Source organism: Hipposideros armiger, unplaced genomic scaffold (genome assembly GCF_001890085.2).
Source record: "Hipposideros armiger isolate ML-2016 unplaced genomic scaffold, ASM189008v1 scaffold_262, whole genome shotgun sequence".
In the NCBI taxonomy this organism is placed as follows: Eukaryota; Metazoa; Chordata; class Mammalia; order Chiroptera; family Hipposideridae; genus Hipposideros; species Hipposideros armiger.
In genome coordinates, this window is record NW_017731612.1 from 110,711 (window position 1) to 180,389 (window position 69,679).

Here is a 69,679-nt window from a genome sequence, read left to right on the forward strand (position 1 = left end):
TTATGTGAATGCTTTTTAATAAATGTATACCATTTTCCCGTTTTGATTTCAGGGCAAGACAAATTGCTGTGTGAGGCAGTGTAAAGAATAAACCAGGATTGCATACATAGCCAATGTGAAAAAAGGACAGCATAGTACTTACTTTTGAAATTTACTAGCACTGAAAAGAATGTTTTCCTTAAATGATTAAAATGCTCAGTGTAGTGAGGAAAAGCCACCGTGCTCATAAAGAGCGACCCCACCTGTCCACTCGCGTTGCGGGGCCTCCCAGGTGGACATGCGTTTGCTACCACTCAGGCCTAATTTAGGAGCACCTCTGACACCTCCGCAGTTCTTTCCTCCCCCAGTGGTCCTTCTTCCCAAGAAAGGTCACAGTTAGGATACTTCTTCCTAAGAAAAAAACACTACAGTTGTTATCTCAGTGGTTTGAAATTTGAGAATCAAGCCTATTTCTTTAAGCAGACCGGAATACACATTGCTCTCATAGAATCAACAACTTACTAAGTTAAAACATCTTGTGTTTCAGTGTGGTTATTTGTTTCTTGCCCAAATCGCCAGGACGCTGAGGCGTCTCATGTAAAACCACAGTAGACTGGATGTCCGAAAGCTTGTGTCTGACCCTGTAGATAATCCCAGTGAGCTGCCACTCGAACTTGGACAAATCACTGAACTTCTGTCTTATTTTTAATCTTCAAATGAGAACCATATCACCTACTATCTTCCTCATTGCAATCTCATAAAAGTAAGACAATTAAGCCAATTTCTCTATCCCTTTGTCAGGCTCTAATATGTCTTTTCTTCTTTCTGTACGAGTGGGGAGGATTAGAATGAACTCAACACCTCGTCTGATTTAAGTAAACATCCTGTGGGCGAGCACGTTGCTCTGGGATTTTTCGATTTTTGACTTCATTTTACTTCCCCATTGAGGTTGCTTTGGGGGGCTGGAAATGTTCATTCTGTTTCTGGGTAACCTTCAAAGGTATGTAGTGAACACCCAATGCTTAACTATCATTCAGGTGTTCGCAAACACATTACACGTTAATTTATAGTTTAGGCCTCTAAGTTACTAAAGCCAAGTCTTAAGGCAGCGGTTCTCAACCTGTGGGTCGCGACCCCTTTGGGGGTCGAATGACCCTTTCACGGGGTCACCTAAGACCATCGGAAAACAAAAAGATATTTACATTACGATTCATAACAGTAGCAAAATTACAGTTATAGAGTAGCAATGAAAATAATTTTATGGTTGGGGGTCACCACAACATGAGGAAATGTATTAAGGGGTCCCGGCATTAGGAAGGTTGAGAACCGCTGCGTTAAAGAAAGAGTAGAAAACAATTATTATTATTATTATTTACCAGTAATAGATTTTGTAAAATACTAATGTGCTTCATTTGCCTGTTTTGATTTACCCATTTAAAAAATCTTTTTCTGTATCACTGTTCGTTCTATACTGGCAAATATTCCTTTATTAGCTAAAAGCAAACAATGGAATTAACACCTAGTCTCAGATCTCTATCCTTATTAGAGAAAGGAGAAAATGAAAGTTATTCCACTTGCGGAATTACCAAAAAAAAGTAGCACGGCTCAAAAGTCACCAAGTCGTCCCCGAATCATGTGACTGACATGGAGATATCTGCTCCACAGCATTTTACTCAGCAGCAGGATGCACACAGAAAGTAGAGAGCCCTACATTTCTGAAACTGTACTCATTGTAGGGCCTGGAAGCTCTGTGTCCTGGGGACAGCAGCGGTCAGCCTGACACAGGAGCCACATAAGGACTCTGCATTTGTGTGGCTGCGGGCGGCTGGGTAGCCACGCCAAGAGATGTGTCAACAAGCAATGAAAGTGCCACCTTTTACTGACAGACACTGTCCCCCTGTAGACCACACAGGAGTAGCAAAGTCAGCCCCTCGCCCTGGACTGTACGTGGTTGTCATGGTGTCGAAGCAGTTTAGCCTGTAAGTGTGAAGGTATCTGGGTGGGGCCTCATCACAGCCAAGAGCCACTCGAGGAAACACACACCTGTGCTTGTTCCCAGGCCCATGGGAGGCTCCCTGCCAGGACCCAGCGGTCCTGGTGACATACATGCACATGCACGATGGACTTGTATTGTCAGCCCCAGAGCGTGGTCTGCCAACCCCCGTTCTGAGGCCACCGCAGGCGCCTCTCACACTCTGAGCAGAAAGTAAAGAAAGAGCTGTGTGTGTGTGTGTCTTAGAGGGGACGCTCCGAGGGGCTGGGGGCTTCTGTCTGAGCTGCAACCCGGGTCTCGGCTCCCTGGGCCACTGCAGGCCTCACTTTCCTGCTGCCTCAGACTGTGCTGGAGGCAAACAGCTGGTTACACCAAGTTGGCTGGGTTTTAAGGTTTTGTTTTGTTTTTTAAAATGCAAGTAAAACTCACATTTTTCCTCCTGAAAACCTCAATGATCATAACATTTCAGTTCCCTAACAGAATTTCTATTCATGAACTAAATGTGGGTCGGAAGAATGATTTATGGATAATTTATGGATAATTCCGTCATTACATGGCTTTACACTGGGAAAATTACAACATCAGATCCTGAACAAGCAAGTTTCTTTGTAAGTCCATGAACAATGAGACCAACAAGGAAACCAAATCCAAACAAGTAAACTAAGAAAACATTGGGTGACCCTTTAAAAAGTAAAATTTATGTTTTGAAAAAATGTTGATGACAACAGTCGCTACCAATGAAACACTTACGACATGGCAGGCGATGTGCTTTGTGTTTTGCACATGTCAATGATCCTTGTAAAACACCGCTTCTCTACCGCGGGGAAACTGGGCTGTGACTCCGCAACGGCTCAGCCAGCAAAGAGCAGATCGCAGTCCAGGGAGCCTGACGGCCGCCACCTTCTGATGTCTGAGACAGTGACGCCGACGCTTCATTTCAATGTCACTTTTCCTCTGTAATTTCAGGGCCCCCTCATTCCCTTTCTGCAACACAGACTGCTCTTTCGTGGGCTGCCTCTAACCTCACAATCTACCTGGCTCTTTGCGCGATAACTGCTTGGCTGCGAGAATATAAACACAGAATTTCAAGTGTTTTGTTGCAAAGTTAACTTTAATCCCACACGTGCCGGCCTCATGAGAAGTAGGTGACGCGTCACAGCCTGGCCATGTGATCTCACAGGATGCCTCCTGCCATTTCCACAACCCCCTCCTCCTTCATGGTCACCGCGCCTCGCGCCCACTCGGTCCCCAGCGCACGCGGTGGGTCCACCCTCCCCCCGGACTGCTCAGGGGAGCATTTGGGACCACGCAGGAGCCGGGGCCCCTCGCCCTTCCTTTGAAGGCGCCGGGTTTCTGCCCAGCAGGGCTGTGCTTGCTGCGCCCGTCCAGAACTCGGCTGTCCACTACGCACGAAGCCAGGCGTGTTTCAGGGACCAGTGGGGCTTGGTCTCCATCTGCAGCCTGTCTTGCCTTGTGCCTCCTCACACCCTGGTCCCTGGTCCCTTACCCAGGCTGGGCGCAGAGTCTGCTGCCGCAGGAGTCTCTCGGAAGGAAGACCCTTCAGAGCTTGTGCCGTGTGTCTCCTGCTCTGTGAGGCTTCCCGGTATCTCGCGGGCCGGCGCTTGGGGACACAGCCGGGCAGCGAGTGCCTTGGGCGCAGGGAGTCGGAGAAAACCCTCCTGGAAGTAGCACGGGGAGCCTTGAGCAGGACCAGATGGCAGGCTTGACTCACCTTGACCTGAGATATCGTCCTTCTAGCCCCGGGGCCAGGCTCCCAGTTCATCAGATGTCACCACGCTGATGGAGTGCGTAACCGAAGCCGTGATCAGCAGCCGCCCCGCAGTGACCGGCTCTTCTTTCTCTCCTTCCTTCCTGAGGGAGCAGGTCACCCACTGGTGACCCGGAACACTCCCCCTGCACCTCCCTGCACAGCCAAGTTCGATAAACACCCGGGAACTGGAGAGGGACAGGGAGGGACAAGGAGGGACAGGGCCGCTTGGGCCTTGACTCTCCCACTCAGGCTGCAGGCCTTGCTGTAAAAGGGCCCCAGCAAAGGGCTTAATTTTCACCTGCAGCATTTCCTAATCCCTAAAAACAAGCAAACTAGGGGTGGCTGGTTGGCTCAAGTGGTTGGAGCCCAGGTTATGAGCATAACAGCAGGGTTGCCGATTGGATTCCCGTAAGGGCCGAGGAGCTGCGCCCTCCACACCTGGATTGAAGACAACTACTTGACTTGGAGCTGATGGGTCCTGGAAAAAAAACACTGTTCTCCAATAAAATTTCTTTAAAAAACAAACAGGGCCGGCCGAGTGGTGTGATGGTTAAGAACTGGCTTGGGACGCCAGAGGGCCCCGGTTCGGATCCCACATATGAGGGCCAGTGACACTGCCCTCCACAGCTAAGATGCTGAACAACAGCTCAACCTGGAGCTGGGCTGCCGTGAGTCGCCGGCGACAGCGTAGGCTGCAGCCCCCGTGGCAGTGGGTTGCCATGGGCTACCGTGTGTAGCCAGCAGCCAGCGTGAGCGGCCAGCAGCCGCAGTGAGCGGCCGTCCAGAAGCTGGCAACTGATCTGCCTCGCCAGGGAAGAGCGCAATGATGGTGCCAACTTGGGCCAGTGAAGCAACATCCTCCACAACTAGACTGAAGAACAAAACGACAGCAACTTGTCTGTTCCCCTTCCCCCAATTCCCCAGCACTGTTCCCATCCCCCCAATTCCCCAATCAAAAAATCTTAAAAAAAAAAACCCAAACAAACAAACAGGGCCAGCCGAGTGGCGTGTTGATTAGGAGTTGGCTTGGGACGCCAGCTCTGAGCAGCAGGGCCTCTGGTTCGGATCCCACATGGGCCAGTGACACTGCGCCCTCTACAGCTAAGATGGTGAACAACAGCGCAACCTGGAGCTGGGCTGCCATGAGTCAACCACCATGGCGTATGCTGCAGTGGGGCTGCAGTGGGCTGCCTGTGAGCTACTGTGAGTGGCTGGCAGCCGGCATGATCTGCGGTGATCCGCGAGAGCAGCCGTCTGGTGGCCAGCGACCGATCTGCCTCATCTGGGAAGAGCACAATGATAATACCAACATGTGCCAGTGAAGTGACGTCCTCCACAACTAGACTGAAGAACAAAAGCACAGCAAATTGTCTGTTCCCCTTCCCCAGATTCCCCAATAAAATCTTTAAAAAACAAACAAACAAACAAAAAACCTAATACCACAGTGCACACCTTCATTTTCTTTGTAAATGGAATGAAAAGATAAATAGAATTTTGTGGCAATCTAGTGTTTGTTAAACAAATGGTTCAAACTGCCGGTTGCCTCACTTAGCTTGCCAGCCGGGGCTTACTTCTGGGCTCTCAGTCAGCAGGAGGTCAGCTCTCCACCTGTCCCCCAGGTCAATTTCTCCTTCCCACTTGCCTCCCAGTGATTCCCAACCCCCAGAAATGCCCCCCAGAATCCCTGTGCATGCTGCACCCCTCCCACTATGGCCCAGGGGCAGGGCCTGATATTTGTAACCTACACACGGGTCCTAGGCTTGGGTTTCCATTTTATTCTTTTCAATCGTTTCATTAAATGTCGAATAGATATCAAAAAATTGTAAGTTAGGTGTAATATACGCGGAACATGATGAATGCAGATCCATTCCAGTAAAAGAACGGTCGGGGCCTTTGACGCCTCCTCACACACACAACCCTCCCACCGTCCTTGCTCTCCCCTCAATAAATCCACTATTCTGAATTTTTAGGTTATCATTCCCTTACTTTTCTTTGTAATTTTACCATATATTTGCATCCTATAAAATTTTTTTATATGAATTTTGCTTGCAAATGTTATACACGTGCGTGTTTGCGGTTTGCTCTTTATATTTCTAAGACTCATCCTTCTTGTTACATGTAACTAGTTCAGTCGCTTATTTCGTCCCAGTGGATGAAGGAACACTGTCCAAAGCTCTAATCCACCCTTCTGCTGATGAACATGTGGACGTTTCCTCTTGTCTGTTTGCTATGCGGGACTGTGTCACTGTGAACATTCTAATCCATGTGCCCTGGACACAGCCCAAGAGGTCCCCCAACCAGAGGACATGCCCAGAGTGCGCCGGGCCCACAGTTCAGCTGCGACTTTGCTGGAGACACCGAATCATAGGCCCCAGCAGTGGTGGGCGGGAGGAACACACTGACTGTTCTTGGCAACTGTTATCCAGCTCGGTGTTTTTCAATCGAGAAATTGTGTGGTTTGAATCTGTGCTTCCTCATCACTAACGGAGGTTGGACGCTTCGTTTGTTCATTACGCTCTCGCTTCCTTGTGGGAAGAGCCTCTGGCTCATTACTACCACGTGGTTGGTCCTCTTCTCATTGATTTACAGGAATTCTTTATATATTCTGGATGGAATTTTTTTGAAAGTTACATATGTTACAAATACTTCCTGCCAGTTTGTGACTTGTCTTTTCACTTTCCTTGCAGTGCCATTTTACTAATCAGAAATTCACCTTTCTAATTAATTAAACATATCAAGCTTTTCCTTTATGATTTGCTTTTTCTTATAAGTGTTTAAGAAATTCTTTCCTAACCAAAAGTCACAAAGATATTCCCTTTTAGAAGTTGCACAGTTTTGTCTTTCACATTTTAGTCTTTAATCTAACTAGCATTGATTTTTAAAAATACAATTAGCTCAATGCCATATATTGAGTTCTGTAATAAATCATGTTTACATATGTATGTGGGTCTCTTGCTGGACTTTCTATTTTATTTAGATGGCCAATTTGACTATTTAGTGCCACTAACTTTTGTATCATTTAATATAATCTCATACTAATTGGCGACATTTGGCTTGACACCTCTCCCAGCCCTTGTTATTTTTCAAGGTTATTTTTGGTGAACTGAATCATGTTGATTATTGCTCAACTTTGTTTTTCCACGTAAATTTTTGAATCATTTGGTGAGGTTACACACACACACACACACACACACACACACACACACACACACACAGCTGTTGAGATTTTGACTGGAATTGCATTAAAGATAGAGATTAAGGGGAAAAATTGATATCTTAATAATACTGACTTTTCCAGGCCACTAACACTGGAAATCGCATGTATTTAGATTTTCATTAGGATCTTTCAATCAAGTTTTATAATTTCTCTCTAAAAGTCTTGCATATTTATTATTAGAATAATTTTTAGGTATTTTACATGTAAATGCACATATATTTTTATTATAATGTATTTTATGCCATTGTAAATAGTATATTTTTATTAAATTATTTTTTCTAGCCATTTCTTGCTAATTTAAAGGCTATTTTGTATAAGATTGGATTTATTGGCTCATTAACTATTTGGTAAAAATTTTGCTGGTAAACTATATGTTCTGATTTTTTGGTAGAAAGATTTTTCAACCGCTAATTGAATTTCTTTAAAATTATAGGACCATACAGGTTTCCTATTTCTTTTTTATTTAAATTATACTTTTATAGGAATTAACCATTATATCTAAGTTTTCAAATTTATTGGTATAAAACGTTTTCAATATTCTCTTATTAGCTTAAAAAAGTCTCTGTAGCATCTGTACTACCCTCTTCCAAGTTTTTATTCTTTTATTTTTCTCTATTTCTTAATCAAGTTTGTCAATTTCATTGGTCTTTTGAAATTATTTTGTTGATCCTCCTACTGAATATTTGTTTATTTCATTAATTTCTGCTCTTATCTTTATTTCCTGTCTTCTACTTCTTTTTAGTTTATTTTTTCTGTTCATTTACTTTTGATTACGAGCTTATCTCATTAATTTTCCATAATTCTTTTTTTGTATTATAAGTATTTATTCTATAAATTTCCTCTGTTCCACTTTGACTGAGTTCCACACATTTTGATATGTAGCATTTATCATTTCATTACAATATTTTCTGACTTCTATAATGATGACTTCTTTGACCTGCAAGTATTTTGGAAAGTATTTCTTAATTTTTTTGGATTTAAAATTTTTTTTTACTTTCTACCAATTTCAAAGTTATATCTTTTATTTCAAATTTTTGGGGATTATTTTAATATTTTTATCACAGTCTAAAGTTAATGTTTCCCTTCCTCCTTATCAGTCCAGTCTTACAATCCTTTCATGTCAATCACTTTCCTCTTGCCATATATGGCATTGGTGTTTTTGTGTGTATTTTTTCAATCCCACAAGACATTGTTATAGCTTTATACAATCAATGTTTGTTTATATTTAGTCAATAACATTATTTTTGTTGCTTTGTATTTCTCCTTGAATATTAGGCCCTTTCTCTGTGATCACTTTCCTTCTATCTAAAGTATATACTTTAGAGATTTGTTTTGTAAGGGACAGTTGATATTTATTTTTAGATATTTTTATTTTACAGTTTCTCCCCCAAAATATTGAATATATCCTTTCACTGTCTTCTAGTTTCCACCATGGTTTTTAGGTAGCCAGCTATAAATCCATTGTTTCTTTGATGGTAATCTGTCTTTTCTCTCTGGCTATTTTAAAGGTCTATTCTATGTCTTTGGTGCTCTTTATTTTTCCTATGATATTTCAAGGTATGGATTTTATTTACTTATTTTTATTCATTCATTCATTCATTCATTCATTCTGCTTGAGGTTATTTTGATTATTATATTTTTCCTGTTCTAACAGTTTTTAGTCATTTTCTCTCCAAACACTTCTTTTGCTTCCTTCTCTTCTTCCCATCTAGGACTCTGGTTAGACATACATTAGACCTTTTTCATCAATCATTCCTGTTTTTTAACTTCTCTTTGTATTTTCCATTTTTTTCTGTTTCATTTTAGGTGATGTGTTCTGATTTATCATCCAGTTCAAAAATTCTATACTTAGCCAGAGCTAGTATTTTATCAAATATATCAAATTCTTTGAATGTGCAATATTTAGTTATTATATTTTTATTTCTAGAAATTCTATTTGATTCTTTTTCAATCTACTTGCAACATTTTTGTTTCTTTGCTCTTTATTCATATACTCAACACACTCTTTCAGTTCTTTAAATATGTGTATTTTGTAGTCTACACCTGGTAATTCTATTGTCTAAATTATATATGGGCCTGATTTTAGTAGGTGTTTCTGCTTTCATTCATTGTTCCTTCTTACCTCATGCTTTTTGTGAGCTTGACCAGGAGCTCGTATTTTTTGGTATTTTATAGCTGGGAATTCTTTGAAGCTTGGATTGAAGTCAGATTCCTTTAGAGAAGATTATGCTTCATTCCACCAGTTGCCTGAGAAAACTATCAACCTAGGATCATTTTTAAATAACTTATTTTAAAATAATTATCAGCTAGAGGTTTTTGTGGACCTTACAGCTTCAAACTCTCATGAAGCAGCGTGTTTTGACACAGGCAATTTTCCTTGGAGCTCAGCCTTACACTAAAGGTGCAACCTTTTAGGATCTCAGGTTTGCCCAGGGGGGCAGTGTCCTCTTACATGTATATGTCCCACCTGGGTAGGCCTTTGGTTTTATGTCCTACCCTCCCACACTCCAAAATAGTGAAAACTGAGGTTTCAACTCACAGTGTTGGGCAAACACACACTAGGCCAAGGCTAGCTTCTGGGCTGATTCACTTTCTGGGTTCCAGCTGTTACTTGGTTTTGTCTTCCGAGTGGTCCTTCCTTTCCTGGCATCTCACTGATACTTTTTTTTCTTTTAATAAATTTTATTGGGGAACAGCCATGGTCATTGGTTACACATTGCTTTCATGCTACAATGGCATAGTTGACTCTTTTAGGGAGGGCGCAGCTCATAGTGGCCCATGCGGGGATCGAACCCGCAACCTTGGTGTTATCAGCACCACGCTCTAACCAACTGAGGTAACTGGTCACCCCCTCACTAATACCTTTTAGAGATTTTAAAATGCTTTCCCAGCATTAGTTGTTTTAAGCAGAAGTGTTATTCAGGACATATCGTCTTCCATACTGCTAGAAACAGAAGTCTACTCTTTAGGTGTTTTGTAACTTAGAAAGTGCCTCTCTTTCTCCCTTTTTATGCAGTTTTAAAATGCTAACAAGACGGTCATTACCCAAACTACTTGTCCAAGCCCCATACTTGTATGCTTTCCAGTCAGGTTTCTCTTTCACCTTTTGTTTCCCCATTTGCACCACCAATCGGTACAAGGGGCAACGTGGTCAGAGTCTGTGTGGGAGGTGGCTGAGGGGAAGGTGGGGGATGGCCAAGGCTGGGCTGTCATTCCTGGTGACTGATTGGAGAAATGTATTCTTACTGTTCTATATTGGAGACCAGAATACATTTTCTTAAACAACACAATAAATGATTTTGATTTTAGACGAAAAGTATTTTCACTATAATTATTCATGTACATATGAATTAAATGATCTTTATGAACTTGCATATGATTTAACAAAGAATTAATTGAATTCCAACAAAGATAATTTAAATTGAGCTTTTGGAATGTAATTGTGTGTAATATGCCTTGTAGAGTTCATTTTTACAATTTATGTGCTATTCCCCTAATTATATTGTAAACTCCTGGACAGTACAGACCATCTCTGAGACTTCTTGATGCTTCCCCACGTGTTCAAGCTTAGGGATTCTGGTGGCAGGTGGATTACTACAGAGGTGCAGCCAGTAGACTGTGGAATATCTTTGGGATTCTATTATTTTCCCTGATTCATCCCCTAACACTGGTACTTTGTCCAATGGAAAAGACTCAAACACAAATGCCAAAAGAAAAGTAGCTTTGAAAAATCCACTGATTTGCTTATTTTTAACGATGGCTGACTTGTCGATTATCCTGACTCAGCCACCCAGCTTCACTCTAAGTCATTAATGAAAACGAAAGCATGCAGATGTCAAAGTCAAACACAGAATGTATGAAACATGACCATTTGGCTGTGAGTGTACATACTGTGCCTCAGTGTGAATGATTCTTTCTTGGGTATCAGTGTTATTCTAGAGTTATCTATTGTATGTTTGATTGCTTATCCGGCCTCATTCTATTTGACTTTCAAGAAAAAAATATATGGGCCGGGGGAGGATGAACATAGAAAAAATAATCCAAAGATTACTAACAATATTGGGAAACTTGCATTATTTAATTCACAGATAATTCAGTTCAGAGTGCCGGTTCCGGAGGGTAAAGACTGATACATGTTGAATTCGAAAATGATTGTTTTATGAACAAAGCTGACCAAAAGTTCCAGCAGGACTGCTGCCTGAAGGAAAGTGTCCCAGGCTGCAGCCTCTGTCAGGCCTAACAATGAAGCACACAAGTCTGCACAGATGGCTGGATTCCAGGGTATTTCTCATGTTACAGTATTTTCTTCCTATTGTCTCTCCTGACTCTACAGGGAGAGGGGAAAGTGCTATAACTTTCAAAAAACATAAAGAATATCTTTGGTATATTTTGGGCAGTCACAGTACTAAACATTAATTATCTTGGAAATCTCTTCTTCCTACTTAGAAATGCTTCCTTGGTTAAAATCTGATTGCTTATTTTGGACAGTATGACTTACGTTCTTACAATCTTTATGGCTAGAAATACAAAACAGAAGATGCACTTATGCCTTTCCCTGGAAGCTCTCTCCCGTGTCCCCTTGTCTCACGTACGGTAACATCACCCATTCCATTCTGAGCTATGACGGGCAGCAGTTTGGGCCTCATCCTTAAGACCACTCATACCCATCCAGACCAGCGCTGCAACTGCTTCCTCAGCACCTCTCAAATCTGTCCAGTTTTTTCCATCTCCAATACTATTGCCCTGCTCCAAAGTCCTGCTATCTCTCACCCGCATTATTGCAACAAATACCTAATTGACCTAACTGTGATCCCCCTCTTCCTCTCCACCCCCAATACACACCACAGAGTGACCTTCTCCAAATGCAGGTTTGGTCGTGGCCCAGCTGCTACCAGTAGTTCCCTATCACTCTTGGGGTCGACAAAAGGCTATTTAGCCAGCATGCCAGGCCCTGCACGGTCCCTTCTTGCCTCGCCCCACGTCACCCTTCTCCTTGTACCTCCATTTGGCCAACCTGGCCTTCTTCCAGTCCCTCTGTGTCTCCTTCCACACCAGGGCACTTCCCCACCATTTTAACTTCATTAAGCATTGTGCCTCCTTTTAGAGCTGAATTCAGGCATCACGCCCTCAGGGAGGCCCCCCCTTGCCCTGCCCAAATGATGAGGTCAAGTCCTGTTGTTTGCCCTCACAGGACCACATACCTGATCTCTCCTGCACAGCACTTAGACAAAAGGAAGAGATTTATGGTCTGCGTACCAGGAATTGGGGTTCCAAGTGAGGGAACAAAAACGACGACGTGTATTTATCTAGTAATCAGCCTCTAAGATTCAAGCTGACGTTTCTAAAGCACAGAGGAAAGTATACATGAAAATATTATACTTAGGGGCTCCCAAAAGAGCCAGGAATTCTTCAGTAAATAAGCATCAGATATTCTTCAGCAATAGACAAACTGGTTTCTCTAGATTGCCACTGACTATATAATTTAAGACCTGGAAGGATCATAACAATTATTCCAGCCAACACCTTCAAAATACAGATGAGAAAAGTGATTCTCAGAGGTGTTATAGTTAATGACACAGAAGGAATTAGTCAACAAATGTCTATGGAGAGCCATTGTGTGTGTCGTATTACTATTTCTGGGTTCTCTTTTCATTATTACATGCTATCTCTGCTTGAACCATTTACAGAAACAGAACAATTAAAATTTATTTTAACTTGCCAGTATAATGGAAGACTACTTTCTACCGTAAGCAGATGATAGCACACCAATAAAACACAAGTATAAGATGACGGGACGATGTGCTATTAATATTATATTATATTATATTATATTATATTATATATTATAGTATAGTACAGTTCTATTTTTTTGTGCATGAACTCTTCATATTTCCTTTTTACACCTCTCTGTCTATATGAAGCCCTGAAAAGGGTCCTAGAAAAGAGAATCCCGCTTCTTGCTGTAATTCAGATCTTGGAGAATAGGAGTTGCTATTTGCCCATAGCACAGACCAAGCAAACTTGAAGGTTTGTTATTAACTTTCTCGACCGCTTTTATTTCTTACTCTCCACGCTAACCTCCTGTTATAGCCACAGCTTCCTTTTTCAGGGAGTGGTGGGGGTGGAATGTTGTAGCTCATGGCCTTTTGCTGACTCCGGTCCACTAATTAGCTCTCTGACCAGCCTTGCCACTCGCCTCTTTTCATAAAAAGTCAAGCTAATGGCCAGCTTGGACCACAAAACGCTGACTTATAAACACTTGGGCTAAAGGGCCATTGGAAACCATTTAGCCCGATAACGCAGTCCATGCAGGCACACATTCCGAAACGTCCTAAACAGAAGAGAGACTCAATTTATACTCATGTTGAAATGCATCCATTGCTTAATTCCTCACGTCCTCATTTATGGGAATGTTCTTTCAAATATCAGATGTTCATATCTTTGCTTGTGTCCTTCCCCAAAAATACAGGATTCATTTAATGAAACAAGCCCGTAGCATCCTAAGACTTTGCTTTGACAGTCCTGTGCAACGTGTGTGTGGTGCATGTGTTTTAAAACCCAAAACATATGATGTATACCACAGAGGTTAGATTGAGAAAAGCAAAATTTAGATTGCAGTTACTTCATCCTTCATTTTCTGCTCCTCTTATGCCTCAGGACAGGAAAAAAAAAAAGAAAAATGCTGGCTTTCTATTTTAAACTGAAATCCAGCTTCTTAAAGTGAGGTCACTGGGTAGTAGAGCACGTTTCCTTCCAACCCAGCACAACCACCCCATGCGTCAGTGTTTTCGGTGGTTCCTTCGAATTGTGGATGAGCTGGAGGCCGGCCCAGCCCACACAGCTGTCACTCTCTTCCTGGCTTCCTGAGAAGACTGTGCGGGCCCTGCAGAGTCTAACGCAGAGAGCAGCTCCACTCTCCAGCCTGGCAAACTCAGAAAGGGAACAACTTCTGTGGTTTTGGTTACAATGCACATACTTTAATAAAGGGAAGACAGACAAAAAGATTAGCTAATCGAACCTGTTGGTATTTGTCAGGCATTTTTGTACTGTCTGTAAGTTTTTTGTTCTTGAAATTACGTTGACTGCAACAGCTCATTACACTATAGTCACATTTACATAAGAAGTCACTCAACTGTGTGCCAAAGCGCAGTGGAAGTGGACCCGTCATCCACATGACAGAGCCAGGAAACTGGGTTTTCTGAGACGTCATTTCCCCTCTTCGCTTGGCAGTGTGCCTGGCTGTGAAGAGCTTTAAATCTGGCACCTGTCATCGCCCATCTTTTCCCAATTATATGGTGTTAAATGTTAAGAACGCCGCACGTGGAGATCGGCCTTGGTTGCCTGACTGCTAACCTTGGTCCCCGTGCGCTTGTGTCTGAGTATTAGGACCGTCCGACTATCAGAGTTTGGTGCCACCGCATCGAGGGGCGCCGATGGGACATGTGCGGAGGACATAGATGGGGTGTCTCAGGTGGCCGGGCTCCGCGTGGGATTCCAGGGACTTCACTGTGGGGTTTTCACCGGGACGCTCTGCCTCATGCCGCCTGCGCCTTTGAGGGGCCGCCGGTGGAGACCAGGCCCCTCACACCGTCCTGGGGCGTCCTGCTGCCCAAGGACGGCCCTGTTCTCCCTCCGTGCTTGGGTCTCACAGGGAATCGATGATGCATCAGGTAATCACCTGTTTCCCTCTTTTATCCACCAGGTATCTCGGCCTTGAAGGGCCTCATTTATCGAGAACCGATGTCTTCTGCTGGGTAATCGGTCACCGGGACCCGGACGCGCTGGACTCCTCGTGGCGGAGGGTCCCCGTCATGGCTGATCGGGGCGCCGCGGCCGCGCTGCTGCGCGAGTGTCTGCAGGCGCTGGGCCGGCTCCAGCGGGGCGCGTCGCCGGAGCCCCGGGAGCGCGCGGGCGAGGACCCGCGGGGCGCAGGTGAGCCCGGGAGGGGCCCGGGGAGCCGCGCGTCCTGTCCCGGCCTGAGCCACACGTTCTCCCGTCCGCCCTGCTTTCTTCTCCTGGCAGATGACCACCGAGAGACCAGTGGTTTCTGGGGCATCAATGGGACAGGGGCTGCGGGCGGGCGGGCAGGGAGGACCCACTTTGTCGCGGTGAATTGCTGTCAGTTCTGATTTTAGGCTTCAGCGAACACCAGGCTCCAAGAAACCGTTCAGTCCAAGGGGAACAAAGGGTCCGAGCGGGCTGCGCACGTAAACCTCAATTATGAAACATGGAGGCGTCTTCTGAATGGTGGCGCGCACTGCTTTCAGACTGAGCTTTTGTGCCTCATCAGTTTCCATAGACGTCTCCGGTCTCCACAAATGTGTCCCCGTCAGCGCACGTCTCATGCTGGGTCCCCACGCCGCTGTCACGCACTGCGCTCACGCCGATACACACTTACTGCGTCATTCTCAGGGTTTAAGAATTTGGCTTTTTGCTCATTTCATAGTTGGTGTCATTCATGGTGTTAGGTGACTCGTTGTTTGGGAAGTTTAAGTCGCCAAGTCTAGAGTTAAAGCTCATTTCTTTAGCCAGTTTTACCTCCGTTCCTCAGACTTCCTGCTAGCATTAGAATAACTTTCCCTCCATTTCTATACGTGGTCCCTTTTATGTGCTTTTAATGGTTTTTTTTTTTGTAACTTCAGTGATTTCCGTTCCGCCTACCTTTAGCTTAGCGGGAGCAGAGCCCCCAGCACTTTCTTCTTGCCAAGTGCCACAGGACAGGAGCGTCAGGTCAGCTCCAGGGGAGGCAGATCACTCAGTGAGCCCCGGCCTGCGGGTCAGCTGCTTGGGGCCGAGGTGTGACCAGGGTGAGGAGACTGTGCTGAGCTGGTGACAGTTTCGGCACCAACCAACCCCTATGGTGATGTGTGATTAAGCCTGACCCGCCACCCTTCCCTGACAGGTCGTTTCTGAGCAGCTGTAGCAGCGGGTCGTGCTGCCACCAAAGTGTCACCCGCAGGCACTCCAGGACAATGCATTAGGCCAGGCGCTGTGATGACAGGGCGAGCCGGCCGACGCCAACACTGTGGCTCTCACCCTTTTCCTTCCTCCTCTCCACCCCTCCTTTTCCTCAGACCACGTCCTTGTCAGCGTAGGTGATGCCAGCCACTTCCCCGGGTTGGGCAGGCAGCTGAAATCCATGCAGAGCTGTATGTAAAACCACATTTTATTTCAGTGCGCCCCACTGGACTGTCCTCATCTGGACTGGCATGACCTGTAGGGAAAAGATGGTGTGGAGGAGGCAGAAGTGAATTGTAAAGAATCCTTCTCCTTATGAGGAAATTTGGAAATATTTGAACTGTCCAGTGCAGAGTATGGTGGAATTCTTTGAACCTAGAAGTCACATTTCTGGTGTCATTGGACTGGCGCTTTCTGCCCACAACCAGGATGTGCACATACCGTATTTCCCCATGTATAAGATGTTCCCATGTATAAGACGCACCTTAATTTTGGGGCCCGAAATTTGAAAAAAATGTATTACATAAAGTTATTGAACTCAAGTTTTATTCATCATAAAATTCATACAACTCGTCACTGTCAAAACTCCCAGCCATTAGCGTGTCCTCATCTGTGTCTGACGACGAATCACTGTCTTCATATATTGCCTCTCATGGCCTTCTTCTGCCGTGGCGTTTTCAGTAGGGTTTCTTCTTCCCGTAGCCAGTCTCGGATTGTTTTCTCAGTTGGAGGAAGACCAAACTTACATTCAGCAGCACGATTTCTCTTCACTTTTGCAAACTGGATCACTTTTGGCTTGAATCCAGCACTGTACGACAATCTTTTCTGAGCCATTTCTGGGCAGAACGTGGCAAAACGTAACCTACCATAATAGACGGGTAACAAGTGTGAAACACTGAGCGCAAAGACAACAAGCGCGAAAAAGCGGGAAATGCAAGTAAAAAAATCTACAACAATGAGCGCAAAAACAATCGCATCAAAAGCGGAAAATGCAAGTAAAAACATCTACAACCACTGTATAAGACGCACCCAGTTTTTAGACCCCAAATTTTTCGAAAAGGGTGTGTCTTATACATGGGGAAATACGGAAATTTGTCAGGCAGACGGGCTGAGGAGCAGCGTCAGGCAGTGTGCTGGGGCCACAGGTTTGCCCTGAGTCAGCAGGGCTGAGCGGTGGTCGGCTTCCTGGCGAGTCAGACGCATCACTTAGGAAACTTGCTCCACATACACAGTGGGAACATTGGGAGGCTGAAGTCAAGTCAGCCGCGGTAAGAGGGCCAGGTTCCCAGCAGACGGTGAGCATTCGGCCGCCTGTCCCATGACGGCTGGGTAAGGCGGTGCCACCAGACAGCAGGTGCTCAATAGTACTCAGCGCTGACTGGCTGACTTCAGTGTGACACGTGTGAGTCACCCTCAGGCGTCAACGCAGAGCGCTCGTTGGCGTGGCCCATACGATGTCCCCTCCATGCCAGTTGGTACAGGACACAAACAGGCGCTGTGCCCAAGGCGGAGTTGGGCTTCCTTCCTTCTGTTTGTCTTTCACTCTCTCTGTTATGGCTCCTTTGTCCTATTTAGCGTGTCTCATGTAGACAGAAGACTAATCCTTCTTTTAGCCTCAGGGTATGATTTATACTGAAGTGTTAAGAGCTGACGCCTGTCTTCAGGAAGCTCGCAGTCCAGTGAGACGGGAGGTGTGGCACAGAGCATTGACACGGACATGAGGGGACCTGTGCCTATGGGTGTGGGAGCCCTGGGCAGGGGGTGGGGAGCATCTTAGTGCTGCTGGGCAGTCTGGCAGGCTGAATGCTGGTCAGGGGACCTGAGCTTGGCTGCACAGGGGCTGGGAGAGGCAGTGCAAGCCCAACAGCAGGCGTGAAGGCAGCCAGCGGCCTGGTCTGCCTGTTTGCAGAGAAACAGGATGGACGCCATGGAGATGGGAGGAGGGACGCAGATGAGAATCATGACATGAAGAGGATGGAGGGATGCGGGAATTCATGGAGTCTGGTAACCAGTTCGAGTCAGAGAGGAAGGGAGCGCATAAAATCCCGCGTGGAGCCTGGGTGTCAGGCCGGGGGTGGCCCAGGGACGCTGGTAGCATTCGTGACAACAGAGTGGAAAGGGGTAAACACAGGTCCAAAGAAAGGTGAAGGCTCAGTGTGAGGTGCGCGGAGTCTGGAGGTGCATGGCTCGCAGCCGTGTGTCACTGTCCTCTGTCCTTTGTCCAGAGCCCTGGGAGTCAGGTGCGCTTCAGAGTTTTTCAGATGTCAGGAAGGAGGTGAGGTCCACCATGGACCATCTGTTACCTTCACAGCCCAGCGGCAGCTGGGCGGCATCTCCTGACAAACATCAAAAGTTTTGCAGCCAAACTTCTGACCAAGCTCGCTAAGTAGGATAAATACAACTACAAATAGGCTTTAGTCACTTCACGTCGGTTTCGGGTGTCAAACTTGAGAAAAAACCTTCCAGTTTCCGGAGGCTTTTGGTTTGGGCTCGGTGTGTAAGCAGGTTTGGTGCCCATTAAGAAGCTAAATATATCTACTACTGTGAAACAAGGTCATTGCACAGTACACTGAAAACATTTCGATGTCATTTGGGTTTTTCATATTCATTCGCTGTATTCAAATATAGCCCGTGGTGAAAAGATGAGCTGAGGTGAGACCTAGAGGAGAAAACGGTTGTGCACCCTGACCCGGCATTTCCGTTTCCCGGCCGCTCCAGCCCCAGACGCCATCCGGAGGGCTCAGGTGCCTTCTCACCTTACAGGGAAAATAATATTTCCTTCTTCCCTTTGTCTGGCTCTGCGTGCAGACGTGCCGCAGGAACACCTTGCTTCCTGCTGGAGCCGCTCTGACCGCCCCACTGCCCCAGCTTACCTGCAGGGCACGGGGCGGCCACCCTGACGGACAGGCCCTGGCTGCTGTCCTGCGAGCCACAGCGGCAGCTCAGCCCAGCCAGCAAGAGGCAGGCGGGGCCTGTGTGGGCGCCGCGGTGCTTCATCATGACATTGGTAACTCAACAGCCTTTTTTTTTGCCTGCAATTTCCTTAACTGAACTCTGACCTTTTCAGCTCCACTCCCCAGCGAGTTAAGGACCCTCATCCAGGAGGCAAAGGAAATGAAGTGGCCCTTCGTGCCTGAGAAGTGGCAATACAAACAAGCCGTGGGCCCCGAGGACAAAACAAACCTGCAGGACGTGATCGGCGCTGGGCTGCAGCAACTACTGGTAGGAAGAGCCACACCACCTGCTCCCGGCCTCCCCCAGGGAGGCACTCAGCCTCTGCCTTGAAGTGGTCTCACAGATCAAGTTTCTTTGAGGCACAGGACAGCCCCCACCCTTGTCACCTCTGCCAGACTCACTGATGGTGAGAGGGAGGTCGCTTTCAGAAAAGCGTGCGCGCCTGCCTGGGACCTGTGCTGGAAAGCAGACCAAGCGAGGGTGGTCGTGGATTTCAGGAGCTGAGACATTTACATGTTGCGGGGGGACCATGAGTTGTCGTTAGGATTCCGCGGTGCCTCATAGCACTGCTGTTTTGAAATGCTACTTCTTAAAAGTTGGGTAGTTTCAAAAAATAAGTTCACCACCATTGCATGAGTGTGGCCTGCAGCCTGAGCTGAGGACTACTGGCAGTTCCCTCCCCAGACCTGGTGTCCTGGTTCAGGCTGTGCAGATCGATGTACATCCCATGAGAGACACCCTCACCCTTCCTCCCTTTGTGGGGATTAAACCAACGGGGGCCTGTGCCCCGGAGAGCAGGGAGCCCTGGGACCAGCAGCAGCTGGGCCTCTGCTGGCTTCAGGCTCGGGGCCTGATGAGCTGCAGGGGTGCGGCTTTCCTTCTGGGAAGCCGTCCTTCCGTCACATTCCCTCAGATGAGTGTCAGGGGGACAGCCCACTGGTGCACGTGCATTTTTTTTCTCGTATAAAATTATGCTTGTCTGGACCAGGAGTGACAAGTGATGACAATATCCTAAAATTGTTACTTTATAGGTTTACCTGGGAATGTGGTTGGGGGTCATCTCCACTTAAAGGTGTACACATTGTCTTCACCTTCAGAGCAAAAGTCCAGGAAAGAGCCCTGATCTGTGTACATAGAAGAGCATCTTTGGAGATTTAATAGGAGTGGTAAAACCCCCACCTTTCCCATCCCCCCCTAAAAACAAGCAAACAGACTGGGTTAAGCAGATAAAGGAAAGTGGACAGTTGGAAGGTGCCGTGGTGAGACAGGGGCTTTAAATGAGCGTGGTTGGTGTTTGCAGAGAAGAAGAATGGGAAAAGGACTATATTTACGTGTCGCTGTGGAGCTTACAAAGTGCTTATTCTGCGTCTTCTCACTGACTTCTCAACATAGCCCTGCAGTGACTATCACCATCGTTATCCTACTTGCAGATGGAGACACTGGGGTTCAGGGGCCCAGGGCGCAGCCAGCAAGTGTGGCGCTGTGACTCAGAGCCTCCTCTGTCCCAGGACAGCTGCCCTCGAGAGGCCAGCATGCAGAGCCCGAGCACAGGCAGACACTGTGCAGTGAGGGGCCTGCTTGCATGTCTGCCGCCCCACGTGCCAGGCCCTCGTGGCGAGTACGGCTACAGGGCTAATGGTTTTAGTTTTATTTAATATTTTGCCAATTCCCACATGAATAGCCACATGTGCCTAAGGCGACCATTGCACTGGACAGTGCAGCCTTCGGGAAGCCTTCCGACAGCGACCTGCAACGCGGTGGGAATTCACCGTTGGGTCCTCCCCTCCACCAGTCTGAGCACATCAGAGGCTCCACCAGTCAGCCTCAGACGAGCCCCCAAGGACTGCAATGCCAGGGTCCTACAGGGAAGGGTGGCGGGTGAGGGGCTGGACAGGGACGGATGTGGGCGGAAAGGAGCACTGAAGCGGTCGCAGGAGACCAGTCAGGAGGGAAACCCCTTTCCCATCAGCTCAGGAACCATGCTTCCAGAAGAGCGGGAGAGCGTGGGTTCTGCGGGGGGCCCACAGGGACCTCGAGGCTTCCCAGGAAGTGACAGCAGGGCTTGTCTCCGAAGGGGGGGGGGAGCCCTGCTTTGACCTTGGACCCAGGAAGTTCCTCTGAATTTCAACAGACTGAGACCCGACAGGCAGCACGAGGCAGCACCAGAATTTTTCTCCTGCCCCACATTGCCGTCACCAGACCCCTCATTCAAAGCTGGAAGTGGCGTTAGCTGGAAAACTGGAGGTGCTGTTTTAAAAACTTCAAGTCTCGAACTCGGCACCTTGAGCTGAGCTGCCACCTGGATGGCTTAGTGGATAGAGTGTGCGCTCTTAACAGCAAGGTTGCCGGTTCAAATCCTGCATAATGGGTTTTTCATATATATATATATAGATATATAGATATATAGATATATAGATATATAGATGGAAAAAACCCCAAACTTCAAGTCTCACTGTCTTTGAGGTTCATGTCAGCTGGAAGACACGCTGCTCACCGTGGTTAAACAGTCCGTTCATCACCCCTCCTACCTCCCTTCCCTTTGTCGCACAGATGTCACAACTGGGGAGACGGAGGCACACAGATTTTAAGACGCTTGTGCCCAGCTCACAGGCCCCCTCGGTGGCAGCTGTAGGAAGCCGCCCACTGGTCTTCTCCAGCCTCTCCTGTATTTGACCCAAGCGGCCTCAACTCGGAGCTTCTCTTCCTCAGCTCACCCTGCAAGCTGCAAATTAACCGTCCACACCTGCTAAGACCCTCAGGATCTTACTCTTCTACTGTGTCAGAGCCCAACTCTGTTTTGTCAACACAGAGAACGCGAACACCCTGTGGACTCAGCTACTTTGCTCCCCAGCTGGTTACAGTAACGAGTGCACTGCTGCTCTGTGTCTCCTTGAGCCACTGGCTTTATTAGCAGGAGTTACCGGAGCTGGATGGAGTCTTAATAACCAATTCATTGTGAGATTCTGTTCTCACATAAAAAATAAAGGCTCTGAGTTTGTCTTTTCAGCTACCTCTTCTTAGGGTATTTTTCATAAATCTAAGCTTTCCATGATTTTTCTCCTTGAGTGAATCCTTCCCATAAAATGTTTTCCCTCCATGTTTAAAATTAGCATTACACTTAGATTGGAAACACTGTGCCTTTAAGTTAATTCCACAAATAATAGATCAATGTTAAGCATAGAATCGTTAAGAAAAAAGAAAGTCCTAAGCTATTTTCAATAGTGTCTGAGTTGGTGAAATCTAGAGTCATTTATAATGTTACTCTCTTAGGTGGAACTCAATCAAGAAAAATTACATGTTTGGGGCTTTGCTTTCTGTCCTGCACGGCCCCACCCCCGGCCCCAGCCTTCCTCCTTTGGTCACAGACAGAAATTTATGGCCGGAGCCAGCCTCCCTCACCCGCCACACAAAGCTAGCTGACTTGAGAGAGCCTGTCCGCCCTCTCCCAGAGAAAGCACCTGCGGAACGCGCTCTGAGACACCCGGGCGATGGGAGATTAATGGGACTGTGATAGCCGGGCAGGCTGTCGGTACTGTGCCCTCTCCCCACGTAGGTGGGTCCTTTCCGAGATGTACCCGCTCTTTATTGCCAAAACATCTGTTGATAACTGCAGCTGCCCTCATGACACAAAGCATATCATGGGGTCACAGGCTGTAGGGACTGAAAATCCCACCTCATGCTAGCTTCGGACTATTCAGCAACGCCCCCAAGTCCATGGGTCACCGACAGCCTCAGTGTCTCCCCATGCCACAAAAATGCCCGATGGGCTTTGAAGTGTTATTTCATCTCGTGGGTGATTTACACTCTAGTGCCATTGTGCTGTGGGAAAAAGAGGGACCTTTTTTGTTTTCTATTTAATTGTATATTGCCTGACACTTTGACCTGTATTATTAGTATTAGTCAGAACAAGGATTTTCTCCCTCTCTTATTTAAAAATAAAATTTCAAGGGAAAGTAAGCTCTCCTTCAGCTCTTTTCACTCAAAACAATGTTTACACTCTGAGAGGGAAGATGAAAAGCACGAGCAGTTTTTTTCAAGTGTGGGAGAAGGGCATTTCAGTTTTGAAAGAGAACAGTGAGGCTCTTATAAATATCATTCAGCAGAACCTTTGATGGATTTCTGAGTATTGAAAGCATTTAGCTTGTGTTCAGCTGGGTTTCAGGCCGCCTTGCAGCCCAGGGCTGCGGGCAGCAGGCCCCACGCGCATGCCACCGACTGTTTCAGGCACTTTCACTTCTCCAGAAAGAACAATTTCTACACAATTCAAAGAAAATATGAAAATGAAGCTTTTAGAAGGGAGATAAAGAGCAGGTTCGGACTTGCACATCTGTGGCAGTTGGGAGCAGACTGAGCTGCAAGGCTGAGAATTGTTTGCTGGACCCTGTTGTGAGCTCCCCCTGCAGACCCGGGGTCCGGGGCTGGGGACACGGGCCTCCCCTCTGTAGCGGCTTCGTCCTCCGGGACACAAAGGGCTACTTTTGTAGGTTGGCTGAAGTGCAGTGCAAGGAGATGAAGCTCAGAATGAGGGTCCTTTTCCCACTTTCTTTTCAACTTTACAACCATGGACATGGGTAGTCTGACAGCTGTTACGCCACACATTTTTTTGGGAATGTCTGTGCTTCCTTGCAGTTATTAGAAGAGAGACAAAAAGAAAAAGAAAGAAAGAAAGAAAGAAAGAAAGAAGGAAAGAAAGAAAGAAAACTCTTTAGTTGTTTCCTCATGATATCTTGTGTGAAAAGCCTTTGTGGATGAATAAAGTCAGATAAATTTAGTTTCCAGAATAATTTTTTCTATTATGTCTCTTCAGATAATGTCAGTGCCTTTAAGTTGTTGATGTTTTTATTTTTGAACTACTTAAAATATTAAAGGATCAAGAATTAAAAGAAATAAGCACAAATGAATATGAGTCGTTACAAGACTGCAGGGAAATGTTTAAAAAATGTGTATTGTGATTTTACCAAAAGATAACTAAAGTATGAATTTGCCAATGGCTGGCGAGTGACTGCCTCACCTGGGAAGAGCGCAATGATAATACCAACATAGGCCAGTGAAGCGACGTCCTCCACAACTAGACTGAAGAACAAAACGACAGCAACTTGTCTGTTCCCCTCCCCCAATTCCCCAATAAAATCTTTAAAAAAAAAAACCACCAAAAACTAAGCAAGAAGCCATGCCCCAGTTTTCATATTAATAACAGAGGATTCAAAAGCAGTGGTCAGTGTCATTTGGATTATGATTTTTTCAGCCACTGATTTTCTCAAATGACGTTTTCATCTTCAGCTGTGTCCTCTGGGGTTTAAATAGCTTAGGTCTTTTTCATCAGGGGGCGAGGAGCAAAGTGAATGCAGACTGCATGTTCACTCCATTCAGCGAGACTCTACTGAGCATTAGCATGTGCGGGACTTTGGACAGAGCTCTGAGAGAAATGCAAAAGAAATAGAAGGCCCAGCTCGTGTACTGGGAGGACGTGCGAAGGCCTGCTTGTTGAGTCATCTTCATTTCCCGACCACCTAACATGCGGCAGGTGCTCCAGTCCTCCCAGGCCTGGTCAGAAGTGACACATGCCAGTCCCACGCAGTTACAAGCCGTCATGTTGTTCAGCAATGGGGACTTTTCCTCTGCTTTATGGTCAAGTAGGGCCACTCCCTCAGCTGGATGTGGAAAGGGCAAGACCCATGGAGCCAAACGCAGCCAGTGGGAAATATGGACACTCAGTATTTAAGAATATTACAGTCAAACATGAAGACTGTTGTGACATGAAAACACTTAAGTTTGTACTTTGTAGTTCAGTTGTCTGGGATTTTTTTAGCAGGTTTCATTAAAGCAAGGTTAACCCTTCTTGATTAAACATTTATTTCTGCTGTGCTTATATGAGTGTGATTCTCGTGCATTAGAAAATTGTAAAGTGACAAATCAGTTCCACTGGTTTCTCTAAGTACACATAGCTGTTAAAATATCCACGGGTACAATTATGCTCTTAATCCTTTCTGTGATAATTATTACTTTAAGAATAAGTGAAAAGGCCCTAGGGACAATGGTGTCCAAACAGTTCTCTTAGTACGATATACCTGCCACTATTCCGGCATGTGGTTTTGGTAACAATGACAATCACGATAGAACTCAGGCGGCAGAGGCAGAGGTGAAGGAAGCTGACTTGGGAGCTGCACTGCCTGGGCTTGAGTCTCAGGGCTGCCCTTTTGCGTTTTGTCGTCTTGGACAACCTGCCCAAACTGGTGGCTGCCATCTCCCTGCCTCTGTGTGCTAACATTGACAGCATCTACTTCATAGATTATTTAAAGGATGAAGTGAGTGGGTGCTTAGAACAGTGCCTGGCATTTAGTAAGTGGTGGCTGTTATTATCATATGAGCTAACTGACAAAAGCATAAGGCTTAGGGACAGATGGAATATAGTTATAAGATATAATATAATATAGTTATAGTTGTGGAGCAAGGCAGACAGAAGCTAAGACCAAATAGAGTAATCAAGCCTCTATCTGAATTTTTCTATCAGGACATCAAAAAATGACTGTGATACAGTTTCAGAATTACCCGTTAACACATCTGGGTGACCTTTCAAACAAAGCAAATGAGTTAACATTCCAAAGAGTATGTCAGTGAACCTGACAGTGTGAACTTCTCTGTAAGTGTCCCTCCCCCAATACTACTGGACATGTTCCCACCACTATTTTTAAAAGGGGGAGGGAAGGGAAATCAATAATGTAGTGGTGGGAGACGTTGGGCAGTGAGACTATGGCTCGTGTGGCCACTTCCTCTGTGACCAATGACAGCCACTGAGCTAGAAGCGACGGGCCGTGGTGACCCAGGACTCTGGAATGCCTCTGGGCAAAGCCTGAGATGCCTTTGCCTCAACTCCTGACGGAGCCCATTGCTTGTTAAGAGGCGTGACCTCCACGTGGGAGGACTGAGTTCCCAGGAAACAAGGGAACACCCCACCATCAGTTACCAGGGCCTTCCAATCCCATGTTAGACAAGAACGACTTTTGCCTTTGACCTGACCTGGACACTTTGGGGGGAGGGCATCTCCCCTGGAGCCCAGGTGGTTGGGATATGGGAGAAAAATGAGTCCTCTTCTTATCAGATAACTCTTCCTCTGGAGACCTATGTGTTTGGACTTGCAGTCAATGCATTGCCTCAGATTAAAATCCTAAACTTGTAGTCTAACTATTAAATTTTATTCCCAACTCTGACATTCACCTGTTCTACATTTTCTATAAGTCACCCAATCCATTTAGGTGAGAATTTGCATCTTTGAAATGTTTGCAGATCAGAGAACACCGTGTCTGTTTTTGTTATTATTGTATCTCTAGTGTCTATCAGATGCATCTAGGAAATGCTCAATAAATATTTTGTTGAATTAACACCTGTTCTCCTCAAACTATTCCAAGAGGAGGGAAGGCTCTCAAGCTCATTTTATGAGGCCACCATTATCTTGATTCCAAAACCAGACAAAGATATTACAAAAAAAGAAAACAATAAGCCACTATCCCTAGTGAACATAGATGCAAAAATCTTCAACAAAAATATTAGCAAACCGAGTTCAGTGATACATTAAAAAGATCGTACACCATGATCAAGTGGGATTCGTTCCTGGTATGCAAATCAATATCTTCAAATTAATTAATGTGATACACATGAACAAAATGAAACATAAAAATCATATGGTCATATCAATAAATGCAGAAAAATCATTTGACAAAATCTAGTATCCATTTATTATAAAAACTTTCAGCAAAGTGGAAATAGCTGGAACATATCTCACCATAATAAAGGCCATATATGACAAACTCACAGCTAACATCATATTCAATGGAGAAAAGCTAACAGCATGCCTCTTAAGATCAGGAATAAGACAGGGCTGCCCACTTTCATCACTTTTACACAACATAGTTCTGGAAGTTCTAGCTACAGCAATCAGACAAGAAAAAGAAATAAAAGGCATCCAAATAGGAAAGGAGGAAGTAAAATTGTCATTATTTGCAGATGACATATTATATAGAGAGAACCACAAAGACTCCATAAAAAATTATTAGAACTGCTAAATACATTTATTAAAGTAGCAGGATATAAATTTAATATTCAGAAGTAGGTTGCATTTCATATACCAATAACGAACTATCGGAAAGAGAAATTAAGAAAACAATCCCATTTACAATTGCATAAAAAATAAAATAAAATACTTAGGAATAAATTTAACCAAGGAAGTCGAAGACCTGTACTCAAAATTATAAGACATTGAAGAGAGAAATTAAAGAAGATAGAAATAAATGGAAACATATATCATGTTCATGGATAGGAAGACTTAGTATAATGATTAGATGGAAGGCCTTACAGTAGTAGGTTTGTATGCTGATGAGAATGGTCCGGTAGAGCTGAGGAATCACTGATGCAGAAGAGAACCAGGCTGTCTGCAGGCAGAATGTCCTAAAGAAGAGAGGGCAGGACTGAGTATGAGTGGCGGTTGGCCTTAGCCTGCCAGCGGGAAGAGAGGGGACACACGGGTGACAGTGCGAGAGGGCCGGCAAGCTGGGGTGAGAGGATAAGCAAGGATTTTCATAGTAAAATAAGAAGCTCGTGCGTCAAGGGTGAGGAAGTCACGGCTGTGACGCCGGGAGAAGAGCAGAAGGCACATGTGTGGCCAGACGGTCAGGCCGTGCGGACAGCCAGCTTCAGGCTGTGGTCACAAAGCCTGTGTCACGGTTGTGTGTCTCTCTAGCCACATGCACTTGCTTCGGTAAAAGCTCAGGTCGGGCAGACAATTAGATGTAATTTGGGAATTTCGGTGCCAATAAATAACACTCACCTTCCCCTCCTGTGTTCAGAACCAATTGAAAGAGAGATGCAAAGAGCAGCCTTTGTTCTAAAGTTTGTAGGAGGATGGAGCTGTAGGTATCGGGACAGAGGGCTGGCATCATCACCCCAAACTCAGCTTGTCACTGCAGAACGGGGAGCAGGGCTAGAGGAGAGGGGGGCTGCAGGCAAGGAGGTCACCTCCCCATGCAAGTTGCTTCAGCTCCAGGGGGAGGACAGAGCGGGGGTGGAGGAGGGGTGAAGGTCAGGCTAGCACCTGCGTTCTCACATCTGGGTACATTTCCAGAGGCTCCGGCTTAGCTGGTCTGGGGTGCCGTCTGTGCATCTTGATTTGTAAGAGCCCCGCTAGGTGATTCTACTATGAAGCCAGCATTCTCCCTTAACAGTGAACATGGTTGGAATTGCCAGACAAATGTGGTAGAGACAGCAAGGGGAAAGGAGTCAAAAGGCTTTTAGGTCTTTTCACTGATGCAGCATGGGGTGTCAGAGCAGGTGAGGACCTGAGGGGGCCAGTGGCATGACAAAAAGCCGCGGGGCCGGTGGACAGTCCCCAGAGGGCTGCAGGAGTGTTGGACTTGGGCCGTGAGGTAGGGGGAGCTGGGAGGACAGGAGACAAAGGAGGGAGCATCCAATGCCTGCACTGAGATTCCACCTGTGCTGTCCCCAAATGGCACGTTCTAAGGTCCCACGGAGCTTGGGGAGCTCGGGGGTAGGTTGGGTGTGGAACGAGGTCACTGGAGACAAGGAGGCGACAGAGGCAGGTGAGCCGGTGGGTCCTGAGTGTGGATGCTGGACGCCCCGGGGCTGGTCAGCGGGCCCGGACGCCCGGAGCCAGGACAGGGAGGCCCCGGGGGCCAGGTGGGTGCTCATCAGTTCTGAGGCTGGTTTCTTGCTCTTTTAACAGACAGCTGGTGCTCTTTACAGCAGATTTGAGGGGAGGGAGGTGAGAAGGCAGGGCCAGGCCACTCAAGGTGTCGTCATCTTCAGGTGTTGACGTGAAGAGACAGGTTATAACCGTATCCCGGAAGTACAGAGTCTGCACTTGTGTCGGGAAAGCAAAGGGCAGGACGGATGAGGCGCTGGGGGCCCTGGGCTCTCGTCCCCCTTCCAGCGGGAGGGCAAAGGTGGGTGCCAGGCTCCCCTGACCTTGGAGCGGGGCTTCCGCCGTGGGGGCACCACTACGCAGGCATCAATGACCTCTCTCCTGTTATTCTGCTAATTCCTCATGTGGGGATGAGGCCCGGCGCCCGCCCTTTGCATCTCAGGATTTGCCAGGCAGCCATCCCCTTCACACTGCGCCTGCCAATTGCCGTGCCAGATGGCTCCTGTTCCGAGGCCCCTTGCCCAGCCCCCTTGAGAACAGCTGCCGTTGTCATTGCCCTGAACACATCATGGCTTTGAACCCGTAGTGGGACCCAAACTTGACACTCGGCGTGGGGAGGGGCTGGCCCAACGCCAGGAGCCATGAAACCAGCTCACACTTTTCTGTGCTGCTGTTCAGCCAAAGCACTTAGAAAAGGCTCTGTAGCACTTTTTCCATCGTGTGTGTATTGAAATCTCATGGAGGGCTTTAAGTCTTTTACCACCTGACTCAGCGTCCTCACCGTCCGGGAAGTCCCCTTTGTTCCATAAACTCAGTCAGAACCCACATCTCCCACCCTGAGCGCAGATGTGGAAACCAGCTGTGGGCGTGTGTGCAGTCGGGAGAAGTGGTCTGGAAACCCGGCCATTTTTTATTTAAATGAGATTGCTCAGCAGAAAAACACGGTTTGGTGGCCATTGGCACAGCTTTGCCTTAGTCAGCTGAGGACAGGTAAAGGGGCAGAGTTCTTGTTCATTTTTTATCCTGAGCTGTTCTGTGTTGCTCCAACACAAATTCTGTTACTGTGACACTTGCTAAAAAGATCATATTTTGAGTCCCCTGTAAGGGGTGGTCAGTCGCAGTTCCGTTTCCCACAACTGCGGTGTGGCCAGGGGGCTGGCAGTGTGTGTTGTCCCTTCTTCTTTCCCTTGGGGGGTGAGGACTCTTTCGTGTTAATCTGCGTAACTGGCACGTTTTCCCTGTGGGGACTCTCCTAACATCCATCCTGCCGAACTCTGGCCTCTTTCATTGCTGTCCTGAAGTCACAGTCCCAGCCTCACTTGGGGACACTCCCCCCACGGTGGTGGTGGGTTCTTGCTGCTGAGGAATTTACTTGCCCTTCACTTGGCAGCAAATGAAAGTGGGTATTAATTTCTCAGAGAGAGGGGCTGCGAGAATGAAGGCCACCAAATCTGCGTGTGGAGCACAGCAGGCTGCCGGTTCCCAGGACGGGGCTGAGACAATGGGGCGGGAGAGCGGGCCGAGCTGACTTCCCTGCACTCGTCTGTTGGGCTTGGAGAGCGATGCCAGGGCGCCTCTGGGCCGGCTTACATTATGCAGCTGTGGGGACCGTCCCCCAGGTCGGGGCTGCCTTTAGAGTCCCCACAAAGCTATTGAAGTGCTTATTTTCCTCCTGAAGAGACACAAACAGATGCAAACTTCTGTAAACACTTTAGACATGAATTCAGTGAGTTTGGCCTCTCAGCAGTGCTCAATAGCTGACAGAAAAATGTCTAATTAGTGCAAGTGGGAATAATAGGGCCACTCGGACCCCTTCCATCGTCCTCAGGCCTGCTTTCCAAGGAGCTCAAAGGGCCTTTGTCTGGCGGGTCACCCTCTCTCAGGCCTTTGTGCTCCAATCTATTAAGAATGGAAGGGGGAAAAATAGATGAGACAACGTTCTCCGCTCGCATGTACGGCGCGTTCGCGGGACATGGATGGGGTGTTTGCAGCAGCCGTCCCCGGGCGGGGGGGGGGCGGGGCGCCCGCGGAGACCGCCAGGAGCAGCGCTGGGCAGAGGGCTCCCGCTGGAGCTTCGCATCCCCTCTAAGCGCTTCCCTTTTCTTCTCATTTCCAGGAACCTCGTTTCTCAGAGTTGGTAGGGGGAAGGAAGCTGTTTTTGAAAATTGGAAAGTTCGCCATTTTCCGAGCTGAGCCTTATAGATGTTCTATGCGTGGTCTATTATTTCCTTGCTCTACTGCGGATCCACCGCCAGTAACGCAGGCGCCTGTCTCTGCTTGTTCCTTTGTTGCACAAGAGCGTGAAAATGTGTGAATTGACTCTTTTCCCCATTTCCCCCGTGATGTTCCCTGTCACTTATTACGCACCCACAATGCACCAGGCCCCGTGCTGAGCGTTTGGTCTGCACTTCCTCTAGGCCACCGGCAGACAGGTGTGGTCACATTTCACGGCTGAGGTCACTCAGACTCCTCGTCCTTGAAGAAGGAAATGGTGGCTCTAGGACCCAAACTCAGATACCTCTGGTTTCAGCTCACACATGGTATATTTTATTTCTAGAAGTTTGATTGGGATCATTTTTTATATATCCCATGTCCCTACTTCCACTTAATTTTTACTCTACCTTCTTATAAAACACAGTTTGGGGTCCCTTTCCATTGATTTCTTTTCCTCTGCAATATGGGCTTCTTTCATGCCTGGTAATTTTTCACTGGATGCCAGACATTATAAATCTCATCTTGCAGGATCGTGGGTAATTTGTGTGCCTATGGATATTCTAGAGCTTTGTTCTAGGGCCCAGTCAAGTTAGGAAATAGTTAGGTCCTTTCCAAGTTTGCATTTAAATGTGCAGTCTGCCCAGAGCCAGTTGCCCTGTGCTTACTTTGGTGTCACTGCTGGAGGGACACCCTCTAAAACTCTGCCCCACCCCCCCGGGGACGAGACTTCCTTCCCCTGCTGCTGGAGACACAGCTGCGTGAAGCCAGGAGATGGTTTCCACTGCTCCTGGCAGGTGGTCCGTCCCTGGCCTTGGTCAATGTCCTGTCTGCACAAGCTGATGAGAAATCGCTGGGGATTCAAAGGGACCCTCTGCAGAGCTCTGGACTTGCTGCCTTGTGCTGCTCCCCTGACCCCCAGAAGTGCCACCTCATCCACTCAGGATGACCACCTCAGAGGTTCCAGTGGGCTTGTCAGGTGTCCTTGCAGCTCTGAGGGAGGGGTGCCCAGGTAGAGTAACCCCCGGCGATCGCCAAGTCATCATTTGCCCTCATGGCACCAGCTCTCACTAAAGAATTTCAAGACACCGAAATTAAAGACCATCTTCTGAATAGTTTTCCTTTCTTTCTCTTATTTTAAAATACATAACAAGAATACTCTTTTCAATTGAGATTTTTTGGGGATTTTTTTGTCTTTTTTTTTTTCCCTTAGAATTTTCTCATCAGAATAGGGGCTGTGGGTCGCTCAGAGCCCCTGTGTGGACTCAGCGAGCCGCAAGTTCAGCCCGAGCCCCAAAGAGCTTCCTGTGTCCAGATGAAGCACTGCTCCACACCTCCTCGATCAGACCATGGGGGAGAGCAGACGAAAACTGACCCTCAAGAGACTCGAGTTCCTCACGTGTTGAGTAAGGACATGGAGAAGCTGGAACTATGTGCCTTGAGGGTGGGAGTGTAAAATGGTGCAACTTCTATGGAAAACAGTATGGAGGGTCCTCAAAAAATTAAAACCAGAGCTACCTGATGACCCAGCCATCCCACTGCTGGGTGTCTATCCAAAAGAACTGAAGGCAAAGTCTCCAAGATAGATTTCCACACCTGTATTCACAGCAGCAGCATTTAAAAGAGCCAAGACATGGAGGCAACCAAAATTCCATCCACAGATGACAGGTAAACAAAACATGGTCCATACACACAATGGAATATTATTCAGTCTAAAAACACGCAAATCATGACACCTGCTACAACATGGATGGACCTTGGGGACATTGTGCAAAATTAAATAAACCAGTCACGAAAAGACAAAAACTGTATGATTCCACATACATGAGGTCCTTGAATAGTCAAATTCATACAGACAGAAAGCGAAATGGTGGTCGCCAGGGCCTGGGGAGGCAGTGGGGGAGCTGCTGTGTAATGGGCTCAGAATTTCGTATCGGCAGGATGAAGCCGCTCTGGACACGTGGCTCACAACAAGGTGCATGTGCCTAACACCACTGAACTGTACACTTAAAAGTAAGTTTCATGTTCTGCGTTTTTGTCACAATGAAAAGAAGAAGAAAAAAAGATAGAGGCCTGAGCTCCTCCCTGGCCCTTTGACTTTGTAGCTTTGGAAAGTCACGTAACCTCGCAGCCTCAGCTCCCTTACCTGGCTTAGCTCTTTCAGTTACTATCACATTAAATGAGATAACGTGTGCAAACATTTTTCATAAACTAGGTGTTGCTAGGGCCGGCCGAGTGGCTCAGTTGGTTAAGAGCTTGCTCAAGACTGTGAGCTCTGAGCAACAGCGGTTTGAGTCCTGGCCAGAGCTGAGCTGTTGCTGAGCTGCCATCAGGTGGCAGAATGGCTCAGCTAAAAACAAAACAAAACAAAACAAAACAAAACAAAAAAACAACAACTAGATGTTGCTACAAAGATGGAAAGCATGGCTATCAGGAAGGGAGGGGTGCAGGGCCGCCTGCAGAGAACAGCCTGCCTCTCTGGGCTGCACCCCAGGAGGTCGGCCGATGCCCCTTTGGGGAGCGGAGCAGGACTGGCAGCAAGCCTGCCCCAAGCGCAGCTGAGGTGCGCAGCCAGGGGCCTGGCAGCGGCGGAAGGCAGCTCTGCAGCCAGCAACTGAGGCCGCAAAGCGAAAGGCGCGATTCCTGTGCACTGGTGCAGAGCGGCGTATTGACAGGGCTGGGCACCCAGAAAACCGTCAGTCTTTTTGTCCATCTCTAAATTTACATTTTGTGAGTGTCAAATGAATGAACTGTTCCCATTTAAAACGTGTGCTTTTCAGATTGATGCTTTGACATGCCTCCATAGAAGCTTTGAACATTTCAGCTTTAGTCAGCTATTTTAGTTGGAAGGGACAGAGGCTCGCTGAAACGGGGCACATGTTATTATGAAGATCACAGGGGAGCAGCACTCGTAAAAAGTGGATTTGGACTCAGGCATCGTTCTTGGATCTTGGGTGTGGGTAACAGCCCATGAGCGTAGCTTAGCTACACCACACTTTCTGCTTCTTTCCATCTTGCAACAGCTGGCAAATTCTTTGTTTCTTTTAGTTTATTTTTTTCAAGTGAGGCCTGAAGTCGTGGAGCCATGTGGCCGGTGGTTACTTGTAGCTTAGCCTTGAGCTGGTGCTGGGGTGTGGGGAGGGTCAAGTGGCAAAACACACAGCTGCTTCAAAGGTGGGGACAGTGGGCAGAGCTGTAACCCTCAGAGAGGGTTATGGTGCGTCGGGCAATGGCTACTGGGGGTGGGGGGGTGTTATGCGAGGATCCGGTAAGGAACGCCTCCTGGATTGTGGGGAAAGGTGATATTTAACCGAAGGCCTTGGCGGATGAGAGATTAGACACCGCCTTGGTTCTGACACAGACTAAATTGGAAGCTGTGACTGGACTAGAGCACACAGATCCGCGACACGAACCCCAGACTATTGCTGACTTCTCCATTCAGTCACAGGAGTTCTTAGGCCGAGCACGACGCCTCAAATCGGGTGGCTTTGTGGGGTGTAGGTGAGCAGAGAAGAGTCCCTGTTCCCAAGAAGGGAGGACCGCTGAGCCGCGTGTGCCGGCTTTCTTCTGCTCAAATTTGCCACCTGGATGAACCCCACCTTCCTGAGACAGAGGTCAAGGAGCAGAGAGAGGGGTGCAGAGCAAAGGGGCGCTTTGCATATTTGTGGTGTCTGAATTTTTAATGACAGGAAATATGTATTATCACTTGTATATAACTTTAGAAGTATCCTGGGGAAAACAGAGTAAAGGAAATAGTGCATTATTCCACAGCCAAATTCCGTGGCTCAGTCACCTAATAAAGTGCCTCGTCTCCTGCTCTGGCTTTTGCTGTTGCTCTGGTTTTGATAAAAACACCTGAGGACTCGGCTTGGTCCCAAGACCGCCTGCTTCGCTGCTGGCTGCATTATTTCTGTGGGCTCACTGCCTCTGCATGTCCCCAGGTGTCCCTGAAGGCCTCCATCCTCACCCGGGACGGTGACACCGCGGCTGCCATCCTGTTCCTCAGCGACCGGCTCCTGTATGGGCTCGACCTGTCCGGCCAGCTGCTGCGGATCGCCAAGGGGCTGCACAGGCTCTGGCCAGCCACGCCGATGGCCCCACAGGTGCTCATTCGCCAGGCCCGAGTGTCAGTCAACTCAGGTAGGCGCACTCCTGCCCGTCCTGTCCCGCGTCATCGAGCGCCCTGACTGGGGTGGCCGCTGCCTTCCATCACCAGCACACAGGCCTTCTTCGGCCAGAGCCTTAGAGAAAACCGAAAGGGTGTGACAAACACGAATTGGAGCCTTTGCTTCGAATGAGTCCTCTCCTGCTGCTTTCAGACGAGGTACCTCTGTACTTCTGACCAGGAGCCTTTAAAAAGCGCATTAGAATTCTCCCACTCTCTCTTTGCTGTTCTGCTGCCCTTCTGCCACTAGACGTGCTGACACTAGAGTTGACCCACGCAGCACCGGAGTAAGGCAAGGGTTTTCCTTACGGCCCCTGACGGAGCCTTGAGGTAGCCTCCCTTTCCTTCTGTCACTGTGAAGCGAGTGAAAACAGGCGGATGTTCTCACTCGGATGTGAGGGTGAGGGGCGGGGGCCGAGGAGCCTGCTCTTATTAAAGCAAAGCCCATCTCCACAGAACCCCTGAATTGTTTAAACTACTGGTAACCATGGGGTTTGGGAACGTGGGGCCTGCAGTTCTCATTTCCATGAGTGAACGGACAGAGACGAAGCGAAGGCACCGTTGTCCTTCCCAGAAACAGGACTCGCTACTTTTTAGACTGGTTTTAGCTGTAACTCTGGTCTTTTAGAGGTTAAAATATCTTTGCTTCATTTCCTATGAAAAGGAATGGTACCAAGGGCACTAAATGGGACACTTGCTGTCTACACACAAGGACAGACAGTGGGACACGGACACGCCTGGGCTTGTCCACTTGCCAGTTCTCGCAGCTGAGCCCAAATCCAGTCCACATTTCATTATTTACTTTTCTAGAGTAACTGAGAGACCGAGTTGAACTTAGGATAGATTTCTTTCTTCAACTACCCCTGATTTGGGACATTTTGTAATGTTTGGGGTATAAGGGAACCCTACCGACCAGTGGTCCTCCTGATGGCATCCGGTGGCAATGACAAGTGGCAGAGCTCTGTGGGGACAGAAAAGGGGAGGGCCGATGGGCGCACAGAGCTGCTGTGGCCTGGACACCACGGCTGTGGGAAGCAGCATGTGACAGCACTGCCTCACACAGCCACACTGGTTTCCACTTCTCTGTCTGTTTCTCCTTCGTCTCCATGGAGACGTGGTGTCCTGGGAACCAATGAGCTTGATGGCATCATGACCATCATGTGTCTCTACTCACATCGTGCATCTGTGATAAGTCTCAGAGCTATTCCCCAGCAGGTGGGGTTGTCATTTCCTCAGAGACACTGTCACAAGTGCCACATGAGGCACACAGCCTCTGAGCTAAGTGCTTATTTGTAAAGTTACACCCCCATCATCTCTTGAGCCTCTACCACTGGACGTCTCAGGGACAGAGGCACTTAGGGGAAGTGCCCGGGAAAAAGCTGTCACCAGTCAGCATTTGGGGACCTTGGCATGGAGAAGTGACAGAGATGTGCGGTGTGACTAGGGGTGAGGAAAGGGGACAGCAAGCCTCCTGGCGTCCCCGTTGACCCTGCCCCTGGTGTCCACCCAGAATGCATTTCAAAGGCCATACATTCAACACAGTGGGGTTCAGGGCAAGAGAGGTGTCCTGGGCCTGCCCAGCTCTCTGCTGCCTGAAATTAGGAGACGAGACCTTTGAACACAGAGATAAAGGTTCAGACTTCCAGTCCCACCAACAAGTGAGCAAGTGCTAAACCTTCTCCCAACGCAGAATGCGGTGAATTAAACGCGTCAGGGCCCGAAGCATCGCACTGTCATTTAATCCCTGTGCGGGGACAGGAGAGCGCGCCGTGGGCCTACGAGGGTGAGATATTTGCACAAAGCTGGGACTCTGAAGGGGGATGGAGCAGCCCCACCAGCCTGCCCGGAGAGGAGCCCTGGGGCTCGCCCTGTGCCCAAGCCACGGACAGAGGCCACAGCAATCTCCCCAAAGACATAGTCACCCGTCTCCGTGCCACACACCCAGTCCGTGCTCCTGGAAGTCTCATTATGCTCAGTGCTTTTTTCATTCCATTCTCTGAGTTTTTAAAAGTTCTCTTTCATATTTTCATCCACTTAACTCTCTGTGCTTCATTCTAGCTTTTTCTTTAAATACAATCTCCAGTTCCAGGATTTTCCCTCCTGCTGTTACACCTGCTCAGGAACATATTCAGGTGGTTAGGGGTTTGGGACACATGAGAACTGGCCATGGGGCTTCCGGGGCACTGGCTGGAGCTGCAGAAAAACAGTGTCTTTGCACTGAAGAAATACATCCAGCCTTGAGCACATTTTTTCCTTAAAAAATCGCCTAAACACAGTGTGGTACACTAAAAAAAAATGAAACAATGAGAAAATCTTAAAGGAAACAGAGAAGACAGATTATTTATATAGGAACTATGTTTAGACTTACAAAACACATCTCGTCAGCAACAACAGAGCCCAGAAAACAAGGGAATATACAAAAAAGTTTAAGAGGAAATAGCTTTCAATCTAGAATTTGGTGCCCAGCAAAAATCATCATTCAAAAGTGAGAACAAAATAGACATTTTGAGACAAAGACTAGAAATGCTTATTACTCTTAAGACACTTCCCTCTCACACACATACACACACATACATGTCCACATGTGCACACATACACACACATATGCACACACACGCACACACACTAAAGGATGTATTTTGCTAAGGAGGAAATTGATCCGACAAAAATGGAGTGGCGAATACAAAAGGCAGTAGTGAGTAAAGAATTTAGTAAATACACAAGTTAGACTAAAAAGCACACACACAATTAGGGTGATTTTGGAAATGAAAGACAATAAGTTGATAACTGACCAGACACAACTTTCTTAACCTGATGAAAGGAAGCAACTGAAAACCTTTGGCAAAACTCATGATGAAAAAGTAGAAATATTCCTTTTAAAATCAAGTCAAGAAAAAGATGCATCTTATTACCACTTCTACTCAGTACTGACCTGGAAGTCCTCTCAATGCAATAAGAAAAGAAAAATAAGCACAAACATTAGAAATGAACAAACAAAATTATTAAATTCCACATAGAAAACTTCAAAAAATTCAGATTATTTGAATTAAGAGATTCAGCAAGGTTGGTGAATACAAGATCAACATATTTTTAAATGCCCAGTCTTATATATCAGCAAAACTAATTAGAAAACACAACTTTTAAGAACAGAAATAGCTTACATAAAACTTATTCAAATAGGTATTATATGTTATTTCTCTCTCTTTTTAGACACTGGTATGAATGAATTTTATCAGACCCTATCCCATGATTTCAGATACTGGTTTCCTTTTCTTTTCTTTTTCTTTTTTCCCATTTCTTTTCGTTTCTTTTTATCTTTTTTTTTAAGCACTGTATGTCTTCCCACAACTTGCGGTTTAGAAAGAGCAGCATGCTTGCAGGACAGGCCGGGTCCTGCTGCAACGTGCGAGCCGTGGAGCTGAGGGACCAGGTGTCACAGCGGTGCCCAGGCCTGAGCTGTGGCCTTGGCTGCTTCTTTTTAGGGAGACTCCTGAAGGCCGAGTACATCCTGAGCAGTCTGGTCAGCAGGCGCGGGGCAGCAGGTAAGGGCCCACAGCCGGCCTCCACCCTCAGCCCACCTGAGCTCCCGCCTGACACCCACAGGAGCTAACGTGGCTGTGCCAGGTGACCCCAGCACCCCTGGGACCTGCCCTGCACCCATGAAGGAGGTGGCTTGGGGTGCTCCTTTCTCTCGGGCTCCACGTCCTCTAACTAAAAACAAAACGCAGTGCAGCGACCAAGGCCTCTGACAGTCCCCTGTGTGTTACCTGATGAATGACAGTGGTCAAAGCAGGCGACAGCTCAGAAAGGACTCAGCGCAGCCTTTAAAGAACCGTGAAAGGAAACAGCCTGGGAGTGCAGAAGAATACACTTATGGTCTGATTATTTACATAGTTTAGAAAATAAATTTTGCTACTCCAGAACGTCCATAAAAACTTATTTTGAAATGGATTTCCTTTGATATTTAGTCATATATGAAAGGAAGCAAGTCCTAATAGCTGGGTACAAACTACTCAAGCCAGCTCGTCTGAGTTTCCGGACGTTTAAGTCGGCAACTTTCCTAATGAGTTGAATACAGTTTCCAGCAGACTTTTAAGGTCAATATGCGCGGATATAAGGTCCCGGGCACGCCCAGTGGGGAGCCGTGGGGCGGGCACTGCCCGCACAGCCCTCACGTGTGGCCGCCGGCACCACTGCCACACGCACGTGTGCTACACGCGGGGATCCACAGCCGGGGCGCAGCGAGGGCGACCGACCGGCGGCGTCCAGCCACCCGCCTGCCCGGCCCTTCGCCCGCGTCTGGCAGCCTGACGTCCACACAGGAGCCCACTCCTCGGGGGCCGCCCAGCCGGGGCCCTCACCCTGCCCGTGGCCTGACCACAGCCACGCACGTCCGGCTCCGGCCCGCGGGCCCGTGGGCGCCTGCCCTGCGCTCCCCAGAAAGGCTGCGCGTGCCGGGCCCCCCACGCCCTCTGGTGCGTGTGCAGCCGGCAGCGGCCACAGCCAAGCCCACCCGGGTGGATGGGACGCGTCCCCGTCCAAGGACAACCCCACGAGCCCGGGAAATTTCCCCCGGGGCCTTTGGTGCCCGCGCTGAGGCTGGGCGTGGAGGGGACAAGGGCTGCGGCCCCCAGAGGCCGTGCAGGCCCAGGGGAAGGGGCTGGGAGCGCAGCCCAGAGAGGACTCGCCTCTCCCACAGGCGGCGTGGAAACGATCCCCGGAATCACGCAAGGCAAACGCGCTTCTCTTTCCCTCTTTTGTCACAGGCACCTGGCTGTACAGGAACTGACAGCGACAAGCTCCTGGTGCAGTCGGTCTGCATACAGATCCGAGGGCAAATTCTGCAAACGCTAGGTGCGCCCCTCACGCCCCCCCCCCGAAAGGCCCCAGGGCGCCGTGGCATCAACAAAACAAAACGCGTTTCTGGGAGCAAAAGAAACCCGCGTGTGTGTTGACCGGGAAGGCCACACTCAGCATTGCTCTCACCCCAAACCCCACACCTTCCCCTTGCGTTCGGGGAGGTTCACAGGGCCCCAATCATAGTTAAAATGCAAACTAAAGTGTTTGAAAATTTAATAGGGTGGGAATTACAACCCACGGAGGTAATGATTTCTGTACTGAGGTGGATTATATATGAAATACACACTAATTCTCACGGCTCCCCGCGAAGGGGAGGACTGCCGTGTGAACCTGCGGAGGCCCACTGGCAGATCCAGCCCCGAGCTTCCTAACAGGACCTGGTGAATCTTCGCCCCGTGTTGGTTTCCAACGCTGTTCTCCGTCAGGAGAGCACGGGCGCTAGCGGCCGCCGTCTCCCCTTTTGTTCAGGGATGTGGTGCGAGGCAGCAGAGCTCACGTGGGCCTCCATCGCCGGATACTGGACCCTTCCTCAGCCAGATAAAAAGGTCGGTCCCCCTTCCTAGACTTGTCTTGATGGTTATCTCCCATGGCACAGTTCAGTGTATCGCTTACTAATCTTATTGGTCCCATTTTTATTGATCCTTCATGGACATAGGACCAGGGACATTTGGTGACGTCCCCCGTGACTGCTCTGTCCTGGATGGTAGTCAGACGGCTGGCACGTGCTTAGTGTTTCTGTATTGACTTGTAACTATCGATCATCTGCTTATTTGTACTGAGCCACCTTCTTTTTGTTATGCATTTAGCCTTTGTGTGGCTCCATGGAAAGTTGAAGCAGCCGAGCTGCTTTAGTCTGAAGTCGCCATCCTCGCGCTGAGCGAGTGAAGCCTCCAGTCACATGCTCACATAGCACCTTTACTCCAGAAACCGAGACACAGCGTTTGCTTTCCTACCCGGCACTTTTGTCCTCTGACACTGTGGGGACACAAGTTACTGTATGTCCCAAGAGGTACTGGCAGCCCAGCCTCACACGACACAGACAGACAGGGACCCCGTGAGGGCCAGTCCCGGGCCGAGCAGTGTGGACAAGTCAGCGGCCACTGGGAAGTGGCTGTCGCAACCGGGCTGTGTCCCTAGGGCGCAGTGATCTTTCCAGCCCTGTGGCACCTGATTTAAAGTGCTCCTAGTGTCATAATAGCAATGGTGGTCGTGAGCAGCGGGCCACAGGGCGGGCTGGCCATGGATGAGAGCCGTGAGTGACCGTGAATTGCCTGTGTTCCCTTGCAGGGTATCTCCACGTCGCTGGGGATCCTGGCAGACATATTTGTTTCCATGAGCGAGAAAGAGTACGAAAAGTTTAAAAGCAACTCACAGATGAACTTGGTAACTATCAGCTGCCAAGCCAGGTGCAGACTGGCAGCCCCAACGGACCCAGCCTCGTTTTCTCTGCAGGAGTCTGGGGGCACTGCGTGCCCCCCTCTAGCGTTGTCAGCATCCTGGGGACAGTTCCTATGTGTCCTATTTGCTTTATTATTCCAGCACCCAGTGCAGTACGGGACATACTGAGGGTACTCAAAAAGTGACGGGTGAAGGAACAAATGACATCATCAGAGTGATGACTGCTTTGAAGCCCAGTTATTTCCTTTCAAATCACCACAAAATTCAATTTCCTCACTTGGGGCGTTTCAATGACTAAGTAAAAGGGTAACAGTTTCAAACCCTAATTATCATCCTTGCTGATGACAATGCCTGTCCCTTGTCCAGCCTCCTACCCTTAATAATAACGGTAACTAACACTGACAGACTGCTTTACTGCTCACAGAGCATGCCTGTCCGTGTTACGGTCACACAAAACCCTACGAGGCAGGTAGAGTGAAATGTGAGAAAAATAAGCTGAGGTCCAGAGAAACGAGGTGACCCCTGCAGCGTGCACGGGCAGTGAGGGGGGGGGGCCTGGGGCAGGAGCAGGTCCCTGGCCAGCCTGGCGCCCGGCTCCCCTCCACCGAAATCCAGATTCTAATATTATCGTCAATATTGCCATTTTTATTCAATACCACAGTGACAATAGGACCGCACTCAGCCTAACGAGTGTAGCACAAGGATGCCCAGCTCTGACTCTCGGCGAGGCGTTGCTTTTGCTGCCAGACAAACACGGGAAGGGGTAATGTCCCTTTTGTGCGGTGACGTCGTCTCTGGCAACTGTTTAAAACTGCAGTCTCCCTTCCCTCCTCCGTGTTCCCTTCCCCACAGTGTTTCCTCCCGGGACACTGATCGCATCTCAGATACAATGTATCTCACTCTGTGTATCGACTGAGCCCCTCCTGCCAACAGAAGGCAGGGCCAGGGCAGGCTCCCTGGGCCTAGAACAGCGCCTGGCACGCGGAGGCACTCAGAATACAACTTCAGAACGAATGAATGAATGAGTCTTAATTGCTGTGAAATCATATATTAAAGGGCTCTTTGCCAAGAACAATTCAGAAAGCATCAGTTAATCTGGCTGCAAACTGTGTGCAGTTCCTGTGAACAAAGGAATCTGTGTGACCCCTTGGTGTGGGCAGGCGTGTCCCCGCCCGTGTGGCCCCCCGGGGTGGTGAGGGGCCTGTGCCCCTGGCTCCTTCCCGCACAGTCCTGAACTGGTCGTGAGGAGGGGCAGGGCGTCCCTCAGAGCTGAAAGCCAGGCCAAGGCCTCTCAGAGCCGGCCTCTTGCTGGCGGGAGAAGAGTGGCCGGCCGCTCACGTGGCCTCCTGCTCCCTGCAGGGCCTGCTGAACGAGTCTGAGCACCGTCTGCTGTCGGCCGCGGAGGCCTGCAAGCTGGCCGCTGCCTTCAGTCCCTACACGCCCCTCTTCGTGCTCACAGCCATGGTGAGTGCAGGGGGACACTGGACACTGGGGTAGACGGGGGGAGGGGGGACATCAGGCAGCAGGTGTCACGTCAAAGCAGCCACATCCGGTGGGAGCTGCGTGCCTTCAGCCCGGGGACACAAAGGTGTCTGCTCCCGCGATCCCAAGTCACCCAGGAGCTTTTTCAAAATCCACGCTCCTGGGTTCTCGATCTTGGAAACGCACCTTCTGGGGTTGGCTCCCAGAAATATTTAATTGGGAAGCACCACGCCCATGGCTCAGATGCAGGGGCGGGTTGGAAGCCACTGCCCTGCGTTCCCATGACTTAAATGCACGATGTGTTTACATGTCGCAGCTTTACGTGCGCAGAGAAACGCTGTTCGCTCAAACTAACAACAGCAACAAATGAAAAAGTGTCAAGGTGACAGCAGGGTGCAGTGAAGCTCATTTGCTAACCCTCCCGCCAGCCAGTCACAGGCCCCAGTGTCTCCTCCTGCTTCTCGCTAAGGACCTCGGGGTCTTAAGTGCACGTTTGATTGTGTGTTTTCCTTAGAATATTTGTGGCACATAACTGCTGTCACATAGTGTTTATTTTTCTATACTATTTCTAACGACTGTCCTCCAGGAACTCAAAACTTTTCCTGTTTCACCTCCAGTTTTCAGCGCAATGCCTAATTTTGTGTTTGGTGTTTTATGCAGAATATCCGCGGCACATGCTTGCTGTCGTATGGTAGTTCTCAGAACTGTCCTCCAGGAATGAAACGCGTGTATGTGTGTGAGGCCAAGGAGGCCTTTGAAATTGGCCTCCTCACCAAGAGACACGACGAGTCAGTGACTGGAAAACAGGAGCTTCACAGTTTCCTCAAAGCTGCGTTCGGTCTCACCACGGCACACCGAAGGCTCCACGGGGACACGGAGGCGGTCGGCGCGGCCAGGCAGCTGTGCGGTGAGGCCGTGGGGAAGCTATACGCGGTCAGCATTACGGCAGGACGGCAGGACAGAGAGACCCTCTCTCGGGAGATCATGTCTCTCGTCGCCCAGGTGAAGGGTCATTTACAGGTTTCAAGCTTTCCCAGTTTCGATGACAGGTCTTATGTCCCAGTGGGCTTCATGCACGGGCTAGAGAAGCCCGTCCTGCATGGGCAAGTGGACTTTCAAAAAGTCCTTGAAACCTACTCACAGCACCATACCTCAGTGTGTGAAGTGTTTGAAAGCAAGTGTGAACACGAGAGTAACCAGGAAGATACAAACACAGCAGTGTGTATCACAGCACTAAGAACAGAAACGAAAACCTTAGGCACCATGGGAACCGAAGACAATGCATGTTTCCAGAAAGGCCCGAGAATGGCTGAGAACAGGCAGGAGACACTCAAGGCGGCCCGAAGGGGACCCAGGGCCCTCCCTGATGCTTCTGGGGTCTCCTTGGATAGTGGGGTGGAGACGGAGACCGAGTCACCAGCCCATGGCAGTGGCACCGGGGCTGCTCTGGACAAGTCCCCGAGTGACAGCCAGACCTGCAGCTGTTGGAGCAAGTCCTCAGGGTGCAGCTCCCCCGCGAGCTGGGAGGAAGTGAGTGACGGTGCTGCTGACAGGTCTCCCGGAAACGGGCCTGGCCAGGAACAGCGTGTGGCCCCTCCGTGCCCCGCTGCCCTGTCTGAAGAGCCGGAGACCCGCAGGCACAGCAGAGCCGCACACGCACTGTCTTCTCAGCTTCAGGGCCTCTCTTTCCAGGATGGCAGTTCAGAGTCTCCCGAAAGTCAGCTGCACAAGCAGCTGCCCCCAACCGCCGTCCCTCCTCATAACACAAGAGGCTTGTCCTCGGCCCCTGGCGCAGGGCTGTTGGAAGGGGCTCTAGAAGACACGCCCCAAGTCACAAGCGTGGGACCCACAGATTCTTCTGCTCGCTCCAGACCCTCACTGGGACCTGCTTCTGGTCAGCCCAAGAACATGACCACATATGCTTTGATCCAAGAAGAGGAAACCTCTGAACTAACTGATGAGTTTCCAGAAATCAGCTGTGATGCCAAGGACAGGTGCGGGGAGAAGGGAGAAGAGCTGACAAGGGGCCCCAGCCCCACATCGGAAGGCAGCACCTCCTGGGTGGACCCAGAAGGAGACACAGTGGACCCTCCCGGGATCCCCGATGGCTCTCTGGGCCAAAGTTCCACGACGGCGTGCTGCTCTTTCACTCCTCCTTGGCCTGTTCCAAATCCTGACTCGGGACAAAGCGGCGGCTCCCTCAGGGAGCAGGACCCTGAGCCCGACGCCCCCACGGGCGAGGAGGATGGCCAGCTGCCCCAGCACACGGCTGCTCGGCACCCCGGGCCGCGTGGCTCCCACAGGCATGGCCAGGGGATGGAGACCCCCAGATGCTCCGGAAGCAGCGGCCGTCCCTGCCCTGTCCTCAGCGAGGACTGCACTACCACCGAGGAGGGGGACGGACCTGGAGACGTGCTCAGGGGCCGCGGGGGCGCCGGCTCGTCCTCCTCCTCAGCGTGCTGGTGGAAATCTCCTTCAGTTCCCAGCGGCTCTGGGGGGCGGGTGGCCCGGTCCTGTCTGGACCCCAGGGGGAGCTCTTTCGTCTCGTTGCCAGGAATGACCAGGCGGGATGACCTCGAGCCCTGCACCCTAAAGCCTGATGACTTTGAGAAACTGCTGGCAGGGGTGAGGCACGACTGGCTGTTCCGGAGACTGGAGAACACGGGTGTTTTTAAGTCCAACCGACCGCACCGGACGTACGGTGAGTGCAGGCCTTCCCTGTAGCTGCAGCATCTCCGTACGTTGGGGCCCCTGGGGAGCCGGCCATGGAGGCCACTTACAGCTCATGAAAGACACAGGCCCGCTCTGCTCTGTGGTACCCAGAGAAGTGTGCGCCTTCCTCCCTCACACGTGCGTGAGGGACCCTAGGGTCCCAAGAATAGAGGCCCCTCAGGCCACCTTGTACCCTGGGGATGCACCCTAAGGACACACGAGGCAGTGAGGAGACAGGAACCTCAGAGGACTCGGGGGGTCATCCGTCAGGGTCTGGAGGCCGTGCCCACGCTGCGGCTGCCCTTGCCGTTGGTTCTCATGGGACCAGCTGACTGCCCCTACGCCTGCCACCCAAGAGGTTCCTGGCCAGCCAGTGGATTGGTCAGGTGCCCCCTTCCGTCACAATTAGCAGCTACTTCTTAAGGACAACCCAAGGTCACTTCCTGTGGAAGTCAACTCTAATACAGCTTAGAAATGATGGCGAAGCCAGGAAAAAAACAAAAGAAGGTTCCTCCGTCAGCCCAGAGGACCACATATTAATGGCCTCCAAGGTACTGAAGAATTATCTGAGTGAAAAACACTAATGCAAAGTGCGTTTCGGAAGAAACTACGTGGTCAGCTAGGCACTGGCTGCGAAAGTATCATAGCAGCTCTGTCTTGGCATCAGATGGAACTGGGGGTTCTCTTAAGCCTCCAATGCCCCACCCCAGAGATCCCGTCTTGGTAGGGTAACAACTGCTGCTTCAAATTATCCTAATGATGTTTTGCCTGCCATCTTGAACTCAGACTGAAATACAGATCAGGTTGTTACCAAAATAAGCAAAATTTTTACTCTAGGGCTTCCCTATTTACTGTGGGATTCTGCAGGCCGAGAACCACATTTCTCAGTCTCTGCTGCTGTGTCTGAGTGCCGACGTGTGAGGACAGCCTTGCTGGGGGCAGGAAGGCTCACAGCTGACGTGACACAAAGCGAGCTATATTTCCGCCTTTCTTCTTCCTCCATCTGTGCCCGACCTGTGAGCCAGCACCTGTCACTGCGCCTGTCCTCCGCTTCTCTGACTGGGCCTCCCAACTCTGGTCACCGTGTCCCCTGGCAGGTCCCCTGGGTCCCACCCCAGGCCTGCAGGCTTATCTTACTTTAAGTATTTCCTCTCTCAGTCCCTCGTCATTCACGTCATTGTAACCCGTGTCCCAAAACGTTGCTCCCCTTCCTCGGGGCTCACGGTGCCCTTTCTCAGAGACGCTTGCTTGCCAGCACTGTTCTCCCTTCTTTAAGGTGGAGGCAGTCCTTACTTTTCCTGTAATCTTTTCCTTTTCCAGCTGAGTTTGCATTGTTGTACAGTAGCTATGTTTTCTCAAGTAATTCCTGGATTTCTGAGCTTAAACAAGTGAGAGAAAATTAGGGTGTGCTTGAATGTGGAATCGGGGCCCTGGAGTTGCCAGGAACCTCTGAGGTGAAATTACTGGATGTGTTTCTGTCTGTGTGAGCTGATGTGGGTGTAGCCTTTGTTGCCTGGAGCCCCAGATAATTGCAAGAAGGTGCAAGCAGGTAGCATTGTTCCAGGATGGTCTCTGGACTTTGCTGTTTAAAAAGTTTTCTTCTCCACTGCTTTCAGACAGAAACCCTGCCTTATCTTACTCCGTTGCAGTCACAAACAAGAGACTCTGTGAATCAGAGGCTGTTCTTCATCATGTTTGTAAAGCTTTACTTTCTTATTGCTTCACTAACTTCTCATTAGTAGCCATAGAAGAGGCTGAAATTTGAGAAATGTATAAAGAAGTTGAAGGTTTCAGATAAACTGGATTAGGACCTGTGTTACTTCAACTTTATTCATAAATTGTGACATGCTTTAGAAAATGGGATCCATTTTCATCTGATCTCTTCTTCTAGATGCTCTGTTGTTGAAATATTCTAAGAAATCCGAATTGTGGACAGCCCAGGAAACTGCTGTATATTTGGGGGACTACCTGAACGTGAAGAAGAAAGGCCAACAAAGAAATGCGATTTGGGTTCATTATCTTCACCAGCAGGAGGCTCTGGGCAGGTATTGCTTAGAAACACTGATGCCTCTGATGCACAACGGGCGGGTCTCCTTTCTGTTGGCCGGAACCCCATCCCCTGTTCTGCTCTCTGCAGTTGTCCCTGGTCAACCGTCATCAGAAAATTCCAGAAATAAACAATTCATAAGTTTTAAATTGCATGCCATTCCGAGCAGCGTGATGAACTCTCACGTGACCCCACCCCCCCGGGACGTGACTCATGTCTTTGCTCAGCGCGCCCACCCGGTCCCACTCCCGCCCATTGGTCACGTCTGGCCGTCTCGGTTATCGGGGGACGGTTGTGCTTGTTTTCTTAGTAATGCCACGTTCACATACCTTTTATTACAGTGTATTGTTATAATTCTGCGTTATTGCTTCTTATTGTTGTTAACCTCTTATTGTGCTAACTTATAAACTTTATCACAGGTGTGTACATACAGGGAAAATCACAGTCTATACAGGGTTCAGCACTGTCCCCAGTTCCAGGCATCCACTGGGGGTCTTGGAACGTGCCCCCCACAGATAAGGAGGGATGACTGTAATTATTTATGAGATTTTGAAATGGCTGAAACAATTGGCCAAAATGTATGTGTTCAGATTTCTATACCTTCTTCCTCCTCGATAGTTAATTGGTAATAGTTACCACATATTGACTGACAGTCAGTGGTTTTGCATAACCCCAAACCCATAAGGAAAACATTAGTATCCCAATCGAAAGATCAGAAAAATGGAGCTTCTGCCACATGGCAGGCCAGAGAGCATTAAACACTCTCACTAAAATGCTAAATAGAAGTCGGTGAAACTATGTTAAACTCTGAAAGCCACACTTTGAAGAGAATGAATGAGCATTCAAAAAAGGCAGGAAAGGGCCGGCCGAGTGGCGCGATGGTTAAGAACTGGCTTGGAATGCCAGAGGGCCCCGGTTCGGATCCCACATATGAGGGCCAGTGACACTGCCCTCCACAGCTAAGATGCTGAAAAACAGCTCAACCTGGAGCTGGGCTGCTGTGAGTCGCTGGCGACGGCGTAGGCTGCAGCCCCTGTGGCAGTGGGTTGCCATGGACTACCGTATGTAGCCAGCAGCCAGCGTGAGCGGCCAGCAGCCGCAGTGAGCGGCCGTCCAGAAGCCGGCGACTGATCTGCCTCACCCAGGAAGAGCACAATGATGGTGCCAACTTGGGCCAGTGAAGCGACGTCCTCCACAATTAGACTGAAGAACCAAAGGACAGCAACTTGTCTTCCCCTTCCCCCAATTCCCCAGCACTGTTCCCATCCCCCCCCCCCAAAAAAAAGGCAGGAAAGTCCTCTGAGGCCAGAGATGACGCGTATCCAGGTAGACAAGGGAATGTGAACCCTAAGACGCCCTCCACCGCAGCTGTAGGCCAGGCAGGATGAGGGAGCAGCTAGTGACAAAAGTTCCTGTGGACAGAAACAAGTTAGGGGTGTCACGTGAACGAGGGACTCAGGAATAGCTGCATTCTTGACGAAAAGTTTATCTTATAAATCCCACCCCACTGAGGCAAAAGCCTGGAAAAGATTTCTTTGGCCCTTGATGACAACTTTAAGCTAAAATCGCCCAAAAAATCAGTGACCACAGGTGGTCCTCATTGGGTTTGAGGCCTAATTTTACACCATTTGTGTATTTTTAAAGACCTGTATGTCAAGACTTTTAATTTAAAGTATGCCCTGTTCTTTACCCAAATCCAGATAATATAAAAGATAAACAAGATGAGAGAGAGATTGGGAGACCCTCAAACAGTAGAGAGAACTTATGGATGGGAAATGTTAAGTAATTTGCCCTAATCACATGTTTACGTGGTGCAGCCAGGTGTTGTGGGGTGAACTGTGTCCCGCGAAATTCACATGTTGAGCCCTTACCCCCAGGACCTCAGATGTGACCTCATTTGGAAACAGAGCGGTTGCAGATGTCAGTGGGTAGGGCGAGGTCACACGGGAGCAGGTGGCCCCAAGCCACTGTGACTGTCCTTGTGAAAGTGGAGTCTGGACACAGACACGACCCCGAGAGGGCCAGGCCAAGCCTGAAGCTGTGCCTCCGGGAGCCAGGGGGGACCTACCAAAGCCACAGAGGGGGCGTGGCCCGCTGACACCTTGACCTTGGACTTCCAGGCTCCAGAGCCGAGAGAGCATCACCTTATGGGATTTGAGACACAGTCTGTGGCGCTTCCTCACAGCAGCCCTAGGAAACTGAGACACAGCACAGAAGGGTCCCCATGGGAAATAAACCAGACAAAGAGGCGCAGAGGGTGAAAGGGCCCAACATACGTCTGATCAGAAACAGAAACAGCAAGTAGAAAAAAGTGACTGTTTGAATAAATAATTTCCCAAAATTGCCAAAATACAGCGCTCTTTAAATACAGGTGGCCCCTGCCTTGGGATGATTTGACTGATGGTTTTCGACTTCCGCCTGGTGGGGCCGCAACAGGCATTCCGTGGGGACCTGCCGGGCTCAGCTCTGATGTCCGGGGGCGTTTTGAACTCCTGACGGCTGATTGGGACATCGGCTAGAAAGGGAAAGGCGGGAAGAAACGGGGCGGGCAGGCGACCAGGTCTTCCCCGCTACAGAGGGAACCACAGAGCGCCCGGGCCGGCAGCAAACAGTCTTAAATGCAGCCAAGGAGAAGCAAGCTCACTGCCAACAACCATCTGCTGAAAAACACGACCGCAGAACAACGGTACATGATGCCAAAGGGAGGGTCTGTGCCCAGGCTGACGCTGCGACCTCAGCATGCGGCCTTCAGCGGATTGGGTGAGGCCCACCACACTGGGAGGGCCATCTGCTTAACTCATCTACTGCTTCAAATGTGAAACGCATCCACGAACATGTGCACAGAACCCCCAGAATAATGTTTGACCAAATGCCTGGGCACCCCGCGGTCCAGTCAAGGGGACACTAAATCAGCCATCCCAGTCAGCTGGCCTGAACGGTGTCCCATTGCTCAGGTGGCTCTAAGAAAATTATGTGCATCGTGAGCTAAAGCAGGATAATTCACACGGACGGTCTAGGGCACAGACAGACATTTTTGCATCTTTGGTCTCAACTTTCTCACTGTGCTGTACGTAAGGTCGCCGTCTCATTTCTCTGCGTGGCTTGTGCTCCGTCTGCAGGTATGTGGGGAAGGAATACAAGGAACCGAAGGGGCTCTGGTACCACTTCACCGACGTGCAGCGGCAGATGACCGCACAGCACTACGTCACAGAATTCAACAAGAGACTGTATGAGCAACAGATCCCCACACAGATATTCTACATCCCATCTGCGGTACTGCTGGTGAGACTGAGGGAAGTGGGGCTTTGGTGAGACGCCTATAAATACACGGTAGCTCAGATGTCTGTCGCCAACCTGCCATCCACCTTCTTTCTCCGTCGTCCTGGTAAAATTCAGCCTCCTTTATCTCCCTATCCACCTGCTTCGCCCGCTGAGACAGATTGGTAGGACCTGTGGCCCTCCGCCCTGGGTGCCTGCTGGCCCTGGCATCTGGCCCCACAGGCCAGGTTAGCACTTTTGGAGGACTTGCCTTCGTCTTGTCTCCATACTTTCAGAGACAGAGAAAGGACCCTAATGATCATATCTGATACACCTTATCCCCTCAACACGACACACGCGTCCCGTTCCACATCTGTTGGCTCCCAAGCCTGCCACCAAGCGAATACCGAGCCATAGCTTAAATGCCTTAGTGAGAAAACGTAGTCATTACATTTTTACTTTCTAATAATTCTGTTAGGAAGTTCTTAGATTTGGCCCAAATCTGTCTTCCTCTAATTTCTAACCATGAATTAAGCTCTGTCTGCTGGGACCACGGTGGCTAATCCCTTCACAAAGATATGTCTTTCCGTATATGAAGGCAGCCACCCCCACCGGCTTTTCTCTTCTCTGGATAGGAAAGCTCTGCTGCCCCAAAGACGCTTCGCTCATTCACACCTACAGGATTTTTTTCACTTTGGCCAGAGACATTACTAGACCCATAGTTTTCTCACAATAATAATAGCTATCATTAGTTTGCACTTTCCTTAGGCCAAGCACCATGCCAGACATCTGACATCAACTCGGACATTTGAAAGGACTCTACACAGTGGGTCACGCGCAGAAGGCTGGCGCTGAGGTCACACGCAGCCCCAGGACGATGTACCCACACGCTCTGGCGAGTTCGCACCACGGACAGGTCACGACAGGGCCTCTGAGCACTTTCACAGAAGAAGAATAATAACTTTAGGTTCTATTATAATGCCATACAATGATAAGCACGTCACATGCATTTTCTCATGGAATCCTTATAACGATCCTATAAGGTCGCCCTTCTCCCCGCTTTACAGATGAGGGAACCCAAACTAGAGAGTAACAGAGCTGCTGCCTGGCAAATCCGGGGTTCAAAGCAAGATCTTCCTGACCCCCAAGGCCATGCCTTCCCCTTAGGCTGCACTGCCTCCGCTTCTGTTTTTCAGATTTTGGAGGGCAAGACAGTACAGGGATGTATCAGTGTGGAACCTTACATGCTGGGAGAATTTGTAAAACTGTCAAATAACACAAAAGTGGTGAAAACAGAATACAAAGCCACAGAATATGGTTTGGCCTACGGCCATTTTTCTTACGAGTTCTCGGGTCATAGAGATGTCGTGGTCGACTTACAAGGTACGTGGGGCTGGGGCTGCTTCTGGCTGTCAGTGTTATTTATATGAGTGTGAGGTTTGTGAGGAGCTCTACCGGCCCCTCTTCACTGGGCTGTCCAGTGCAATGCCACTGTTTGGAATTAGTCGGTTTTACTTTCCGTAGCAAATGATACCTGAAAAAACTAAAGTTCCTGTCAAATAGTCAATGAAAAGATCGGCTCATAGTTGCTGGCTTAATTCTGGAGCAAACCCAACACCAGCTCTTGAATTTCACACAGGTGGGCGTGAGTGATGAAGTTCCCCTAACACCGAACGCCCCACTGTGCGGACATCCCCACTTTCTTTTCTCCAGCCCTCTGCCTTTATTTCTGGGGCCACGATCGGGGTTGCTGTGGGTCAGACAGCTTGAGCCTTGACGCTGCCTCCTTCTCCATTTCCTGCATTCGTATTTTAATCTTGTTTCAGTTCATCTGGTATATTGTGTATTAGAATGGTTAACCAACAATAAGTGAGGTTATTATCATTATTCCCAGTAATGATTCTGTGACTATCTGCCAACGTGGTCTCTGTCCCCCTCCCCCAGCGGCTACTGTCACTCGGTCACGTCATGTGTCACACTTACTTATTAATCCACCCCACTCTACAAGAGTGTCAGCTCAAGCAGTACAGAGATTTTTGACAAACTTGTCCATTTCTGTACCCCAGTGCCCAAAACAGTGTTTTGTGCAGTGTGTGCACTCAATAAACATTTGTTAAACCTACAAACAAATATACAAATTAATGAAGAACACACTAAAGAAACTTCTGAATCATGAGAGGTGTTCAGTATTGTGATTAGAGTAATTATGCTAAGTGCACTTGATTACTCTCAAATTCCTTGAAAATTAGTGGTTTGGGTAAATCATCTATGACAAATTATCCAATATTTAATTCTCCTTCTGAAAATAATAATTGGAATATGCAGCACCAAGTTCCTTAGCAGAAATTTTAAACATAAACTGTGGGATGACCAAGTTTTGAGTGTCTCTAAGCCGATGTATTTTTCCTGAAACACCTTGCTGACGTTCGTGGAGGATTTCGTTCTCAAACCATCTGTTTCTCTCCTAGGCTGGGTGACTGGTAACGGAAAGGGGCTCATCTACCTGACAGATCCCCAGATCCACTCTGTTGATCAGAAAGATGTCACCTCCAACTTTGGAAAAAGGGGAATTTTCTACTTCTTTAATAACCAGCATGTGGAATGTAATGAAATATGCCGTCGTCTTTCCCTGACAAGACCTTCAATTGAGAAACTAAACGAGCCATAGACTGGACAAGGCTGTGACAGTGTAGTGGGGGCTGTGACAGTGTAGTGGGGGGCTGTGACAGTGTAGTGCTGCTCTCCAGTGTCATGTTGTCCTTCCAGGTACATGCATGGCACAGCCTGGTCCCTGCAGGCTTAGGTGGGGTCATGGCTGGCTCAGGACAGTGATTTCTGAGAGCGCTGAGCAGGGTCACTTGCAGGCCCATGTTCGAATGCCTGGGCAAGACCCCTGCGTCTCTGCCCCTGTGCCAGCGTTACCAAGAGCACCTGTCCTGCCGTGAGGGCGACTGGGGAGGAACCCCTGACGGGTGATGGGCAAAAGGGGACAAATAAACTTCTGTGGCTCAAGCCATCAAAATTTGGGGGCTTTTGCCACAATCTATCAAGACTAACACTATTGGTGTTTCTCTTACTGATTTAGAAGTTCTTTATACATACTTAAGAATTCGGGATTTTGTGGTACAAGTTCCAGTTTTTTCTGTTTGTCTTTTGACATCTTTGTGTGAAACGTTCTTCTCTGCAGATTTGTTTTGCATAGTTAAATGCATCCATTTTTATGTTATGGCTTCTAGGTTTGCGTCTTCTGTACATGTCCCCTGCTCCGGGTTTCTGGGTTGCGAATCTCCCCTCCCACCAGGGCACTCACGTCGGGGAGAGGAGTGTGGGCAGCGACACCGTCCATGCCCGACCACAGAGACCTGCTCCTTCACACAGGTTTGGGGGCAGCTCCTCCTCAATGCGGCATAGCAGCAACCCACAGTGGGCCCTGGGAACCCCGACTTATGGCCTTTCAGACAGAAGTACAGGTGGCAAGCTGGGGGGTGCGACTGGCGTGTGGAGTGGGGACTGTGCTGTGGTTCTGACGCTGACCCCAGGTGGAGGGGTCACACCTGAGAGGAGCTTGGGACTTCCTGCTGGTGTCAGCTGTGCTGATGGGGGTGGTGGCGTCTGTGAGCACACAGAAAGGGTAACAGAATTAGCAGGCACCACACTGCACACACCCCCAGTGAAATAACGGACCTGGGCAGGAACCCCGAGAGCTGCTCACCTGGAGGACGGCGTGCGTGGGGCCCTTTCTGTCGGCCAGTGGGGCGTGTGCCTCAACAGCCCGACGCTGACAGTGGGACAGTGAGCCAGTGACAAAGCCACATCTGGGGAACGATTAGGGGTTTTTAGTGTGAACTGTTAGATAAAATTAGTGAAGTGATATCTTAAACTTTTCTAATTTCCTCCCCATTCTTTAATGTTTATTTCTCACAGCAAAATGGATAATGGGAAATTTTCAATTTTTAGAAAAACTCCATTATCGTTTTTGTAAATGGAACTAAGTAATTTTTATTTTAATCTTTTGCATGTAGGGTTGTAAAATGACAATGTTTAAAAAGCTAAGTTTCAGGAGTTGAGTCCGACTTAAGGAGACTTAATTCTTGTCCCTTCAGACATCAGAAGCGCCAGGCTTTTGTTCCGTCTCTCAGCGCTGCTGTTGCTGTGAGGACAACCCGTGCCCTCTATGGTTTGGATGCAGCTCTGTAGAAACTAGGTGTAAAGTGTAAGGAGCAAGAGAGAGCAGGAGAAACAAACAAGTCTCTCTATGTGGTGCCCAGTCCTCCAGTGACAGGGAGCTCTGCAGCTGCACAGGGAGGAAAACGCTTTCAGAGCCCCAACGCCAGTGTGAATAGCCCTTGCTCGAACGCTCCCGCTTTGTCAGGTGAACATGAGCCGGGCCATCAGACCGGCCGTCCGCACTGCACACTGTCTGTCCCCCCGGGGCACACAGCGTCCTGACTGTTGTTGAAAGAGAATAAGCAATCCATCATTGAGCCGGGGCGTCACTCTCCATAGAAAAGTGAAATCAGCTGTGACACTGCTCAGCCCTCCCGTTTTGCAGATTAAAATGATACATGGCAGCTCACGTGTCACGAGGACGATTAAGTTGGCCATCTTGTTCTGTGACCCAGACAAAAGAACTCCCCTCGAGCAGTAAGGGAGCTTTACAGAAGCCGGAAAAGTTGGACTCAATTGTCTGGTGTAAGACAGAGAATTTAACAAGAGGACAGAAAAAGACTGTTACTTCCCATCTACGCGGCCTCTGCGCAGGACGGCACAGGGACCCGCCCTGAAGGGGCCTATGTCTGTACAAGCCCCGGCCGCTGGAGGTGCCACTTCGTCACCAGAGATGGACACGCAGCTTATCGTGACCGCCTCCGCGACTGATTTGAACGTGGCGCAGTCACCAGGCCCCGGGCACTCGCTCCAGGATGGTGGGCCGGTGTCCAGCAGCTACCGCACTGGGTTCCTAGTGTGGCTATTCCATTGTGAGGCCCGCACATGAGTATTGAAGCCCTAAGTGACTTTCACACAGAAAGGAGATCACAATGGCAGGCCTTTAAGTCCCCAAGCCAAGGCAAATCATTGTCAAAAGACAGAAAATCGCACTTTTTGAATAACTGAATCTGTGACTGGGGTGTATTTGTTTTTTGTTTTGTTTTGTTTTTAAAGATTTTTATTGGGGAATTAGGGGATGGGAGCAGTGCTGGGGAATTGGGGGAAGGGGAACAGACAAGTTGCTGTCGTTCTGTTCTTCAGTCTAGTTGTGGAGGACGTGGCTTCACTGACCCAAGTTGGCACCATCATTGCGCTCCTCCCGGGCGAGGCAGGTCGGTCGCCGGCTTCTGGACGGCCGCAGGAGCTGGGTACCTCTGGTTTAGGAATTCTTCCTCTGAGGACCAGGGCCCTTCCCCTTGCTCCAACTTGAAGATCACCTGGGGTTGGTGATGCAATACCCCACGGAGACCCGGTGGCTATAGTTCTCCAGCATCACATCTCTGCAGAGGGCCCTCTGAGCCGAGCCCAGGTGCTGCCACTCCTCCCGAGTGAACTCCACAGTCACGTCTTTGAATGATATGGAACCCTGAGCTATGTTCATTTTCTGCTGCTCCTGGAATAAGGTAAACAACTGTGAAGGTTCCACCCGGGTCTGCAGCCTCTACTTCCGCACAGATCCAGCGACACGGAGACAGCGTCTTTCTTAGGCCGGAGAGAGTGGACAAGAGAGCCGTATTTGTTTTTAAAAGTGATTTTCAAAAGGAAGAACAAAAATGAGTATTATAATGTTTAATTTTATATTAAATAAGTGCATTCATTAAAATTAATGTAAGAAAAATCTCTAACTAAATATGTTTTAAAACTTAAAATAATTGTAAAGTTTCATTTGTATTCTGCCATTTAGACCTTACCGGAAATGACTCAGACTAGAGAGAGCGTCCTGTCATCTCTCTCGGCTACGATGAGCTTTCGGCAGCACCGTTACTAGAAACGTTTTCGTTGTTTGCACTGTGTGCGTCCTTTGCCAAGTCCTTTCTTGGATAGCAGACCATTTCTCTAGTCTAAGACAAATGTTTCTACTCTGTTACCTCTCAGTACATTTCCGGTCGTTGCTTGTGGAGAGCTGGCTGTCTGCTGTGCAGGAACGGGTGAGGGTCCCGGAGCCCGCACTCTGCCAGGCCCGACACCAGCTCTAGCCTTCTTTTCCGACACAAATCACCGAAAAGGAGAGGGGCTGCTTCAACGCGTTTGTCACACATTTGCCATGGTCTCTTCCCAGTGACAGGACCCACGGCAACCGGCTCTCCAGGGCCGTGAGCCCAGCGTGCTTTTAACGTGGGGCGTTCTGTCAGAGATGAGCACCTGGGCCGGACGGCACCCTCTGAGCCAGCTGCATCACAGAGGGTCTGGACGGGGATGGAGCCTCTGGCCAGCTGTACCTTCCCCAGGCGCCAGGCCGGGCCAGGCCAGGCCAGGGCACAGGCACCCATTTGAGTGGCCGGCCTCACTGCCCACCACAGAGGCGTTGGCAAGACCCCTCTGTGGGTGCAGACAGAGGCTAAGAGCAGGAGCCCAGAACCCCTGAGGCCTGCCTTCTGCACAGACTCACAGCCATAAATTGTTCTGACAAAAGCAATTTAAAATAGCAAAGTGCTAGGGCTTGCAGACAGGCGCCAACAAAAATGACCTGAGACTGGGCTGGGTGTTATAGCCCCGGAATTCAGCTCCACCTCACAACCCCCGCCAGAAAGGCCTGGCTCATGCCCCACCCCTCGTGGTCCTGTCCCCACAGCACGCCCCCTGCACTGTCGGAGCTGAGCAAGGACACACACAACAAACAAAGCGTGTTCCTAAGCGTCTTGACTCGGCATAATCATGTACTGAGCCGAATTACACTTGGCATCTCCAAGCTGCATTACCAAGTGTCAGCATTTATGACATTCAACTCTTAGTTACCAGAGGGGGACACCAGGAACAAGGACAAGGACCATGTTTAAGACCCCCCCTGAATAGGCCTGTCCAGGCTGCCAGCAGCTGATGGTCAGGACACAGACAGCTCCAAATGCCCGGCATGTCAGGACAGTGTCAGTCTTTGTCACCGATAACTTTAAAATTCAATTAAAATACAGACCAAGATGAACGAAGTGCCTGTCATTTGGTGTACGTCAACTGTGTGACTTCCTGACGGTGTTGGCCAAACGTCGTGCTCAGGATAGCTGCCTCCGGAGTGGGTCTCGACCACTAAGAGACGAACCGAAGCAAGTTAAGGCTTTATACACGTTAAAAGTCAACCTAGTCGGCAGGAAAACCTCGTTTCAGGAAGCCTCTCACAGTTTGGAACAGCTGACACGCAATTGCTGGAGGACACGGTCGGCCCTGCCAGGTTTGCACATGCGCCAGAGGGCCTTCCCTCGGGAAGACTAAGACACGTTTCTCTCTGTTGAAGAGGCTTCCCTTTTGCCCTTGCAAAGGAGCCCTAGACTTGTTTTCTCTTTCCACCCTCAAAAAAAAATGTATTAATATGTTTCTTACGAAAAGAGGTAAGATTCAGAGGCAGAAGCACCTGAGTCTAAATTCACAAGTGGAAACTTCAAGGAAACACACCCATCTTTGGTTTTTGAGAAAACTTTTTAAAAATCCAGACTGTGGATGTCTGCTTCTCAGCTGGAAAGGTCACTCTGAATGCACTGGCCACGACATTAACTAGAAACGACACTTGCCATTGCTGTCAGCATGTGGGACAGAAGAAACAAATGAAAAGACACGCCCGAAAGACGGTTCCCACTTGGGTGGCAGAAGACACAATGCACCGCGGCTGCATGGGCTCCGAGGCCCTGCTCCCAGGTGCCCCGCCATGTGCTTGGGAGCTTCGAGGGACTCGGCCACCGAGAACTCAGTGTCTGAGCTGACGCCACAACCAAGAGACCTCAGCTTCCCAGCTAAGAACACCCACAAGGCAGCCTGCTTCACATGTAGGTGCTGCATTCTCTTGATTACATATTCCTTTCCATGCACATGTTTAGCGGAATAAACCAAGGAAAAGGTTCTGATCGTGCACTGTCCCCATGTTTTCCCGACTCTGCAGCCATTTCGGGGAGGATTTGCTAAGCAGAATGGGCTGTGTTCTCGGCAGAGATGACAGAGGTACAGAGTGGGCTGGCGGCTTGCCTGGAGATTGGGGAGGCAAGTGAGTGTGCTTCAGCTGTCTCCCTGTGTCACCACCAAACTGCTTTTCATACCTCCCCTCCCCCTTCTCCCTTCCCACCACCCTAAGGCCACAAAGATTAAAATGGAAAAGCAGGCTTCTGATGCTGAGGTCACGTGCGGGGCCACGCCCGCTTTCTGGCCTTTCGGCTCCTAGGCAAGAACTTGGAAACATCAGCTTGGGATCAGGGCCTCCTTGTTGTACCTGCGGTCACACTCCTTGGGCCCTTGAGGGGCTTGGTGAACCATAGGGGCCCCCCTAGCTCTGTACACAAGAAAGACTGGCGTCAAGCCCCTCAGAGCCTTGGGGTTCTCACAGGTCAGGGGGTAGAACAAGACACACTGGGGTGGAGCTGTGAGGATCAGAGCCGACGCCGTGAAGGACCTGGCACAGTGGCTGGCACCTCTGGCGTTGGTGAACCATTTACAACCATTACCCGAGCTCTTCCCCCCACGACCGTCCTACGGAATTGTTTTCCCATCTCACGGTCACTAGCTTTGGTGGCCAAGACCACTTATCTGCATGTAAGCTCAGAATCTCCCCGGACACAGGGGACAGGCTTGGTCATAGGGAGAAGTGATTTGTGACGCAGGTGGGGGAGGGAAACGCAGACAGCCGTCACCAATAGTCACATGGCCCGTTCACGTGGCTCGTCACTGACCTGCGTTCAGACTACCTTGTCACCTGGAAATACTATTTAAACTACGTCAGTTTGTTTGTTTTTTTAAGTAAAAATAGTCTAATACCAGCAAGTTCATAGGGTGCAACCTAAATGACCCTCAAACACGGTCCTCTCGTTGTCCAGGCAGCCCCACGGCCTCCCTGCCTCTTGTCCTTTGAGACTCAGCTCCAGTGTCACCTCCTTTGACCTTCTCTTCCTACTGCTGTCCAGTCACACACACGTGTGCACACGCACATGCACACACATGCTCACTCACACGCGCAGAGGCTTCACTGCACCATCGCAGACCTTCGTGGCGGGACCGCAACGGCACAGTAATCAGCCTCCCCGCTCGACTGTGGGCGTGTGAACGCTGAGACTGTGAGCTGGGTTTGTCAGCCCCGGGGCCCTGCCCCGCACTTGGCTGGTAATAAGGCCCTGCTGAATGAAAGAATTAAATCATTAAAAATCACAAGATTAATTAAGAGTGTAGTTTCAGGACTGGCCCACTGTGGCACAACTCCTGCTGTAACACAGTGCTTAAGCCATGCCAGAGCACGTGTTCCAAAGGCTTGTGGGCTGAATGGATAAATGATGGCAGGTGAAAAATCTCTTAATTAGATGAGAGGGCTCTCTTTATTTGTAGGACCCGAATAAGAAAGGCCTTCTCAGACACTGAAAAAAGCTATGCCGACATCTTTGTTTTACAAAAGACTCATCTGAATGATAATGACTGTGGAAAATGGATTAGCTCCTGGGCGGACAGGGGTTTTTGTTTGTTTGTTATTTGTTTTTGTTTTTTTGTCTGAGGAAAGAAGTAAAAAAGCTTGAGTGCTTCATCGCTTAGGGAGATTCAGTCGCCTCTTATTTCCCATGATTTTGATTTTGGTGCTTATTTAATAAAGAAAATTAAAGTATTTGTGGTTCACAAGTTAAAATTGGTAAAAAAAAAAAAGGTAATTGTTTCTAGTATTGTATTCATGTTGATTTTTATCATTTTTTTTTGTTTCTGCAAATCAGATAACTCTGGAGAAAGTGATAAAGTGATTACCATCTGTCCTTAGCCTCCAGTGATGAGCATAATTATCTCTAGGGCCACCTTACTGCTGTGGCCAAAATGTGTTAGTGATCTAATTTTTTAAGAGGACTGATAAATGCTGCTAACCTACATCATATGTATTATTATATAATATGTTCAGATAAAGCATACACTATTTTAAACATAAGCGATAAAAAAGGTCTAATTTATTGGTCTTGGCTCAGAAACTAGGTGTTTTTAAGTGGAATAAAAAGGGTATTTTTCAAGTTTCATGAATTAAAGAGTGTGGCTTCTCCTTTCCACAGACCAGATAGGCCTTGCTGAGCCTGAGGGCCCATCGTAAGGGCAGCACAGACACTTAACCTTCCCGCCACCGAACCGCGGCTCTCACTCCCTGTTTCTTCCCTCATCAATCTGAAAATCATTCTTTTTTTTTTTTTTTTTAGATTTTTTTTTTAATTGGGGAATTGCGGGGATGGGAACAGTGCTGGGGAATTGGGGAAAGGGGAACAGACAAGTTGCTGTCGTTTTGTTCTTCAATCTAGTTGTGGAGGATGTTGCTTCACTGGCCCAAGTTGGCACCATCATTGCGCTCTTCTCTGGCGAGGCAGATCAGTCGCCGGCTTCTGGACGGCCGCTCACTGCGGCTGCTGGCCGCTCACGCTGGCTGCTGGCCACACACGGTAGTCCATGGCAACCCACTGCCACAGGGACTGCAGCCCACGCCATCGCCGGCGACTCATGGCAGCCCAGCTCCAAGTTGAGCTGTTCTTCAGCATCTTAGCTGTGGAGGGCAGTGTCACTGGCCCTCATATGTGGGATCCGAACCGGGGCCCTCTGGCATCCCAAGCGAGTTCTTAACCATCGCGCCACTCGGCCGGCCCTGAAGATCATTCTTTATTACCACCACGCAAGGCGTGGTGGGAAGAGACGACAGGATCACCCTAAAAGAATTAGAAAGAGGGTGAGAAAGCTGCAGAAAGAAAGTCTGAAGCTAGCAGAGGCTGGTTCACGAGGTTTAAGGAGAGACGTCATCTCCATAACATAAAAGGGCAAAGTGAAGCAGCCAGTTACCCAGACGTCTGGTAAGACAATTCACAAAGGGGACTGCACTGAGCAACAGGTTTCCAGTGCAGATGACACAGCCTCATATGGGAGGAAGATGCCATGTAGGACTTTCATGGCTGGAGAGGAGAGTCAGTGCCCCGCTTCAAAGCTTCAGAGGACAGGCTGGCTCTCGGTGAGGGGCTCATGCAGCTGGGACTTTAAGTTGGAGCCAGTGCTCATTGACCACTGAGAAAACCCGAGGGCCCTTAGGAATTATGCTCCGTCTACTCTGTGCTGTAAATGGATACGAGCCTGGGTGACAGCACATCTGCTTATGACATGGCTTACTGACTATTTTGAGCCCACAGTATATTTAGGCTCACATATATAGAGACCTACTGCTCAAAGATTCCTTTCAAAATATGACTCCTCAGTGACAATGCACCTGGTCACCCAAGAGCTCTGATGGAGGCGGACAACAACATTAATGTTTTCAAGCCTCCTGACACAGCATCCATTCTGCAAGTCATATTATTTACGAAATGCATTTCGTTAGGCTACAGCTGTTGTAGACAGTGATTCCTCTGATGGATCTGGGTGAAGTGAACCAAAAACCTTCGGGAAAGGACTCACCACTCTAGATGCCATTAGGAACATGTGTGACTCATGGGAAGAGGGCACAATATTATCATTACAGGAGTTTAGAAGTCATCCAACCTTCATGGATGGCTTTAAGGGTTCACAACTTCAGTGAAGGAAGAAACTGCAGTCGTGGTAGAAATAGCAAGAAAACTAGAATTAGAATTAGAGTCTGAAGATGGGACTGAACTACTGCAAACTCATGATAAATCTTTAACTGATGAGGAGCTGCTTCTTATGGATGAACAAACAAAGTGATTTTTTGAGATGAACTCTACTCCTGATGAAGATGCTGTGAAGGTTGTTGAAATGACAACGAAGGACTGAGAACATCACATCCGTTTAGTTGATAAAGCGGCGGCAGGGTTTGAGAGGACCTACTCCAGTTTTGACAGAAGCTGTACTGTGGGTAAACTGCTGTCAACCAGCATCGCATGCTACAGAGAAACAGTAGGAGAAAGGGAGGGTCAGTCGATGTGGCAAACCAAACTGCTGTTTAACTTTAAGAAATTGCCACAGCCACCCAGCCTTCAGCAGCCACCAGCCTGATCAAGGGCCAAAGGCATCCTGAAAGGAAGTCGTGGCGTCACCCGTACCCATGCTCTCTCGCAGGGTAGTGAGGGGCTGGCTGGCAACGCTGGACGTCAGAAACGTTTTAGTGACCAGGTGGGAAAGGAAAAAGCAGACTCATTCTCCTCCGGAGCTACACATCTGAAGTCAGGTTGACCCGCAGGCAGCAGGAGAGGGCTTGAATTGTATCAGCTACAGTTATTAACTGTAAAAACGCCATTCTAAAGTCAATGGTAGTTACAATTATTCTGATTTTTAGTGATCTGGATTTTTCTTTGATACTTCGATAGAATTCATGTTATTTTTTAAATAACTAAAAATATAAACCTGTAAAATTTTTGTACTTAACATACCAGGTACATTTGGTATTCATCTATTTCAGGAAAATAATAAATAGCAACCATTTATCAGGACTTACTCTATGCCAAGCACAAGACCTGTGTGAGCTCACTTAACTTTATTTAGAAATAGGGAACCAAGGTGCTCAAGACCACCCAGCACCTAAACACTACAAGTTGTACTTGGACCCACGCTGACGGACACCCAGGCTCAGGCATGTAATATTCAGCATATTCAAATTTAACTTTCCTCTTCTGTTGTGATAGAGCAATGCAAACAGAAGCTCAAGTCCTTGCAAAAAAAATTATTCTTGCCTCTTAATCTATTCAAGCAATTGTGTTCATATTGAATATATTTTGAGGGCGGCTGAGTAGCACGGTGGTTAAGAGCTGGCTTGGGACGCCAGAGGGCCCCGGTTCGGATCCCACATATGAGGGCCAGTGACACTGCCCTCCACAGCTAAGATGCTGAACAACAGCTCAACCTGGAGCTGGGCAGCCGTGAGTCGCTGGAGACGGAGTAGAGTTAGCAGGCTGCAGCCCCTGTGGCAGTGGGTTGCCATGGGCTACCATGTGTGGCCAGCAGCCAGCGTGAGCGGCCAGCAGTCGCTGTGAGTGGCCGTCCAGAAGCCAGCGACTGATCTGCCTCACCTGGGAAGAGCGCAACGATAGTGCCAACTTGGGCCAGTGAAGCAACGTCCTCCACAACTAGACTGAAGAACAAAAGGACAGCAACTTGTCTGTTCCCCTCCCCAATTCCCCAATAAAATCTTTTAAAAAAAAAAAGAAGAGAAATGGTTTTTTAGGTAGATTCATCTATGACCACATCCACATATGACAAAAGTTGGGGGAAGGGCTAACATTTGAACAAACTACTTTCTTCTTATCAAAGAAAAAAAGAGTCACTGAGATGTGTCTTAATTGAGTCTGCATATAAATAGGAATTGAGAATGGATTGTTCTGTGTCTATGAAAAATTCCTTCATTCATCAACATGAACTCAACCAGTCTTCACTGAGCTCTCACTGTGTGGAGGGATGTGGAGAGAGCAGCGTGGAACAAAGCTGCAGCTCACCTTCTAAGGAGGCGTCATGCGAACACAAGTTAGTGAGACGCTCTACTGGGAGGTGGCGCGTGTGGGAGCAGCGAGCATGGCCGAGCGTGTCCAGTGCAACGGACCTCACAGCTGGAGCAAGAGCGCAGGAGGCATCTGCGCGTCCCACACGCTAACTAAACACGTAAAAGTAAGCTGTCTGCTTACCGAGGAGAACGGTCACTGCTGACTTGCCTCTCCTAACCTGTGTCACACGCGCGCTAGAAGATCGACGCTTTGCGCATGCTCTGATGCGCCGTGGCAGAGGACAGTCCACCCAGCCTCTGGGGTGCAGGCGTTCTTCTGAGTGGGCACCAGGAGGGCCCTGGGCTCCGAGTGGAGTGGAACTGCACCGCCAAGCCCCGCTGCCTCCCCACCCCCACCCCCACGCCCCCAGCAACCAGACTGTCATGTTAATAAGCCTCGATTTGTAAATAGCGCTCCCTCGCCCCATCCCAGCCCCTTGGCCCGGCTCCTACTCTCTGCTCAATGGCACAGATGCAGCTTTGAGCTGACTGGGATCAGGCAGCTATTAGCAGCAAATCCAGTGAGGGAAATTAATGAAGGGAACAACTAATAAAAGACAGCTCAGGACAGCCAGACTAACTTGCTCCGAGCAGTAATTAACTTTCTTCTTTTTTTTTTTTTTTAAGCTCATGAAGGTAAATACGCCACAGGCAGTCGTCCAGGCCGACTTTTCTTTATTAAGGAGGAGCGGGCAGAGCCATTCACGAGAGCTGAGGCGGGCAGAGCCGTTCACGAGAGCTGAGGCCGTTCCCCCACGAAGGACAAGTCCCAGGCAGGCTGTGATGTGGACACGGGGTCATGACGCCCACAGCACAGGCACCTGTAGTGTGAAAGAGAGAAGGGTGCAGAGCCTGAGTCTGAATAAAGGGACCGTCACCCGCTGCCTGAAAGCAGCTTCGAATGGTTTCTAAAGGTTTTTTAAATCTTTTTTAAGGTTTGCTTTTCTTCCCCACCTAAAGTGATCAGCACAAATGCGAAATGAAAACCAAGACTGGATTCAAGGTGCGTAGCAAGTCCTAGGTGCCGCTGATGCTGAGCCTGGTGTGACAGGTCAGTTGCCTTCCCCAAACCTGGTTTCCGTCTTTAAAGACACAGTTATAAAAGGCAATTTAACACTTGGCTTATTTCCATCTACTTTTTTTAGAATCTATGTGGCTCTTTTAAAAGTAAGTCTTCCTGAAAATATGAGGTGTGATCAATAAATAAAAATTTTTAAAATTTTAAAAATATTACAGTAAAAGACACATTGCCATTTGTCCCCCTCAAAATACTCCCCCTCGCTTTGAACACTCTTATCCCATCATTCTTGCCACTGTCTGAAGCAGTTCTGGAAGTCCTCTTTCATGAATTTCTAAAGTTGCGCTGTCTTGATGTCCTGAATCAATTCAAAACATTTACCTTTCATGGTCATTTTGACTTTGGGGAAGAGCCAGAAGTCGCACGATGCTAGATCCGGTGAATAAAGTGGATGAGGACACTCAATAATGATTTTATTTGACAGACATTGCTGTACCAGAAGCGATGTGTGATACGGAGTATTGTCATGATGGAGGATGATTTACGGCACACTTTAAAACACACCTTCTCTCAACCGTAGCTCACACCTGACTGACTGAGACGAACAAGTTGAAACTTGTCACACACTGTCACTAAGGTTCTACGCGCTGCTTCCTGTATTGAAGATCCCTGCCTTTCCGTTGGATGGCACTCGGCAGCAGCACTCACCGTATTTTGTGATCATAATGGAAAGGCTCCACATCACACATGGCAAGAATGATGGGATAAGTGTGTTCGAAGTGAGGGAGACTATTTTGAGGAAGATTAATGGAATGTGTCTTTTACTGTAATAAATTTTTTATAATTTAAACATTCGCTTTATTGTTTGATCACACCTCATGTGTCAAGATAAAATTGTTAGGGTTTGTCCAAAAGTGTTTCTTAAAGTGAACTATCATAGTTTATAAAAACTTTGAAAACCAGACCTAGAAGAGACTTGGGAAACATCTAGTCTTACCTCGGGCCTCTTACTCACGGTCATGACATGGTCACACAGCCGCTCAGTAGCAGGGGGACTCTCACCATGAACTCAGCCTCCAACGCAGTCAGTCCAGTGCTCTGGCCTTCCCAAAGTGACGAGGCCCACCACTTAGCTTAAGTGAGCAGGTCCTTATTGTACTTCAGGCAAATGTGTGCTTTAGTCACACTGTCCCCTTGTAGGCTTGGGTACAACGGGAGAAAATGACATTAATTATCACAGTGAGCTTGGTCCCTGCTTCGCAGGAATCAGTCTACTCTCCAAACCAACTCCCGGAACCGACCGAAGCAGCTGGCTTCCATTCAGGAGAGAATCGACTACCTGCCGTTCTCCCCCAAGGAGAGATGCCCACGAGGGGCGCCTTCCTGCCCAACTGCCCAGCGTCAGTGATGACACAGGACAGGTGGCCCCTGACCGTGCTTCCCGCCGGATGGCAGCGTGGCTATACGTGACCTGCAGCAGAGATGTACATGCTTGCTTCCACATCGGCAATGCAGAGAAATGGAATCCAAGTTTGCTACAGGAGATAGAGGGAAACAGGGACCGCGGCACTATGAAAAATAAAACAGCTTTTATTATATCAGGCGTGTAAAGTAGTCAAATTCATAGAAACAGTAGACTAGCGGTTGTCAAGGTCTGGGGGAGGGAAAGGGGAGTTGTTTGAAGGGTACAGGGTTTCAGTTTTGCAGAAGGAAAAAGCTCTGGAGGTCGGCTGCAGGGCAGTGTGAATATACTTAACACGACTGAACTGCCCACTTAAAAACGGCTGTGACTATTTTTTTTTAAAACCACTTATAGGATAGTTACAGACTTGAAGACATTAAAGCTTTATTGCATAGTCAAAAATAAAAATGGTTTTTATAACAGAATCTTCAAACTCTTCAGATGTGAACCACTCAGTTTTGGGCAATTATAAGCCTTTTTTCCTGCTACAAATAAGTTACATAGTCCTCAAACAAATATGCATCCATGTTAATTTGAGTAGGATGTTATGACACAAAGACAATCACCAAATGTCACTGGCTTTTAACTCACAATTTTTTCTCCCTCAGTCAACACCCACTGTGATTTTTGGTGACTCCAAACGACCGCTGCTACTTAGATGGCCACTCAGAGCTGCACCATCTCAGGCCAAGAGGACGCGGAGACCTGAGGAGGGCCCCAGCTGGAGCAGCCTGCCCATGCCCGGGAGGGCTAGCCGGTCAGTAGAGCCGAGCACACGGTCCTCAGGCTTCCGACACGAGCTGCAGAGGAGCGCAAAAACAGTAACAATGTGTCCCCTGGAACATGCAGGAATATTGTCTAGAGTGTGGGAGGCACAGTCTGGACAAGACGGTCCTCCTACAGCCGTGCAGGGCTCTAGGGCAGCCATCCACAGCCGCCAAGTTCATGGGCTGGGGAGACAGGACGTGAGGACAGGAGGACGGTGGGGTGCGGTGGGGGGCTCAGAGCTGCCTTGTTCAGTGTGGTTTGGTTTGGAAACTCCTAATCCCTTTGAATATGCCAACAAAATGTCTAAAATTCAAAAGTGTGCCATGAATTCAAGAGCCTGAGGCCTGATGTTCACCAATCTCCTGTCAAAGACCTTGTAACAGCACTTATTTCCCGGGGGAGGAAAAGAGAACTACTTACTGAAGACGACAGAACCGTGGTCTCCTTCGGGTGGAGAGATAGGCAGTAGCAGTTACCTGGACAGGTGTGGCCACCGGGGTCTGCTCCCGCTGCTTTATGTGCTGCGGTCTTTCTCATCTCATACGTGCCGTTGCAGAAGACATGAGTGTCTGAGCGCCTCCGAGACGCCACAGCCAGGCGGGCACCACTGGTCAGCACCCTCATCACTGCCGCGTCAGCTTCTGTAGCTCAGAGCCATTTTGCTCGGGGCAACTCCAGGCAGTCTAGGAAGCTCTCCCCAGTGCAGGACAGCAAAATCATCTGAGATTCCAGAACAGTTCTGCTCAAGTAGAACCGAAGCCCTTTTTAAAATATTTGCTCGCAGAAAAATTCACTTTTCACTGCATTCTTTCTGATGCCGACAAGCACACCACTGGAAGCCTGGCCTGGACACGTGCCCAGTGTCCTGCAGATGTGGCCACCTCATTTCCTTGTAATTCAAGAGAAACCTAGGCTTGAACCCAAGACTTTTGAGTTGCTTTACTGCTCTACCAACAAAATCACGTTTTCTTCCTTGTCTATTTCTAAGCTGCTGCCATGACATTTTGAGAGTGAAAAAAAATATTTTAGCTTAGATAGCTTTGATTGAAAAAACATTTTTGAGGGCTTGGCTGAGTGGCGCGTTGGTTAGGAGTTGGCTTGGGACGCCAGCTCTGAGCAGCAGGGCCCCAGTTCAGATCCCACATGAGGGCCAGTGATGCTGCGCACTCTACAGCTAGGATGGTGAACAACAGCTCAACCTGGAGCTGGGCTGCCCTGAGTCATGGAAAATGGTGTAGCCTGCAGTGGGTCTGGCCAGCAGCTGGCATGAGCTTTCGTGAGCTGCTGTGAGCAGCCATCCAATGGCCGGCTAGTGACTGCCTCACCTGGGAAGAGCGCAATGATACCAACATGGGTCAGTGAAGCAACGTCCTCCACAACCAAACTGAAGAACAAAACGACAGCAACTTGTCTGTTCCCCTCCCCCGATTCCCCAATGCTGTTCCCCTCCCCCCAATTACCCCAATAAAATCTTTAAAAATTTTTTTGACCACTTTAGACACTATAATAAGAAAGAAGAGTTAATGTATTAATACAATACTTTTCTGAAGTTTTCGGTTAGACTTTTGTCAACATAGTTTCGAAGATATGTCTAAGGTTGACCTCATTTGGTTTCCAAAATTATCTGGAAACTAGGGCAAGAAAATAAACTAACCATATCCTCACAATGAATCAATCCCCTTGTATTTGTATGTGGTGTTTCAGAGGTAAAAGTTGAAAAAACAAAATCAAAGTTATCTTAGGAACCCTCATTTTAAAATTATTTCAACGCATAGCACGCTTGTCTTGCAGGAAGAAAGCGAGGGCGGCTTCCGGTGCCGCCTCTGTCCCCCTGGCACCGGTCTGGCTTCTCTTTGCTAATCTCCCACCAAGGAGGCAATTAAACCCCCTGAGAGTCACCGCGCTGCGTGGAGCCGTGGCGGCGGCGCAGAGATCTTTATGACAAAATACAAAGCATAAGGGATCATAAACACATCTGGAAAGGAAGGCGACCTCTTTGTCACAGGAATCAGGCTTTATTGCAAGCCGCTGCCATGGGAACCAGGCCAGTTCTCTGCTTATTTTGACGGTTCCCGTTTGCATTTCACACGGACTTCAGCACTTTTGCTTAGTTATTTCTCATCAGATAAAGTAAGTGAGAGGTTTGGGTTCTTTGCTCCATGGCGGG

At 48.8% G+C, this 69,679-nt stretch overlaps 1 protein-coding gene across 1 annotated transcript; it reads left to right on the forward strand.

Moving 5' to 3' along the window:
* The first annotated feature begins 14,293 nt into the window (after positions 1-14,293).
* ALPK1 (alpha kinase 1) lies at positions 14,294-55,831 on the forward strand. The gene is given in 15 exon segments (XM_019656596.1): positions 14,294-14,431; positions 14,663-14,892; positions 18,986-19,140; positions 34,678-34,876; positions 38,384-38,443; positions 39,668-39,687; positions 39,689-39,755; positions 40,230-40,306; positions 41,049-41,144; positions 42,519-42,623; positions 43,302-45,342; positions 47,245-47,398; positions 50,520-50,682; positions 51,855-52,041; positions 53,127-55,831. Coding segments are annotated over 15 exon segments (3,768 nt in total). The 5' UTR covers positions 14,294-14,417; the 3' UTR covers positions 53,327-55,831.
* The last annotated feature ends 13,848 nt before the right edge of the window (positions 55,832-69,679 follow it).